The 72,089-nt window shown below is 34.3% G+C and overlaps 7 protein-coding genes across 7 annotated transcripts in view; 4 read left to right on the top strand and 3 right to left on the bottom strand.

Annotated features, from left to right (window-relative positions):
- Positions 1-3,930, bottom strand: part of LOC114734983 (chitinase 2) — a 21,126-nt gene extending 17,196 nt beyond the window's left edge. The window contains exons 1-2 of the mRNA XM_028922635.1: positions 3,530-3,930; positions 2,378-2,791 (exon numbers count right to left, since the gene is read on the bottom strand). Coding sequence (XP_028778468.1) covers positions 2,378-2,791; positions 3,530-3,838 — 723 coding nt within the window. The 5' untranslated portion in view covers positions 3,839-3,930. The remainder of the gene's footprint in view (positions 1-2,377; positions 2,792-3,529) is intronic.
- Positions 3,931-14,424: 10,494 nt separating this feature from the next.
- Positions 14,425-15,713, bottom strand: LOC114734982 (chitinase 2-like). Its single transcript, XM_028922634.1, has 2 exons — positions 15,414-15,713; positions 14,425-15,027 (listed from the first exon to the last, which is right to left on the bottom strand). The coding sequence occupies exons 1-2, from the start codon at positions 15,711-15,713 to the stop codon at positions 14,425-14,427; spliced, it is 903 nt and encodes a 300-aa protein (XP_028778467.1).
- A 1,517-nt stretch (positions 15,714-17,230) lies between these two features.
- Positions 17,231-18,883, top strand: LOC114734987 (leucine-rich repeat extensin-like protein 3). Its single transcript, XM_028922638.1, has 3 exons — positions 17,231-17,427; positions 17,941-18,681; positions 18,835-18,883. The coding sequence occupies exons 1-3, from the start codon at positions 17,334-17,336 to the stop codon at positions 18,864-18,866; spliced, it is 867 nt and encodes a 288-aa protein (XP_028778471.1). The 5' UTR covers positions 17,231-17,333; the 3' UTR covers positions 18,867-18,883.
- Positions 18,884-20,335: 1,452 nt separating this feature from the next.
- On the bottom strand, positions 20,336-23,396 carry LOC114734981 (probable DNA-directed RNA polymerase subunit delta). Its single transcript, XM_028922633.1, has 6 exons — positions 23,380-23,396; positions 22,986-23,183; positions 22,765-22,905; positions 22,528-22,597; positions 21,334-21,397; positions 20,336-20,555 (listed from the first exon to the last, which is right to left on the bottom strand). The coding sequence occupies exons 2-6, from the start codon at positions 23,136-23,138 to the stop codon at positions 20,336-20,338; spliced, it is 648 nt and encodes a 215-aa protein (XP_028778466.1). The 5' UTR covers positions 23,139-23,183; positions 23,380-23,396.
- A 14,837-nt stretch (positions 23,397-38,233) lies between these two features.
- Positions 38,234-39,967, top strand: LOC114734990 (36.4 kDa proline-rich protein-like). The gene is given in 4 exon segments (XM_028922642.1): positions 38,234-38,526; positions 38,559-38,760; positions 38,763-39,553; positions 39,703-39,967. Coding segments are annotated over 3 exon segments (1,257 nt in total). The 5' UTR covers positions 38,234-38,254; the 3' UTR covers positions 39,546-39,553; positions 39,703-39,967.
- Positions 39,968-41,518: 1,551 nt separating this feature from the next.
- LOC114734991 (proteasome subunit alpha type-4-like) lies at positions 41,519-45,116 on the top strand. Its single transcript, XM_028922643.1, has 2 exons — positions 41,519-41,613; positions 43,956-45,116. The coding sequence occupies exon 2, from the start codon at positions 43,982-43,984 to the stop codon at positions 44,732-44,734; it is 753 nt and encodes a 250-aa protein (XP_028778476.1). The 5' UTR covers positions 41,519-41,613; positions 43,956-43,981; the 3' UTR covers positions 44,735-45,116.
- Positions 45,117-48,001: 2,885 nt separating this feature from the next.
- On the top strand, positions 48,002-49,579 carry LOC114734992 (receptor-like protein 31). Its single transcript, XM_028922644.1, has one exon. It carries the CDS (start codon positions 48,078-48,080, stop codon positions 49,347-49,349), a length of 1,272 nt encoding a protein of 423 aa, XP_028778477.1. The 5' UTR covers positions 48,002-48,077; the 3' UTR covers positions 49,350-49,579.
- The last annotated feature ends 22,510 nt before the right edge of the window (positions 49,580-72,089 follow it).

The following is a 72,089-nucleotide window of genomic DNA, read 5'->3' as shown; positions in this document are numbered from 1 at the left end:
AGAACTATACCATGGCGGAGGGAACAGGGTTTAAAGATCTATAGGCTGAGATGAAGAAAATGACTGAATATGTGGGTTAAATGGAGGCTGCCATACGGGAACGAATGGATGGGCTCAAATCACAGACGAAACAACGCTTCCATAGATTAGAGTATGCCTTGGAAGTTCTACTGAGAGCTTTGAACCTACATTTTGATAACTTGGAAGCTGCCATTGAATCTCTGGGTTGAACCATCCCGTCTTCCCATCAAGAGCGAGGGGCAGAAGGATCAGGCTGGTGTAGTTCATTAGAGTCACTGAAGCACATTAAGCTAGATTTTTTGAAATTTAGCAGCACGGATCCCACCACATGCATATTCAAAGCAGAATAGTACTTTGCTTACTATTAAACCCTAAATTTTCAGCAGGTGATCATTACATTCATCAATTTTGAAGGGGACATCATTCCTTGGTTTCAGATGTTACAAAAAATGAAGGTGATCATGGATTGGAATTTGTTGCCAAGGGCAATAAAGGATGAGTTCGGCCCCTCACCTTATGATCAACCCAGGGTTCAATTGTTCAAATTAATGCAAATATATTCAAGGGAAGAACATTGCTGAGAATTTCTAGCATTGGCTAATAGAACAGAAGGGGTGTCCGAGGAAGCACTTCTGGACTGTTTCACAGGAGGACTCAAACTTGAGATGAGATGTTATGTGGTGACCCAAAAACCTAGTAACCTTCTAAGCGCCACAAAGCTCACCAAAATTTTTGATGTGAAGGTTGGCCCATACCCGGGATCTTCCAAACCGATAGGCCCAAGTTGGAATATAAGCGAAGTAATGAGTAAGGGATTTGAAAGTACCACTACTCTTTTATCTGGGGTAAACTCAACCTTAAAATCATCTCTGCCGCCTTTGTTGCCTGCACCTACTTCCAAACCTTTGGCTCTAGTGAAAAAAATGACATCTGTTGACATGTTGGTATAGAGGGAGAAAGGGTTGTGCTACACCTATGATGAAAAATTCTCTCCCATACATCACTGTACAAACCGACAATGTATGATTCTTGACTATGACGAAGGGGATGAATTAACAAGAACCGAGGCAAATCCATTGGAAGGGGAAGTGAACAATTTATCACCTCTCTTTACAACCATATCAGGGTTAACAGGGCAAGGCGACAATTTGGTTTGAGGGATCCATCAATGGCACAATTGTACAAATTATGCTGGATGGGGGTAGTTCAGATAGTTTTATACATCCCCGCATATCTTGGCATCTATCCCTACAGGTTAAAACAGTGAAAAACATTTAAAGTGATGATTAGCGATGGCTATGTGATGAAAGGTGAAGGGGTCATTAGAGACTTGCGGTTACAGAAACAGGGCCACACCTTAGGTATGCCAGCTTATGTACTACCCATTGTAGGTTTGGATGGGGTAATAGGAGCTTCATGGCTAGCTACCTTAGGGCCCTATATAGCTGATTGCACTATTGGTTAGGCGAAGATTAAGTTCTTTAATGATGGCAAATTCATCACGTTTCTGGGACTTGCTCACCCCTACATTAACCAAGCAGAGCTACACCAATTACAACGATTGGTAAATATTGAAAGTCTTTAAGAAGCCCAAGGGACAACCACTACCACGAGATCATAAACACCAGATTTGTCTAGAACTAGGAACCAGGTTAGCAAAAGTTTGACCATTATCCAAGTCAAAAAGCTCAACGTCCCCTCTTAACCCAATGCAAAATCCCTTCAGAATACTTAAAGAGTCCAATATGCCCAACAATATAACCCATTTATCATAACTAGATTTATGCAGAGAAAGGTACATGTACGTACACACACACATATTAATACAAACACAGATGTAAGATATAGCTAATGTACTTCTCCGGTCCTAATTATAAGACCCAATTGACTTATTTAAGGAGATTAAGGAAGTAAGTTAAGTTGGTTATTTATAATAAATAAGTGTTGTTATTCCTAAAATATCCTTGCTAATTAAGTATATTGACTAAAACTATCATTATTAGAAGGATTATCTTGGAAAAAAATGCATAAATATAAGAGAGAAAATGGATTGGGTCTTATAATTAGGACCAAATAAAAAGTCAAATTGGGTCTTATAATAAGGACCGGAGGAGTAGCAGCAGATACATAATACGCATGATAAATATAGATACACAAAACAAAGCCCTTAGTTTGAAGTCGCTAAAAGGGATTGTGACTGTTTCTCATAACGAAAACCATTAGCCATGGAATCATCAGCAGACCAAACAAAAATCCCATGAAGCTTTTGTTCGCTCTTAAGCCTCTGACAAGCTGTGAAGAATCCACCTCCTGGAGTTAACCCTCCACTTTCATTACTTATAAAACTCACCAAAACCTTCCCTCCTTCGTAATTCTTGCTCTGTGTGTTAAAGTGATCAATGAACTGAGACACGCTCGTTCCTTTATCATACGCATAGAATTGGAAGTTGACGTAATCTATGAGGTTCCCATACTTGTTCCATAACGCCTTGTAATGGCTCTGAACTTGGGGATCGTCGTATGGAGCGATGGAAGCGAACTTGATGACTCCGTTGGATTTTAGGGCTTTTATTAGGCGCCCGATGCATTCGGAGAAGGTGTTTGGATCTGAGTTGAAGTGTTCGTAGTCGATGTCGATTCCGTCGAGGTTGTACTGTTTGATTATGGTTGTGAGTGATGAAACTGCGTTGGACACCCATGAATCAATGGAAGATGGGCTAAATTTGGCTGGTTTGTTTCCCACGCTGTCGCCTCCTAGACTTACGGCCACCTGAAACAAATCAAATTTCAGTTTCTACATGCTCTGTTTTTGTGTGTTCAATGATAGGTTTTTGTTTTCATGATCCAATCAGTACTGCTCAAATTAAGCGGAGATACTGAGATCTATCTTTTTTTTCTTTTTCTTGGACCATGGAACTGAGATCTCTCTAAATGGTGAGTTTCTGCAAATCTCACCCAAAGTATTTGGGTTTGTCCAAAGTTAGCTCTCTGTGCAAATTTGTCTGTTCTTGTGATTCATGACAGCTTTTTTTTAAAAAAATAATTAGAAGGATAGCTAAATGAAGCTATAAGCATAATCGAGCTGGTAATGTTTCACTCATAATGGAGTTTTTATGCTATTGGACTATAAAATAGTTGACTTTAGAACACATGTTCAAAGAGGCAACATATCCAGTTGCTCTTGTAAATTCAAACAAAATAACCTTAGTTATCATGGCAATCTCTTAATCATTATAAATCCTTAATAATAGCACTTGTTATTTTCAAATTCTGTACAGTATGAGAACCCACAGATATAATTAAAAAACAAATGAATCACGGTTCGCAATCAATTGAGACATGTATATACGCCTCCGATCCTAAATACAAAACCCTTATACACAATAGTATAAGGGTCTTATATTTAGGATTGGAGGAATATTTGATATAAGAATGAGAGATGTTAGTATATATTCATGAAATTTTTGAAGACAAAAAGGGGAATTCAAATGAAGAACTCAATTGGCACCTTGACATTAGAGTGTTGGGTTTTGATGGAAGAAACTTGGGAGGGGCTAAGATTGCGAGAGTCCCAGAAAACGTTGAATTTGCCGTTGGTGGGAGAAGGAGAAGCAGAGGTATCATAGTCAATGGCGAAGGAGAGAATGAAGTGAAACCGGACATTTGGGTTGATAGGGACATCAGAGAATGTCACATTCTTAAACTCTGCTCCTATGTATTCTTCAAATATGGGTGAGGGGGATTTCTGTGCAGATCCTCCAAGGAGGAAGAACAAGAAGAGAAAAGCTTGAAGGAAGGAGAACTTGGGAACCTCCATATCTTTCAATAATTGAAAGCTGTAGATTTCGGAAACTCCTATCAGTAATTATAGGCACAACCTGAGTGCGCCCATATAATATAGATATATATATATATATATAAATATATGTATATGTGTGTGTATATATATATTTAGAGAGGGAGAAGCACCTAAAGTGGTGGATGATAATCAAGAGCCCACGGGACCACACAGCTTCAATGAGGCGTGCGTTTGACTGTTTTATTGGTTAAATTATTAGTTTTGATCTCTATAATTTTATAGTTTTATAGTCTGAGTTTAATAAATAGTTCCTATACTTTGAATAAGTTTTAATTTTCATACATACACTTAAATTCAGATGAAGTTCTTATGAAATTATATCACCACGGCGAGAGTAATAAGTGCATTTGATTTTTCATTTGTTATTGAAAAGCAAAATATTGCTATTTCAGCACAATCTTTCAACTTTCTTGCCCCAACTTGGTGGTAATCATCAATATAAGGGTCGATATATGTGTGTGCGTGCGCGCGCGTGTATATATATATATATATATATATATGTATGTATGTATGTATATGACCTACCTCCTTTAAGTAGTGATGATGTTCCTGGTCAAAAAGAAGTATTAATAATGTTCCTCCTTTTCTTTTCTTTTCTTTATTGTTCAAATCAAATGTGTATAATTTAAACGTATTAATTTCTCTATTTTAAGTTTTGAAATTCACATAATATTCCTCCTGTCTTAAATATAATACCCTTATACAAGTGTGTATAAGGGTATTATATTTAGGACCGGAGGAGTATATATTTTGTTTTGAAAAACAACATATTAAGTCTAAGTCCTTTGAATTTATTTTAATATTTTAGACTGGGGTGAGAAGTGAGGAAGATAGAGATAGAAGAAATCTGTGCAAGTAGTGGAACCGAACTATTCAATAATATTCAACAAATACAGCGATCAAATTAAAGAGTGTGGACCAAACACGTGAGGAATATGTTACCTGGAAGTAAGGGTGGAAATAGGCCAGGCGGCCTGTCAGGGGCCTGTTAAAAAATAAATCCAGGCTTTTTCCAAAGCCTATTTTGTCTAACAGGCCAGGCTCAGGCTCCGTGAGAAGCCTATGAAGCCTGTCAGGCCGCCTGAGCCTGTGATGTTTTTTTTGAATATATGTATTTGGATTATGCAAAATATAGGTGTCGAACTCGAGACCTGCAGGCAGGTGACAAGAGAATAACTTCACCACCGCACCAGTGTACGCTGTTGTTACTTCGTGTGTATCATATTATATGATATTAAACCCAGTTAGGTAAATTGGCAAAACAATTATTTACTCCACAGCTCTCTTAGGTTTTCATTTTCCCCTCTCTTCAGTCTCCATTTTGATTTTCAACTTACGGCCGTCTTACCTCTCGGACTCTCAAATCTCAATCTCAGATTCAATCTCAGAGTCTCCAGTCTCCTACTTCAGTCTCAAACTCCACGATTTGTGCTCGTGCTTGTTGGCGGTGCTCAATCTCTCAGCATCGGTGTGAAGTTCACTTGGTCTCCTACCTCTCTTCAGTCTTCATGGCTTGTGCTCTCCAGTCTCCATATCCTCGGTGGCATCGACTCCTAAGCCCAAGCCACAGCATCGGCGGCGTCGAGTCATTCTCCTCCTCAGTCCTCACAAGCGACATCAACCGGTCAGAGCTTGAACTATATGACCTCGCAAGACACAGCATCGCCGTCGCCGACTTTTCCTCATCAGTCCTCAGTGCTCATCTAGCCAGGTAAGCTTCCTAGATCCTTCAAAATTAATTGGTTTTGTGACTTTGTCTAACCCATCTTCCTCATCTCCCCATTTTCGCCTCAAAAACATCAGATTCCTTCTTCAGACGCCACCTTCATTCATTTGTCTCTCATCAATCGGCCGCCATAATCCACCAAACCACCATCCCTTGTTGCTCATCATTTGGCTGCCACCTTCATTCACTTGATGCATCCTTTTTTTTTTTTCCTTTTTTTTATATGCATCCTTCATTCATTTATATGCTACCACAAAATTACAAAGGAAAAAAAAACTGTTAGAGGGGTGAAAATGCTGTTAAAATTTTCTGGGTTGGCAACAATGATGAAGAAGATAGAGTTGGTGCTTTTAGAGTTGACATAGTTTTTTCTTTTAATGTTATGTGCTACTATTGATACACGATTAGTCTTTAATGTTGTTGCATTTGGTATATTCTTGTTGATTAATAACATTATCTCAACTTGTATTTTAAGTGATTTTGGACTGTGATTTTATTTGAGTTTATTTAGTTATTGGTCTCTCCATGCTTGGCAACTCTGTTTCAAATCATTAGTGCCTGTTTCGGCCTGTTTAAAGACATGGGCTTGTATTTTGTTAATGCCTATTTTCAGCTTATGTTTGTTTTAAAAACTACAGGCCTTTTAACAGGCTTCAGGCCAGGCCACGCTTTTGTATAGGCCAGGCTTAGGCTAAAAAGAAAGCCTTTAACAGGTTACAGGCCAGGCTCAGGCCTATTTGTTACAAACCAGGCCTAGCCTGTTAAGGCGATAGCCTGGCCTGGCCTGTTTCCATCCCTACCTGGAAGGATGCAAAGTATGACTTATACTTTTTTCTTTATTTCTTTATTTCTTTTTCTTTTTTCAACTTTTCCAGCTGGTGTTGGGGGGACTACAAACTATTATGACTAATCCCAGTCAGAACTGTAGCTGCTAGTTGCATAAAATTTTAAGTTAAAGGAAGCAAGCAGGCAATTTTATAATTGCCATTTAAAAAAGAAAATAATAACGTTGTAACTTAGAAAACTGAAGGGATCGATGTCCTTCCTCAGGATGTACTAAACTTTTTAATATTTTAATACATTTCTCTTATTATAAAGAGGGAAAATAATTAGAAAAAATTTCTAAAAAAAGACAGTTGAATTTTAAAATTTTAAATAATAAATTACTATAAAAATATGTTGTTAGTTTTTTTAGATGTAATTTTTTTTATAAATATAATAACCAATATTAATTTAAAATTTTAAAATTTAATAATCTTTTTTTTTTTATAGATTTTCTCAAATATTCAAGGAATCGTCCAAAAAAAATGGGTATTGGTGGGAGACGTGGAGAATTAGAGGCCTAGTAGTCAATAGAAAAAGACAGAATGAATTGATATTATTGAAGTTCTAGTTAATTTGGGTTGAGTGTGACACGACAGAATTTCATATCCAGCAAAGGGATACGCATCTGTTGATGCGTATCTGACGAGGAGGAAGAAGAAAGCCCAAGCTAAAAGAAGCAAAACTTGAGAACTGAGAAGCTACAGATGTTGCATCCGGATTGGTGGTGAAAAAATAGTTTATTTTTAATTTGACTTTTATAAAAGTAAGATTGGGTAAAAGTTAAATTGGGTAAGGTGAATTGTATTTGGATTAGAGTTTAAAAAATTAGTTTGTAAAAGTGATATTAGTAAAAAATTGTTTGGATTATGATTGAATAAAAGTAAGTTTGTTTGTAAAATTATCAAAATGGATATGAGTTTTAATAAATAATGAAATATGATTAAAAAAAATGATTTTACATAATACAATGAATTTAAATTAATTTAATATGAAGAAGTGAAATTTAAGGAGTGAATTAAATTTTAAAACTTCAGAGAAATCATAAAAAGTATTTTAAATATAAAGTGAAACATGATTAAAAATAAATTTACATAATACAATGAATTTAAATTAATTTAATATAAAGAAGTGAAATTTAATGAGTGAATTAAATTTGAAAAATTAGAGAAATAAAAAAATTATTGCAAATATAAAACGAAACATAATTTGAATGAAAAAAAATGTTTTGAACCCTAGTTTATTGTATTGTGACAAGTGAAATGAAATAATATCACATAATTAATTAACTGATAAACTATGGATAATTTGGTTTCTAATCGCATCACGGACGCGATTCATATGAGATGAAGACTATGATGTTACATTTGAAGATGATGGTTGACCAACTTCAGTCTAATCATGTTCACTAAGTATATTACCATTTTCAGCTTCTACGAAAACGGTGTTAGAGCTTGAATGTCTCCTTATAAGGTTATGAATGGCCATTGTTGCACAAACCGTGTACACTTGAGTTTGAAAGTCGTAACTACACATATTTCATAAGATTTGTAATATATTCTTCCAAACACTAAATGTTCTTTCTATTATGCATCTTAAACTGGAATGATAATAATTGAAGGTTTTGTCACTATTTCAAAATCCTACTTGTCGTCAGAATTTTGGAAGGTGGTAGCGCTCATATCTGTATAGACTATGGTATCCATTTGGTGCTGGATATCCTGCATCAACTAAGTAATATTTCCCTAATAATTTGTGAAACAATTTGTGACATTGTGAAATGAATAAAAATATAAAATAATTAAAAATTAGCTTAATTGAAAACTTATAAATATATACCTGGAGGTGGATGAGGGAAATTTAGAGATGAATTTGTAATAGCATTGTCAAATACATGAGTATCATGTGCGGATCCCTCCCATCCTGCCAATACAAAAGTGAAACACATATTCCCATCACTTGCAGCTATGACATTTTGTATTAGAATTCCCTTTCTGCCAATAAATTTGTCTCGTTTTGCAGTAGGGACAACACACGGTATATGAGTGCCATCAATTGTTCCAATTGCGTCCTTAAAAAAATGGATACTGATGTGGATGATTCTCAATTTTTCTATGGGTTGTAGGATCTACAGGTCGAATAAGTCTACTTGATAGATTAAGGCAAGCTTGTAGTACATTATGAAACAGTCTACTTACAGTTTCCCCTAAACGTTGAAATCGTTCTAGGATCATTCTATTGTATTGTCCATGTGCAACCGTGTTTAAAAACATCGTGACCATTTCTTCAATTCCTACATACTTAGACTTGCGTAAACCATGTTCCTCCAATTTAGCACATAAGAGGTGGAAAACACATTTATCTACTCTAAACATTTTATAACATCAATCATTGTGACTTGCCAAAATACCTTGCACCCATAAATTTCCTATCTGCTAAGCAAGGCTGTTGAAATATATACATTTCACAATAATGACCCGCCAATGTATCTACTACTTCATATTGTGTAAATTCATTATTAATCATGGATAATCATGTTGAATGGTCATCTACATTCCCTTCATTCCACAATGAATCGTTATTCCAATTCTCCAAAGTATCTTCATTCCATGGTGAATCATCATTCCAATTGGCCATTATATAATTAACCCTATAACTGTGATCAGAAGAAAGTGTAAGCATTATAATAAGGAAGTAAATATTTTTCATACTGTAAACAGATAACCCAAACACATAAATGACAAGTAGAAATTAGCAAATATATTACATACTCATTAATTAAGTTCCTACAACAGGCCACTTCAGTTCATGCTAAAACAGAAATCAGTTCAAGTTAACAAGTACAATAGCAATAGTGAAATAAGTAAGTCCTAAACTGTAGATCCCTTCCATGTGTCTGGGTCTTGTGCTGCTGGTATCAACCACACCAACAACTTGCGTTTATTATGCTTAAGTGTCAAATAAGCTCACCTAGCCCACGTCAACTGCGTAAGCATTTTAGCACATGCATAATATAGTTGATCGTCATCATTAAGTTCTTTAAGGTCAGCTAGGTGTGCCAAAACCTTGTCAACTGAATGCGGATCATCATTAAATGTTGCTGCTCGCTACTCAGAAGTAGCTACGATAACATTGAGCCTATCAGCAATTTTAGTAGAGGCAGTAACTTTTTTTTTCCTTGTTTGCATTAGACGTCTCACCTTTCTTCCTTTTTCCATAGCTTCCTGAACCACTGGTCCACTACTCGCAGGGTTGTTTATGTTACAACCGGCTAAGTCATATGTTACCCCTGTATTGGCTATCGACCTAACACCAAAATTTTCATTCTCACTATCCCCTGACCCTTCCTCTTGGTCCAGCCCGAGTCTATAAACATCCTCCTCCTCTTCTGTGTCAACCTGTGGAGCAGGTGCCTGCTGAGGCTGTGAGGCTGATGGTACGTACATATAGTCTCCCGAAGCTATAACATCTTTGAATACTTTCATCAAATCTGATGCGAACATCAACCCCTGATGCCTAAATTTCTTGAAATTGGGGTTTACCTATATTAACATAATTAGGCAGAACTAAGCAATGTTTGAAGTGATATTCAAAATTAAAACTCAACCAACGCAAATAGTTACCAGTAATTTTCGTTGCCACCACTCATCAAGACCAACACCTTATTTGTGGTTGTATCATAACCAATACTAGTCTCTCCAGACATCAGTGGTTCCCACAACTTCCAATCTTTTCTTCATATGTCAAATCTATTCTTCAGTTGTTTCCTGTCATAATTTTTCCCGTCCCTTTCCTTAAAATTCTTTTCAATTTTACTCTAACCGGGCTTTGTAAACGATGTTCCTTGATGTTCCTTTTGTAGTATTTGCTTGACACAAACATTGATTAGAATTTTAGCTGTGTAAGGATTCCATGTCGCTTTTCCTCTATCATTATCCATTTCTCTATGAAAAATAATCAAGATAAGACTACCTGAAGCAAGCAAAGTCCAAAAAAATGTTTAAATAAAAGCTATATTATGTAAGAAATACATTGTATCCAAACAAAAATATATGTTATTTGCATAGTCTTCTCACCTAAATTACAAAAGAAATCCTAAGACATAAATAATCTCAAATATTGCGTGTTATTTTCCTCATATTATTATACATGGTTTTGTTATCAAAATTTCAAATATTATTATCAAGTAATAAAATATACCTTTTAACATAGCGTGCCCACCTCAATTTCAATGTGTAATTTTTTTTTCCAAATTTTTAGAAGTAAAAAAGGAAAGGTTTGCAAATTATTTGAACACAGCCGCAAAAACAACATCAACTTTGGTTTTAATTTTATATATGATATTGATAAATTTATATTAATATCAATTGATGATTCACATTGATGATGATTGTTAAAATTTTTATTTATTTAAATTATGTAAAATCCCAATTTCTCCCATTGAATTTTATATTTCTTATTTCATTCTATTGTTTTAAAGGTTAAAAAAAAAGCCTCTTCTACTAATAGTACCTAACTCAAATTTAGTCAAATTTGAACCAAATTTCTCACTTAAATGAAAGTACATTTGAACCAAATTTGGCTACTCCTCTTTCCACATAGATTTATAATTTTATTACCCCACCTGAATAGCAACTGAATGATCAGTATACAATATACATCTCTAGATTAAACAAAAAAACCCAGAATAATAAAACAAAATCCAATCACATATACACTATCACATCTCCAGAATGATCATCACAGTATGACACTGATGACAAATAACCCAGGATACAATATACAACACCAAATTTGTAGCTTAGAATGTCAACTATCTAGCCATATATAGATTGATCCTTCAACAGACAGTTAAATGCATTAATCCAATGAATTAATCCAATGCATTAATCCACCAATTAAACATGTGGGAGAAGATGATTAAACCGAGTATATGGCGAAGCAATTCAAGCAACTACCGATCAGAGAAAGAAACAGAGCACCACAAAAAATAGAAGGAAAAAAAAGAGCAGATTGCATACGAAACACGACCAGGATGAAAGAGAACGGTTGAACCAGAAATGGGTTACATTTTCAAGCTTCCACCGGTGACGAGAATGACATCATTCACGGAGAGTAGGGACAACGGTAAATTTCAGGCAAGAATAGGGGATCAAAACTGTTAACCACATTAGCTAACGCATAGATCAATGCACACACAACTCTAGATGTTTAGGTCAATCACATTTTCCTCCATATTCACCGAGTCCAACAGAAAAAGTAAGACAAAAAAAAAACCGGCTAACCTGTAACAGATCAGACCACCCAAAGGCTGCCGAGGCAGATCCGACAATGTATTGTACTGGGACGCTAAGATCTCCATGCACAACTCACATGCACCAGCAAATGAGGGCAACCTCGGTTGGAGACAGCGATAGCAGCTCGAACAAGGCAATAGCTTCGAAGTTGTGATGAAGGAACAGGCTCTAGCAGGCCACGCACACCTCACACCTAACATGATGACCTTAAGCCGGAGGCGCGATAGAGCTCATGATGACCAGCAATGGAGCTGCTGGGGAGGAGGTGATGGAGTTCGTTGGGCGGCAGAAGAGATGAGTCATGGGTAATGACTAATGAGAGCTTTGGTAATAAAAACGAAAGTGAATAATGAGGGAATAACGGCAGAAGTGAGAGAAAAATAAAGAGGGGAATAAATTCTGACATACCACCACACAACGGTCCAATAACTGAATAAGCTCTTCAAATAAGCTCCTCCTTCTGGCTTAATTTGAAACGCATGGTGATCCAGCTTATAAAAGACAAGCCCAATACATCATAAGCCCTCCAAAATATGATATGATTTTTCAATCGTGCTTCTGCCCCAAATAAGCTACTTATGGGCCAAATTAAGCCCTCCCAAACAGGCAGGTTATTGGAACAAAAGTGTTATGGAGTATTTGGAAATACCCAAAAGTATTTTTAAAAGGTATTTTTTGGCAAATCAAAATAGACTTCTTCGTATATTTCTTTCGTATATCGTAAAATCACTTTTAAAATTATGGTTTGGTTTCTACTCAAACACCATCTTAGAAATTAAAAAAATATTAGCTGTTTTCGTTAAAAGACTAGCGTTGGTTGTTATCGGAAAAGGAAGGCATTGTCGTTTTTCTCAGCACTTTTAAAGTAATGTCTAGTTAGGAAAAAAATTCTGAATAATCATAACTCCTTAAAAAAATTTCATTTTAGATCACTGTAACTAATTAATATTAGTTAACTCTCAAAACCTTTTAAAATTTCATTCAATCCTGAAACTAAAATAAAATTAAAATTTAAGGATAAAATTACAATAATACCCTTTTCTATTTTTTAAAAATATATATATTAATTGTCATCAGAGCTTCGGTGGCCAGTGGATTTTTTTTTTATATTTCACAACCTCAAATACAAGCGTTTATAATTTTTGTGAATCATAGAATTCGGATTGTAAGTTACTGAATTTTTATTGTAAATCGTTTAATTTCACTTATTCATTCACACTTAAATACTTACATCTGGGGATGTGAGTTCCCTTATGTTTCTTGTGAATAGTCAAATTTTGGTTGTAAATCATTGAATTTTTGTTATAAACATTTGAATTTCACTTTCTCATTCACACCCAAACACTTACATTTGAGGTTATGAATTTCATCATTTTATTTGTAAATCACGAATTTTTATTGTAAATTACTAAATTTTATTTGTAAATTATTGAATTTCAATCGTTCACTTATATTTGGATACTTGCATTTGTATTATTATATACTAGCTCCGGTCCTAATTATAAGACTGTAAATGAGGTCTTATAATTTTATTTGTAAATTATTGAATTTCAATCATTCACTTATATTTGGATACTTGCATTTGTTTTATTATATACTAGCTCCGGTCCTAATTATAAGACTGTAAATGAGGTCTTATAATTAGGACCAGAGATAGTATATATATTTTTTTGCACCATATGACTAAATGATTTGATTAGCTTGGTGGTCACATTATTTTTGGTACGGTATGCCAAAAGGTCACAGGTTCAAAACTCCCCTTGGCCATCCTTTTTTTTAAAAAAAAAAATCCTCTAGCCACTAGAGCTCTGATCTTCGGTTTTGGCCACCTGAGTACTAGTGGCTGGAGTTCCGTTGACAATTAATATTTATTTTTTAAAAAATAAAATGAAAGAGTATTATTTAATTTTATTTTGGTCTAAGAGAGTTGACTGAAATTTTAAAATATTTTGAATGTTGATTGATATTAATTAGTTACAGTGGTCCAAAAATAAAATCTTCCCTAACTCCTTCGTTGAGATACTTAAAGCCAAAAATGACCCTTAACTCATCAATAATTAATACTACCATGATTTAAGATTTAAGAGGATATTTTAAAGAAATTAACACTTATTTTTGATAAATGACTAATTTAATTTTTTTTAATCTACTTAAATTAGTTAAATAAATTTTGTATTAAGAAAGAGAAACTAGTATTACTATTACTACACACGTCCCAACTGGCAAGGGAGTGCTTGATTTGAAAGGAGCAATTGTTAATTAGCATTATTATTGCATAGAAAATAGTTAGGCATCTCACGCAGATCCCAATGTCGTATAAGTCTAACCAAAAAAGATATTCTATGAAAGGAACAAAACCTAAGCCCCAGTAATAGTGTCTGCCGCTCACATGTCGCACATCAAATATCTCCCACTCGCGATTATTAAACAAACCCCAAAAAGCAGACGAAAGGAGAAAAGGAACGATCCAATGCCCAGTAATATAACTCCTTAATCATAAATATATTCACGCAGAAACACACACACATATATATAAGATACATACATGTAGCAGTAGATACGTAATAGTTCTTCAAGTACTAAATATAAGAACTTATTTTATAATATAAATTACAAATATAATAGATTTTATATTAAGTACCGAAAAAGCATATATGTTTAACATAAATATATACACACAAATACCCACAACAAAGCCCTTAGTTTGAAGTTGCTAAAAGGGCTTGTGACTGTTTCTCATAACGAAAACCCTTAGCCATGGAATCATCAGCAGACCAAACAAAAATCCCATGAAGCTTTTGTTCACTCTTAAGCCTATGACAAGCTGTGAAGAATCCACCTTCTGGACTTAACCCTCCACTTCCATTACTTATAAAACTCACCAAAACCTTCCCTCCTTCATAGTTCTTGCTCTGTGTGTTGAAGTAATCAATGAACTGAGACACGCTCGTTCCTTTGTCATACGCATAGAATTGAAAGTTGACGTAGTCTATGAGGTTCCCATACTTGTTCCATAGTGCTTTGTAATGGCTCTGAACTTGGGGGTCGTCGTATGGAGCGATGGAAGCGAACTTGATGACGCCATTATTCTTTAGGGTTTTGATTAGGCGTCCGATGCACTCAGAGAAAGTGTTGGGATCTGATTTGAAGTGCTCGTAGTCGATGTCGATCCCATCTAGGTTGTACGGTTTGATTATGTTTGTGAGTGATGAAACTGCGTTGGAAACCCATGAATCAATGGAAGATGGGTCGAAGTATGCATGACCACCTCCGACGCTGTCTCCTCCCAGACTCACAGCCACCTGAAGCAAATCAATACACACACACATATATACAATACACACGCACCACAATTGATTTGATGTTCATACTATAGTACTCCTCCAGTCTTTAATATAGGATCCAATTCTTGAGTTGATTTTGGTCCTAAATATAAGACCCATTTATTATATTTATTAATTTTCTCTAAATTACCCATATGGATATTCCCTCAATCATAATCAAGTAGAAGAGGGAGAGAAGATACTAAGAAAGATAATTATGGTGTTTTAAGAAAAATGTGTCACTTTTCTTATAATTAACTAATTTACCTAACTTTCTTAATCTAATCAAATTAATTAAATGGGTCTTATATTAATGACCGGAGGAGTAATATAAAGTGATTTTACGTGTTATGTAAAGTACGTACCTTGACATTGGAATTCTGGCTTTTGATGGAAGAAACGTGGGAGGGATTAAGATTCTGAGTGTCCCAGAAAACGTTGAATTTGCCGTTGGTTGGAGAAGGAGAAGAGGAGGTATCATAGTCAATAACGAAAGAGAGAATGAAGTGAAACTCCACATTTGGGTTGATAGGGACATCGGAGAATTTGACATTGTTGAACTCAGCTCCTATGTATTCTCGAAAGATGCTTGTGGGGGAAGCTTGAGTTGATGCAATGAGGAAGAAGAAGAAAGCCTGAAGGAAGAAAAACTTAGAAACCTCCATGTCTTTTAATTAATGGAAGACACTGTGAGATTTCAGAATTAAACCGCTGGTATAGTACGAGTAAATGGCACAGTGGATATGTACTATATATAGATATTTTCAACTTAAAAAACGACTAATATAATAGTCAAATGATGGATTCCACAACCATTTGCTGTGTCTACGTTGAATTTTCTTTTGTTCTTTTTTTGGGGGGGGGGGGGGAACAGACAAAATTATTGACATTCATCAATCAAGTGCCGTCTCGGTGCATCTATTTGAGGATGTATGTTTGGTATGTTTCTTTCTTTGCGATCATTCAAATATTTTATATAAAATTTTTGTACTTCTTGATATAAATATATAATTTTTTTAATAAATGAATTATATTCATATTTTCACCTTATCGTTGAACATCAGATTGGGTGCTCATTATCATTAGCTTATGGGTTTAAGGTCAAACAGGTAGAATTGATTTGGCTGAAACGGCAATGCTTGGGCGTTTAATGTTTGGCAGGCACATTATACAATACAAAGCATAGATTTTGAACAAGAATGATGATTTGGATGAGTATTATTATAAACCCTTCAGATTTGACTAAAAAGATGGGCTACCTTGTAGGTTAAACAAAATTAACCTTAACCCAAGGTTATGTGAACCCAGCCCAGTCAATTTTTTTTTGTTAAGTGGGCCATTCACCAAGTTAGGCCCTGATTTCTATCGCTTCAAAGTGGCAATGTTGTTTTTCTTTTTCCTTTTCCTTTTTGTATATTTTTGGTAATTCCTTTTTATGTTCCTAACCTATGAGGTGGATGAATAGATGATGATAGTAGAGAGAACAACAAATATAATGTCAAAATAACTTAAATAAATGCAAGTAAACAAGTAAAACAAAAAACCAACAGAAAGCAATTAATATTTCATTATTAGTGACATAAATATCTCTTCTCATGCAGTGATTATACTACTCTCTTCTCATCTTTTTCTCATATCATCATTTATGTCATTGCTAGTATTTCTTTCTCTTATTTTCTCCCTTGTTAGATAAGAACATACTTAAAAATAAAAGTTCAATTTTATATATCTATTGCTTTTAAATAATTTTAATTATTTTCTTAGACTGCACGATTTAGTTAAAGGGATCTCATAAGAAAGAAAGGAGGGAGTATTGGTTAATTATATACATGTTTCTGGAAGCCGGATGGGCAAAGTAATTAGATTACACTTGATCATGTATGTCTCTAGATCTAGTACTTTGAGTGGCATACAAGCAAAATAAAGTGAGTGTGTATAATAACGAACATATTCCCCTAGACAAAGTAACTAGATCACTTGTAATTTATAGCTTCTAGACTGAAACACACTTTGCTGCACACTGTTACTTGCTTATAACCAGCTAATTAGAATCAGACAGGCGCCAAAATTAAAGTGAGAATGAATATCATCTTTTTGAATAGTTTCCCACTTTATTGCACCTACATATATGTGTGTACCCTTTAACTCCACTTCTCTGCTAAGCGTCTTTTCTTGCTTCAGATAGGGGCAGAATCCAAGCTTGCTTGCAAACTTGAACTGCAAATTTGTGAGGTTTCGATATAATACTCAAAAGTTATTTTGGGTATATTGATGATAATGCAGTAATGGATTCAACAAGAGATCAGTCCCTGAGATTCAGACTCAGCATTGCAATTCTATGTTTCTTCCTTGTCGCTTCCTCTATTGTCCTTCTTTGTGGTAAGTTTCACTGCGGTGCCAGTTTCGTCTTTTTTCAAAAAAAATTTGATGGGTTGTTATGCGTTCATTATATGATTTTGTTTGTTTAATTCCTGCATTTTTTAATTTCTGCGGGATCTAAAACTTTGTAATTGCTCTTGCACTCTATTGGTTTGCTCTTATTACGTGTATCTTTAAAATTAAGAACTTATATTCTCTCAAGTCAGTAGCAAGAGAAAAGTAGAAAGAAGATATCAGATTTTTTTCAAGAAAAATATATATATATATATATATAGGAAAAAAAGGAACGTATTGCATTAAAATTTCCCTTTTAAGAAAACCAAGTTTTCCATTTCTCTTAATATTCTTAAATTAACATAGATGTTCAGCATGCAAGCTCACTTCTTGAACTCCATGCAACGTACAGAACCTAGTTTTAGTTTAGTTCACGTCAATGAAGTTTATTTAGTGTTAATAAGCCTATAACAGCTTCTCTCTTCTTCATTCCTATGAAACTCTTGTCTTGATTCGCAGATACAAGAAGCCATGGTCAGATATTCTTAAACATCAAATTAAACCATAGAATCTCCTCCTCCAGCAAGCCATGGAAGAATCTGAAATCTCTCAAACACTTCTTAGACCCCAGAGACATTAACTCCCCATTATTCAGCTTTTCAAACTTTGATGATTCCTATGGCTCTCCTTCTTCTTCTTCTTCTGTATCACTACCTCCGTCCAGTTCACAGGCTCCTCAGCCAACCTCGTCTTCTTCTTCTCCATACTCTCCGGTGCTCACACCTCCAAGTCTCCCTGAATATTCCCCCATCTCGCACCCTCCTCCTCATGAGCATCACCCACCTCCCCCTCCCCAAAACTCTCAAAGCCCAAGCCCACATTCAAAGCACGGCCCAAGCCCACCAAAGACTCGCCCAAGCCCACCAATGGCTTATTCGCCTCCTAATGGTTACACACCTCCGCCGTCGGGCACAACCACATCGACTCCTCCCCCACCGCATAATAAAAAGCCGCAGTCTTCGGGTCACTGGTGTGTTGCGAAGCCTACTGTTCCTGACGCGATAATCAAACAGGCCATGGATTATGCGTGTGGGTCAGGTGCGGATTGCAAGGAGATTCAGCCTAATGGGCCGTGCTATGAGCCCAATTCGATGCTGGCCCATGCTTCGTATGCCTTCAACAGTTATTGGCAGAACAGGAAAGCGTCCGGAGGCACTTGTGATTTTGGAGGCACTGCTATGCTTGTCACCGTTGATCCGAGTAAGTGTTTTTTTTAAAAAAATTAAAAATTTGTTTATTTTTGGTAATATGTCATATCAATTATATATTTATTTATTTTAAATCAATAATGACGAGATGTTATCAAAATATCTAATATCTAATAATGATTCACATGGATGTTCATTGGTGCAGGTTTTGGGAAATGCCACTTCATGATGAACTAGCTACCTCAAGGCTTTTAGTCTTTTACAATGAAACTTGGTGGGACTTAAATAAATAAAATTCCAATTTATTATTTGCCCACACACATATCAATATATGTTGAGATTTTTTCATGTAACTTTCCATTTTGTTGCTGTACGTACATGCGCTGCTCTGTAATGCCCCTTGGAGTATTGATGGCTTTCCCCACTTTGCCCTTTTACTTTTTAGAGAATACTTTTTCTCCCCTTTCATATGGGTATTTTGCTATATTTCGTTTATGAGAAAATATTTCCAGAGATATAATTATCATGACTATAATACTCTCCCGGTCCTAAATATAAGACCCTTATACACACTTATATAAAGGTCTTATATTTAGAACAAGAAGAGTACTGTCTTTATTTATCTACCGTAGAACCAACAATGTTGCTGAATAAAGTAAAAAGAATTTACAGTTATGAAGCCAGAAGGGAAAAAAATTTACAACTCTAATTTCGCGAAATCTACGTTAAAAAGCCTTTTTCTTTCTTTGGTGTTTTCTGCTTTGTTCATTAATATATTTTAATTAGATATTGACTATTTAAAAAATTGATAAACATGTAAAATAACAACAAAGATATATAAAAACTTTTATTTAAAAGATAATAAAATTAATTTTAAAAATAATTACATTAAGATATGGGCAAATATCAGTGATAAGCATTGCCAAGCAAGACCAAGCACTAAAGAAGCAGCCAGAAAATGTATCAGTTACTGGCAATTGTCCTTAATTCTTTACCCAACTCACGCAGTTCATTTGCAGGGTGGGGGTATGAGAATAAGTGAAAACTTCAATAATTTTGCCCCTTCACTTTTCCGACTAAACAGTTCTTTAAACTCAGCAGCCTCTGATATATACAAAATCTCTAGCTATTGACGCAGGAAAGAGTCTTCCAGCTTGTTGCACCTCTTCAACACTAATTTTTTCAGCTTCCAGAAGCATCCTGATACTTTGGTATTGGGTTCATTATTCTGTTGTTCTCCCTTCTCTTCAACAAGTTCCTCCAATTCCTCACAGTCACTAATGCTCAAGAAACCTTACTCTGGTAGGCTATCATGGATGGGCAATCCAAAGGAAACAGAGACTTCAACTTTCCAAATAATCTCACCGTTAAACTTTTGAAGGTATTGAGGGTTCAACATTTTTCTGGGAATAGGACCTGGCCATAGCTCATGCCCAGAGTCCAGCTTAACCTCTTCTAAGTTCGGGAGGAGATCATACCGAATTTGTCAATTTGGGACAACCCAACCAATTGGGCAATTTTCCCCCCAATAAAACTGGGCGATTAAAAACTACTTTTTTCCTTTAATTTTCTAGAAATAATAAACAAAACACTTTCCTTAAAATCTTAACAAGCTTGTATTACTTACCTTCAAGTGAAAACTCTAAAAAAATTAGTCAGCGGCATAATTTGTATTTACAATATTAAAAAAAAAAAAAAAACAACAACTAACATGAAAGCTTTAGGTCTATCTGAGTTTGTTCTTCTTCTTCCACTTCCTCTACCTCTTCAGCAGAAACTTCTCCCTCTTTCTCTACAACTTCTTCAATATCAGTTTCAGTTTCTTCATCCTCCTCTACCTCTTCAACAGAAACCTCTCCTTCAACATCAGATTCTTCATCCACCACCACCTCATCATCATAATCATCATCATCATCTTCTTCTTCACTGTAAAAAATTTAGAATACTTGAAGCCAAAATCCAGCAGAGCATATAAGCTTCAATATGAAATCTTAGAACACATCGACTAATAAAACAAGAAAACAGTTGCATAATTGCTTCCGGAAGTTCATTTTTAAATTTCTCAGTTTGATGATTTCTAAACAGAATTGCTCTTCACTACTGCAAGATATTTTACCTAAGGACTAAAGTTTAAAATACGTGAAGTCAGAATCAAGTAGGGCATGCAAACTTCATGATGATCCACGTATTCCTTCAAACCAAATGCAGCTTGACACTGTAAAAGGTGCGCATTTAAAATGGCAGTTACCCGAATAAACCTTGAATAGTGAAGCTTTATATTTTCTTAGCTTGGAGTAATATTGATGAAATCCAAGAGAGAAGCAAAGTGAACTTTGGTTCCAGAACATTCCTTACAATTTCTAACAAAGAAAACGTCATACCCTCAATTTCTCTAAATATATACTCCTATAATCTGATGTTTTCTCTCCCAGTTTTCGGTCACAGGTGTGATTCCAAAAGCTGCAGGCTTCTACTTCTTTCATATGTACAAAATCTCGAGGTTTCATGTTAAACATACATGCATATGCTCCAACTATCCATTTCTTCAAGCGCCTGAGCCCTATCTTATTGGCATTTCGCATGTAGAATTCATTTTCCTTATCTAGCTGCTAATTTTGGCTGAACTTGACTCGACATTCTGGGAAGTCTCAGGTCAAGAACAAAATGAAAAGAAATAAAGAACAAAGGAAAGAGAGAAATATACCTGTTTAGAGAGTCTATCTCTTCCCTGGCCAGTGAATTCATTCTAATGTAGCCAGCTCCACAATCTACAACAGATCGTCACCAATAAAATTATCAAAAAAAAAAAAAGATGCAGCTTGATTAAATCTTAAAAACACAGAACCAAAAATCTTAAAAACACAGAACCAATGTCCAATAGTAAAAGGAACTAGAGGTTCGAAGGGGGGTACGCGATAGGAAATAACAATACATGGCAAATAGTCATTCATAGTCATGTGAATTATTTTATTAGAAAACAAACCAAGAAAAAAAATTACTCCTCCAATCCTTAACAGAGGACCTAATTGAAAAGTTGATATTGGTTCTAAATGTAAGACCTGATTTACATGTTTATCAATTTTTTCTCAAATGAACTTGGTAGGACAGTAGAAGGGGGAAGAGTTTTTAGAGAGAAAAGAAAAGAAGGTAGGGAAAGGGGAAAGGAGAATCTAGAACCAGCATCTGTAATTCTAGATGAGAGGGATAGCTTTCTGAATAATACTTCATATATTCCTCATAGTCCTTAAATGATAGGCTTATATAGTCAGCCTCCAAGTCAGCAACAACTACCAGATAACTCCTAAAAACTGAATAATAGTAAAAAGACATAACTGCATATAACTCCTACATATGGCATAATAGATAACTAACATAAAAACTACCTTTTGACCCCACTTTTCTTCCTAGAATAAAGCAGCTATGGACGCTGGTTCCTAACATTAACCCTGTTGATATTTCTCCAACAATAATCAAGTCGGAGAGAAAAGGAGGAAATTAAAGAAGATACTTAGGATGTTTTAACAAAAACATGCTCCTCCGGTAGTCCTTAATACAGTAGCTAATTAGGAAGTTGATGTTAGTCCTAAATATAAGACCTATTTCACATGTTTATCAATTTGTTTTCCAAATTAACCCTATTTATATTTTCCCAATAATAATCAAGTAGGACAGGAAGGAAGGGAATTAAGAAAGATACTTAGGATGTTTTAATGTTACCATTGAATCTTAGTTCCCTCACATTTAAAAACCGTACAAGTCCAAATAATTTAAGTTCTTTCCAATTGCCAAAATGGGGACAAAGCCCTCAAGAATGAGTATAAATGCCAATTAACGGCTCTGTAAATTATTGCATGCTAAAAAGTAATTAGATTAATGTGTAAAGTAGTAAATAACGTACAATCATATTCGTCCTTCTCGAGAAGCAGTCGCATCGTTAGCTCCCGAGCTTTAATCTCCTCCTCTTTATACTGCAAGAATGTCATACAAGTTACAATAGCTAACAATCAGCGTTCTCTTCTCCAAAAACAACTAACACTCTTTCAGTTACACAATTATTTGCAATTTATTATTATTTTTTTAAAAAAATTCTTAACTTTGTCATGCTCCTTTGAGAGATTCAGGGGGAAAATTTTACCTCATACGCTTGCTTCCATTTGAACGGAATATTGTTGTCTCTCATTTTCTCAATCACTCCATCGGTGTTACCAAAGCGCGCCTCATAAAATGTCCTCCACAATTTATCCGTTACCGAACTCAAATCTATTCCCTGCGAAACCTTATCAAAATAAACAATTCAATATTGTTGTTCCCAATCATAACTAGACTCCTCACATTTATTTAATAAGTCAATCTTACTTTAGTAGCCCCTTCCACATACTTTAACTGGTCCACAGAGCAGAGAGGCAACATCAAGTCGAGAAGATACTCGTCGATTTCACCAACATTTGCCAGACTCCATACATTATCGATCCATTTCTTGACACAGAGATCAACCAGTGATGGCACCATCTTTCTCCGAAAAATTTTCCCTGATATTCTCCAGTCACGCTCGCCCTTATCAATAATCATGATATAGCATTAACTACCAAAAAAACCTATTTATACGTAAAGTAGCGGAGACCATAACTAAGACCAACTAGTAACTCGGTTCACTAGGATTCCAAGCCAGCCCCATCATATTTAAAACCAACAGTACGGAAAAATATAAATACTGACATAAGAAAATCGCCAAGAATGAATGTTCTTCCACCTTTTTGCCGAAATCTCGGCTGCGAATGAAGAAATTAGCGGAAACCAGAGATTCCGAAAATCTTGAGAAAAGCAATTTCCAGCGATCGATCATAATGAGAAATAATTTCATCAAAGTTATCTTTCATAAACGCTGAATGCATTCAAGAAGGATAGATGATGAGCCAACCGCCTCTAGGCGGAGTGGCACCTAGTGTGTGCGTGTGTTGGTAATGTGCGGGTTCGATCCCGCCCCTCATGTAACCAAAAAAAAAAAAGGATAGATGATGAGGTGAGACTAGGAGCCGTATAATGACTGGAAGGAAGACGAAGATTTATACTTACAGAGTGGAATTTCTCAGAATCTCTATTAAGGAACGATCAGGGCACTGAGGAAGCCAGCGAAAGAAGCATGCAGTATATGGCGCCGGCCGGTTAGCTCCACAGGGAGTGTTTGAACATCGTCACTTTTTAAAGGAAAAGTGTATATTTTCTTACAAAAAATATTTTTAATTATTTACTTTTAAAATAGTTAATTTTAAATGATAATTTTTTGTAATAATAATGATTGATTTAAAAATTAAATTTAATATTATAACATTTAATAATGTTTTATCAATATTCAAGAGTTTAATATCATTATTTTTGTTAACTTTTTTAGGGTTCGAAAACTAAAAATTTACTTTTTAAAGTTAAGAAATCAAAATAAAATTTTATGTAAAATTAAAAGACCAAAAATATCATTTAGCTTTTTTAAAAATTATTTTTTCACAGATCAAAGCAAATTATTTATTATATATATATATATTGTAAATTTATTTTTAAAATCATGGTTTAATTTTAATCTAAATATCTCTATAGTTAAGAATGGGGATAAACAAAATGCTTTCTTAAGAAAGTGGGCATTTTTTTATTAAAATACCAGTAAAATTATTTATTGAGTCTATTTTTAAATTGTATTATCTTATAAGCACTGGCACACAATTTTTTTTTTGCTGAAATACAAAATATTTTTGACGAAAAACAAACTGGAAATTGGGAGCCAAATAATATTTTTCCAAAAAAGAAATCATATATAACTTAGTATGCTAAATGTTTTATAATATATTTTATTTCAAATATAAGTTTTTTTAACTTATTATATCTTACTAATTTTTTACCAGAATTATATCTTATTAATTATGATTGGGAAAAACTGTGATTAATTATAAAATTTCTTATAAATAAATAAATATGATCCATTGTAAAAGTATATATGTGTATAAAGTATTTAAATAAATATGATATTTTATAAGAGATAATATCATTCTTATAAAAGCACAATTAAAATAAATATTTAATTTTTCGCTGGTAAAATAATATTTAATTTTTCATATTTTTTGGTTATAATTTTAGTTATTAATTTTTCACATTTTAATTAAACATCTTTTGAAAAGATGTGAGTAAATTTAACCAAACCATGGTTTGGAGAATAGCTTTTGGAGAATAGATTTCGGAAAGAATAGATTTTTTGAAGAATAGATTTTGTGAAAAAGTGATTCTGGGAAGTGAGAGTGTTTGGATAGTTGTTACCAGAAGCACTTTTTACATATACAAATTACTAAAAAAGGCATAAGTTAATATGATAATTATAGAACAAATATATTTTATGATATATTTTAATTTAAAGGAATAAAATTGTTAATAATATATTTTTTATTAACATAATTAATAATACATAAGATAATATAATTAGGGTGTGTTTGGGTGATACCCCAAACCATGGTTTGGGGTGTCAATCACCCAAACACCCCCTCTAAAAACCAAAACCATGGTTTTGACTCCAAAACCATGGTTTTGGAAAAAGCAAAATTTTTTTGCTTTTGGAGAAAAAAGGGAGAGTGTGAGAGTCTATATGATATGTATCTTATTATTTTTTGATAAACATATTTTTTGATAAACATATTTAATCTTATATTTTATAAATATATATACACATTAATTATTTATTAATTATATTATCTTATGTATTATTAATTATGTTGGTAAAAAATATATTATTAACAATTTTATTCCTTCAAATTAAAATATATCATAAAATCTATTTTTTCTGTAATTATCATATTAACTTATGTCTTTTTTTAGTAATTTGTATATATAAAAAGTGCTTCTGATAACAACTATCCAAACACTCTCACTTCTCAGAATCACTTTTTTACAAAATCTATTCTTCACAGAATCTATTCTCTAGAATCACTTTTCCAAATCACGGTTTGGTTTCATCCAAACACACCCTTAATAAATAATTAATATGTATATATATTTATAAGATATAAGATTAAATATATTTATAAAAAAATATGTTTATAAAAAAAACAACAAGATACATATCTTATAGGCTCTCATACTCTCCTTTTTTTTTCAAAAACAAAAAATTTTTGCTTTTTCCAAAACCATAGTTTTGGTTTTTTTAAAGGTGTTTGGGTGATTTTTTCCAAACCATGGTTTGAGTTATCACCCAAACACCCCCTAATCGCGAAAGAGAAACCGGAAAACCCCACCCTTCTTTTTCATTTTGGACGAAGCTTTACTTATTTGTTATTACAGCTAAGAAACGCCTTTGGGCCCCAAAAAATCAAAAGGATCGGTGGGGCGCCCCTGTTATGAAAAGTTTATGACCGACCCTCTTGGGAAAAGTTAAAAACCCTGTACATTTAGTTCTTTATTTTCTATAAAGTTTTAATGTGATCTTTTAATTTTAAAAAATATATGTTAAGTTTTTTAATCTGAAAATCAATAGTCTTAAATAATGATTTTTTGTAACAATCATAAGTGTTTTGAAAATTAAACTTAATATGTTAGAATCTGACAATGTTTTATTAACATTCAAGATCTCAATATTATTATTTTTTTATTAACGGTTTTAAGGTAAAAGAGCTTAATATATACTTTTTAAAATTAAGGAACTATATTAAAATCTGTATAAAGATAAAAGACTAAAAATATATTTTAGTAAAAAAAAAAGTTAAAAACCCTAATCCATTTCCCATCCCTCGCTAATCTCTAGTATTTTTCTGGATGCAATTCTTTACATCTTACTTTGATATGATATGCTCCCTCTTATTGATGCTAGGAAATTGTCTGCTTCTCAGTCGTAAAGTCCTCATCCTGCCAACCTTATTATATTTGTTCTTAACTGTTTTAATGATTTTTACGGGTTGTGTTCCTGTGCTGTGAGCTTGTGAGTATACTAGGATGGATTTGAGGAACTTTAAATGTTTGGAACGAGGAAAATGGAGAAGAAGGGAGGTGAGAAAAAATTTTAAAAGCTAGATTTCAAAATTTGAAGAAATGGGATTGAAAATTTTTAAGTAGTTTTTATTATTCTTTTATATTACTTCTTCTTTTTATTAAAATTTTAAAACCTTGCTTTTTAAGTTTTTAAATAGAACTCATCGAAATTTTTTCTCCTCTTCCCTCTATTTCCCTCATACCAAACAATATTTAAATCAAAAACGCAGATTTCTTTTCCCCAAAGAAATGATTTATGGATGTGAAATAATTGAGATTGATTCTCAAGGTTCAACATGAAATGCTACAGTAGCAACAACAACAAAAAAGTCTTATTCCGCTAAGTGAGGTTGGCTACATGAATCACACGATACCATTGTGCTCTATTAACAACCCAGTCTTTAGATATGTTGTTAACTATGAGGTATCGTTCAATGACCTCATTGAATGTTATTTTCGATCTTCCTCTACCTCTTTTTGTAAAACTCCATACTGTCTGATTTATCCTCTTCACCGGGGCATCTAATGGCCTTCTCTGCACAAGTCCAATCTAATGGCCTTCTCTGCATATGTCCAAACTACCTTAAGTGATGTTCAACCATTTTCTCTTAGATAGATGCCACACCGACTCTCGCTCTAGTATTTTCATTTCGAATCTTATTTTTTCTTATATGACTACACATCCATCTCAACATCCTCATTTCTACTACCTCAACTTTGTGCTCTTGTTTCTCTTGTTTTTCCTTTATTGCCAAACATTCACTACCATATAACATACCTGGTCTTATAGCAGTCTGATAAAATTTTTCGTTAAGCTTCTCAGATACCTTCTTATCGCAAATAACTCTGGTAGCCTTCCTCCACTTTAACCAGCCAGCTTGTATTCTATAAGAAATACCTCTATCAATTTCACCATCCTCATGTACAATGGATCCTAGGTATTTAAACTTTAATACTTGAAGAATGATATGATCCCTTGTCTTCACCTTCAAATCACCATTGCCTTGCCTTAACCAAAAATTGCAAAGCATATATTCTGTTTTGTTCCTGCTCAAGCGAAAACCTTTCGACTCTAAAGTCTTTCTCCATAACTCCAACTAGAGTTAATCTTTTCTTTTGATTCCGTCACGAGGACTATGTCATCTGTGAAAATCATACACTTAGGGATTCTTTCTTGAATAAGCTTAGTTAGAACATCTAAAACAATATTAAACAAGTAAGAACTCAAAGAAGATCCCTGATGTGGGCTAACCTTAATGGGGAAGTCCTTTGTCTCACCTTTAGGAGTTCTTACACTAGTGGTTACCCTCTTATACATATCTTGTATGGCTTTGATATAAGCAACCCATATACTTTTCTTTTCCAAGACCTTCCAAAGTACTTCTCTTGGCACATGATTATAAGCTTTTTCCAAGTCAATAGAAACCATATGTAAATCCCTTCTTTGACTCCTATATCTTTCCATTAACCCCCTTAGTAAATGGACTGCTTTAGTTATGGATCTTCCTGGCATAAATCCAAATTAGTTCTATGAAATAGAAGTTTTCAACCTCAACCTATGTTCAATCACTTTTTCTTACAACTTCATCGTATGGGTCATAAGTTTGATCTCTTTGTAACTCGCACAGTTTTGAATATTTTCTTTATTCTTATAAATAGGAACTAAAATGCTTTTCCTCTATTCATCCAGCATTTTCTTGGAGCGTAAAATTTCATTAAAAGGTTAGCCACAATTCACCCTCCTTGCCTAAACATTTTCAAATTTCAATAGGAATACCATCAGGCCCAACGGCTTTACCATGTTGTCTATTTTTTTGAGAGCTGCCTTAACCTCTCTGATACAAATCCTGTGGTAAAAAGCCAAATTCCAATCATCTTTGCTAATTAGCAAGTCTTGTGAGTTCTAAGTCGCACATTCACTTCCCTCATTAAATAACTTGTAAAAATAAACCTCACATCTGTCCTTAATATCACCAGCAATAACTAGAATTTTACCATATTTATCTTTTATACACTTTACTTAGTCAAAATCTCTCTTTTTTCTCTCTCTTTGCTTCGTAATCTTGTAAATATTTCTTTCCCTCACCTTTGTTCCTAACTCTTTATAAAAGTCCTCATAAGCTTTAGTACATACTTCATTCACTACTCTCTTCATCTCTTTTTTAGCTAAACGATACTCTTTCCAATTTTTTGCACTACTATACAAATGTATGGCTTTAAAACAATATCTTTTCTGTCTGACTTTCTCTTGCATACTCTTATCCTACCACAAAGTCTCCTTATCTCTTTGACTAAGACATCTAGATTCTCCCAAAATATCTTTAGCAACCATATGAACCCTCATAGTCATCTCTTCCCATATAATGCTCGTATTTCCCTGTAACTCCTAGATCCCTCTCTCTAAAAGGGTCTTTTTAAAAAACTCCCGCTTCTCACCCTTTAACTACCACCACTTGACCTTGGGGTTTACCACTTGATGATACTTTTATCTGATACTCTTAAAACACACATCAAAGATAAGTACTCTATGTTGGGAAGTCACCCCATCCCCAATAATTACTTTGCAATTAGTACACAGTCTTCTGTCCAGGTTCTTAACTAAAGAGAAATTAATATGTGATTTTGAGGCTTCACTCTTGTACGTGATTAAATACTTCTCTTGCTTCTTAAAATAAGTGTTGACAATCTTGAAATTGTATGCAAGAGAAAAATCAAGAATAGATTGTCCTCTATTGTTAAGCTCCCTAAAACCAAAACCACCATGAGCCCCAGCAAATTGTCCTGCTTCTTTGCCGACATGTCCATTAAGATCCCCACCAATAAAAATTTTTTTCTTCAAGTGGTATGCTTTGAACCAAGCCCTCCAACAAAACTTATCTTTAAGTTGTGCCTCTGCCCCAACCTAAGGTGCATAGGGATTAATGATATTGATAGTATCCTTTCCAATAATTACTCTTAAGGATATTATTCTATCCCCAAACCTTTTAACCTCCACCACATTCTTTTTTCATGTTCCATCAATGATGATACCAACACCATTCCTTGCACTCACCTTTCCTGTGCACCAAAGTTTTATAATCTCCAAATTCTGCAAAAATTTCTCTAGCCCATTTAGTTTCTTGGAGCCACAAGATGTTAATCCTTGTGTCCCTCATAACTCCTACTATATTTATAGATTTCTCACTCAAAGTCCCAATATTCCAAGTGCCAAATCTAATCTTGTTCTCATGAACCAAGTTCTTTAGCCATCTCTGTCCAAAAAAATGCAGTAGCTCTTGCTCATTTAACATTATATCCGGACAACAATGTAGTGGGTCTAGCTCACTTCTCACTATACTTGAGCTATACAGCGTGTTATTTCTGGGCAACAATCTAGCAGTAGCATAATTACTTCATTGATCCATGTTCATGAGATTTGATAAATTTTTACGTTAGTTGTCAAGGGCCTAGCACAATCCTCCTTCGTAATCCAAGCTAATATGCCTTAATTATTGTTACTTGTATGATCCTTTGGAATTGCAAATATAGGCGGCTTATTTGGGAAATGACATTTTTTTAATGTAAATAGATGTGCTGGCTTCTGTGTTTGAGCTTTTATATTTAATGCATTCTTATCAAGCTTATTATATCAACTTATGCTTGATCTTAAATGCATAAATATAATTACAGAGGTCTATTTTTTTGCTCTTCAACTTAGAGTCTCCATATTTTTGTTGCTTTATAGCCCTCTTACATACAATTTTTCAAATTTCCTATGTATACGCTCTTGGATCATTTGATGCTTGATTTCAATCCTTATTTTTTAATCTGAGAAAATGGAGATTGATGTCTACTTATAAATGTGGGATAATCAAGATTAATGACTATTTACAAATGTGAAAAAATTGAAATTGATGCCTCCTTATAAATGTGAAAAAATGGAGATTGATGCTTATTTACAAATATGAGAAAATCGATATTGTTGCCTATTTGTGAATGTGGGAAAACTGAAGTTGGTGCCTATTTACGAATGTGAAAAAATTGAGATTGATGCCTCCTTATGAATGTGAAAAAATTGAGATAATGCCTCTTTATGAATATGAAAAAATTGAGATTGATCCCTATTTATGAATGTGGGAAAATTGAAAATCGAGGATAAATAAGATTCACCAATCTCAAACAAATGTATACTGATGTTCTGATTTCTGGACCATACAAAAATAGGTGTTCTCGATATAGGACCCTAAAATATGTGATTTTTGTTAGCTGGATTGGGTGCTAGCTTGCCAATCAATTTCCTGTACGTATATCAGGAGGTAGCCATTATTTTATACCTAACTGAAATATGAAATCATGTATTTTTTTTCAATAGGCGTCTGTTGGTCAGATCATACAATCTTTTTAACACAAAACAGTTTATTTACAGCATCTTCTAAGGGAGCTGCCGTCCTCTCCCGTTCCAACATCACGCTGCATTGCCTTGTTGGAGGCGTATAGTGAGTTAGGCTTTGAGTTCAATCTTCTTTAAATCCATGGTTTTAGTAATAATTTTCCGTCAAATAGTTTTTAATTTTTAAACACTGCTGCATGCTGTTATTCTTTGCTTATGAAACTGCTGAAGCATGGTTGAACTTTTCTTTGGCTGACATTACTTACCATGGTGAGATGCCCATACATCCCATAATCACCTTATATAACTAGCATTGGAATTGATTTTTCTTTTGTGAAGTTCACTTTTCAACAGCCTGCCTTATATCTGTGTTGCTGTCATATTTGAAATCTTTGTCACACTTGCATTTATGGATCCAGAGTTTTGCTTTTGAATCTCAGTCATGTGAGGTTCCTTTTCTTGTTGAACTTGCAGTTTATGCTTTGTTTAACCGTTATTCAAATGCAAATTTTCTTCTCTATGAGACAGTTGTGCCACATGTTACTTGTCTCATAGCATATTGACTGATCTACTTGAATATGATATGTAAACTGCCGGGATTGAGCCATCCAATATGTCTAGTACCATAACTTTTTTTTTTCCCCTTGTACTTTCAACTGTAATCTAGTGTTGTTCAGATCAGTTTAGTTCTTAAAATGTGAATCTGAGTAAGTTTGTGTCATTCTTTACTGCTTTATTTCACAAGAAATTGATTGAAGGAAGACAGGATCAATGCAATGTGCTCTGCTAGACTGCTATACTTGGGACACGCGAGACCTTTCCAGAGCCAAATAGACGTTTGTTAGAGAGGTCATCTTCATATTTCCTTCTTGCTTTCCCCACTTTCTCTGCTAGATCCATTATTGATGATATATTACCATGCTTTTCTTCAGTTGCATTATCTTCATAGTACTTTTCTCATTTCTAATTTACAGGGGAATTATGATCAAAGTTTTCATGATAAAGATCTTACATAGAATTAACATTCACAAAAGTTTAGTTATTTAACATTCACAAATAAGCATGATATTATCAAAATCTCCTCATACACTAACAACACAAGTCATCAGTCACAACTCAAGATAAAAGCATAATAAAATAATTATTACTGTTTTCAATGATGTTTGGAATATTTGAATATTTCAAATATGATGAAATAACGTTGCTGGCACCCTCTGAGGGTGGGGGGGAATATTACAGGATTGAAAATGACTGTGCAATCCTATGTGTCCTATGTGTCATGATCTATCTAGATCATGACCATTGTCCTATCTTGTCCTATCTTGGAAGAAAACAATTTTCCATAGCTTTCCTGTAGGACAACCAAGATCTCAATCCTGACTATTCATGGTAATGATCTTGAGATTAGCATTTTCTCTCCCAAAGAAGGGTTGGATAATTAAAAGAAGAGGACTTGTAGGGAACAACTACTAGTAACTTTGCCTGACAGCAACCTGTGTGTGGTTGAAGTTTTAATGTTTTTTAAGAGGTTTATAGAGCTGGATGTAGGTTGGAAAGACTTTTTGATGTCTCTGATGAGTATGGAGCTTTCTCTGGGAATCTAGGGGCTTTGAACTATGATTGAGGCTTTAGAAGTACAGCATTCTATATTACTGCTGTTTTTGGGTTCTGGCTGGAGCTTAATGCAATAATATTCAAAAGATGTAAGTCCTTTTGAGATGTGGAGGGATGATTTGATGCCCGGATTGAAGACGGTGAGAATGAGGATTCCACTGATGATGATAATATAGATGTCAAGCCCAACCGTTACCATGATGCAGAGAATGAAATCCTGGTACAATCCTTTAAAAACAGTTTTCAACCGTAATATAGAAATACAAAATAAGTATGTGAGGAAAATTTTATTTCGAATTCCATGCATAAGTACTTTTGGGGATACAATATTGAGAGGGTGAGATTTTTTTTTAAGAATTAAGGTGCAAATTTGTCCCCAAAATTTAAAATCATAATAATATTATCTCATACTGTTAAAAATATTAATGGTCGATATTAGTTTATTGACAGTAGGGACAAATTTAGAGCAGATGAAATTCAATTAAGAAAATAGCAAGAAACCTCAAACTAAAACAAACAATAGGCACAAACTGCTCAAAAATTATATGACGAAGACAAAATTGGCCAAGGCATCTTGTATTAAGAACAAAAGGGGTATGTTCTAACACATCGTCATCGATGTGACACGGGTTCAAGCATAACTCAATTAAAATTGTCAATAATAATGCAGGAGTTTTGTAAAATCTAATGTTGTGAAATTCCTTTTGAAAATCAAGTTATTTATTGGTTGACAATTTTAAATTCCATTCCATGCTATTTAAACTCATTCCGCGGTCTGTAACTCTGTACTAGTTATAATTAATGTTTAAGTTTCAAATCATTTTGATGACGATGTTCAATAGGGAGGATTAAATTTACAACTTCCCAGTTATTAAGGATTTTTACATGTCATTAGGATACAAAATTGAGGTGAGTTTGCAATTATTATTTAAACTGATATTTACAGTTGATTTTAGAAAAATTTGTCCGAAACTTCTCCATAATCTTTTTTATTTATTAAAAAAGGTACTTGTGTTTATTGCCTTTCAATGAGGAAGCCATGAGTTATCAACCGAACCGTTGCTTTCTGCTTTCCTCTTTAAACATAACTGAGCGTACCAATAATTTCTCACTGTCAGCAATAATGGTGAATGAAGACACGAAAGTTTCGTAGTTGCCTTTTTTTTTTGTTGTTGATAAATTTCGTAGTTGAAAATTTTGGATCATATATGAAATTTAATTTTTTTTCCCATTCTTTAGCCCTAGGCTGAAGATAATAATAAAATGACAAGAAACGAAGGAATATAAAGGATTCGAGTTCAATTCGTTACAAAATTACAAATGACAAAATATATATTTTTATAAGAATTAAGTGTGCGTGTGTGTGTGTGTATCCAAATTTATAGAAAATGCAGCAATATAATGAGTGTATATTAAATTCGCACTGGAATTATTTCCTCAAAAGTTTTCTCTCTCCATCGTAAATGTTGTAAAAATTATTCAAAATACCGTTCGTTTGAATCTTAGCATAGTTACAATATAATGTTAAAATAGGTGTACAAAATTAGTACTAATAGCCAAAGCCAGGTTGGCTTAATTGGATGTAAAGCAATTTAGAAATTACTTCAAATTATGACAAACTTTTACATTCTTATATTTAGGGGTTTAAATCTCTTTTTGGTACCAACCTCTTTCACATTTGTCAATATTATGTAGGCATCTTTTAAGGTTCTCAGAAATATTATAAAGTCGAAAGAGAATACAACATATAAGGCCAAAATAATTATAAGGAAAAAAAAAAAACAAAGAAACAGAGAGGTTGTGGCATTGAAAAATTATATTGGGCTCCCTCTTTCTCCCTTTCCTTTAAAAAATCGTGCAACTTCAATTCTATAAAAAAATTATCCTAAAAATTTTGAGAAGGTTTAACTATCTAAAAAATAACTCGCAAACTTTTAACTCTAAAATCCTCATCAAGTTTTTTTTATTTAAATATAAGAGATAAATAATTTTTCTATAAAAATTTAAAAATTAGTTAAATTAATAATTTGTAATAAATACATATAATGCCCCCTTTAATTTTTTTTTGTCAACACCCATTTAATCCATTTGTATTAAAAATCATGTCCATTTGTAAAAAGTTCTTTTACTATGTATAATTAATAGAATTGTTTGGGAAAAAAAATATAAATTTAGGGATAAAATTGATTGATATCTTTATATATATATATATATATATATATATATATATAACACACACTCTCCACCTCTACTATTTTAAAGGCGCTTGCTAACTCCGAGATGTAAATCTTTGGTGAAGTAGCCTTGTAGGGTTTAACATTTTAAGACCAACAATGGCGATTAGCCTATAGATTATGATATTTTGAATTAAACCTACGTCTTGCTTGCCAGATCCTTAACATGACTATCAAACAGAACCTTGATTGATAATTATGGAGAAAAAGTTTGGATTAGGAATATATTTGGGATAGTGACTAAATTCAAAGAAAAAGACCTGTCATTCACAATGGCAGATCTAATTTCTTGTCCATACTATTCCTATTCTCTATTATTTTTTTAATGCCTCCATTCTCTGCCATAAGGTTTAAAGTAAGGAGCCTCACATGTCATGCTTTAGCCACAATTATGACTTTTCCTACCTTCTCCCTCAAACCCTACTTTTTTAAAATTAATTATATATAATTTCCTAAACTTTAGAATATACATATAATTTCAATTCACTAATATAATGTAATATAAACAGTGAGTTTGCCTTTATACATATAATATAAAGTTTAAAAAAATGACTCAAGTTTTGCATTTGTATCAATACTCAAGAGACTTACTCCTCCGATCCTAATATAAAACTTATTTAAGTAATTTGATAGGAAGTTAGGTAAGTTAGTTAATTATAAACAAATATGACATGTTTTTCCTAAAACACTATAACTATCTTTCTTAATATTCTCCCTCCTTCTTCTATTTAATTATAATTGAAGGAGTAGTACTATAGAGTAATTTAGGAAAAATTGATAAATATAAGAAATAGGTCTTATATTTAGGAGCAAAATTAACTCAATAATTAGGTCTATATTAAGAACCGGAGGAGTACTTATTTTCTCCCATTGAGCTATCTGATGAGATTCATTTTTAGGTTTAAAAAAATGTTACAGAAATGGAGGAAAAGGGTACGTTAGAATGGTAAAGAACAAAGGCCATTTATCCCTTATCAAGGTTTATGAAAAGGGATCGCAATTAAAAAAAAAAACTTATAATAATTTTCATTGATTTGTAAAAAAATTATGATTGAGTACCAAGATAATCGTAAAAAGCCATGTGAAAGAAATGGTGTTCACATGATGTTATATTTGAGCTATAAAGGACATCATGTGGGGTAACAATTAGTGTGAGTTTTATTAAAGATTGAGATAAAAGACTTCATTAAAAGGAATCATCTACATTAACCATCATCCTTGGCTCCTTATTTTGTTTCGCCTAGTTTTGGCCAATCTAATTGAGTACCTTGGTATAAAATCTTGATTTATAATGATATAATTTTATTAAAAATTCAACTTCTTTCACATATTTACTTTGAAAGTGTTTGGTAACTTTAAAACTATTTTAAAAAACACTTTTATGTAAGTGAAGATAAAATTTTTCTCACTACTCACCGTATACACCATATATATAATCACTTCTAAAAAGAGCTAATCCTAACAAGCAATTATTCTAACTGAGCTAAGATTTTTATACGAGAAAGAATAACAGGAAATGTATTCCTGATAAGTTTAAGAAGAGATAAGTTAGAAATGGTTTAGAAATAAAAATTTAAAAATACATCATAAAATTAAAAAAGAACGGAATGATGAGTCTCTTCAATTATTAAGTGATGGGTTTGCAAGTGTGATTGTGAAATTGAGGGGAATATATACATATATAAATATATCTCCTTATTTATATATTCCATCATCATCCATTCACGGGTCGAATAGGAAAAAGGCAAGAAAGAGCCACTAGCTGTCAAAACATGTTCTGTGTAACATAAATTAAACCACGTTGTCTTATTATTTTCTACGTCTCTTGTCCTTAAAATGCTGACATTTTGGACTCTCCAGCTTTCCTTCTTTGCAATATCTTATTGATTTCTAAATTTGATTTCAGCATTTTCCGTGAATCCAAACCCATCAAGGCGGTGGCTGAGATGATGATTCTGTCGTTTCTTTCTCATAAAAATTCTTTTTACTATTTACTGTTCATTATCAATTATGACGTGAAATTGGGACATAAAATTAGGCATAGTTTATTTACTCATTTCTCTAAGAGGATATGTTACATATAAACTAGATTTTATATTTAAAACTGAAGGTAGCAACCTTTATAATTGGGTAATTTTTATTTGTCTGTGACTATGTTTTCGTTGTTTTCAAGTTACAAGATTTATTAAACAGAGAAAGTAAAATGTAATATATTAATAGATAAATAAAATTCAAACATCAAATGCAACTAGCTCCCTCATATTATAGTACTCTCTCGGGTTTTTATTATAAGCTTCAAAGACAAATAATAAACAATTAGTTAAATTAGTTAAAAACAATAAATATATTAAAAATATACTTTTATTTTTAAATATGCCCTTATAATAAATGAAAAAAATGATAAAAGAGAATGTATGAAAAAAATGTGATAAGAGAGAAATAATTAAAAACAATATTAAAAAAAAGTATACTAAATATTAAGACAAACCTAAATTGAAGCTAATAAAATGGACCATAATTCTTTTCAAATTTAAAGCTTATAAATAAGACTAGAGGGAGTAACTTATAATTTTGTTTTTGTACTACCTCTCTATAAGATCTCGTTTGCAATCATTATAATTAGGAACGGAAGTAGTACATTGAAAGGTTTTAAACCCCCTGACTCATATGTATAATCATAATACTTCACTTCATCCTAACCAACTGAGTTAGCTAATTCATAGTCAAGCACCATCATCATGTCGCACATGGGTGGGACTCTACTAACTTGATCTCTTTCTATTACAAGTGGCAAATATGTTTACATAAATTAAATTTCGGAACTCACCAATGCAAATATATTTGCCTTAAAGTTTAAAGTGCACTTACAAAAATATTTACAATTACACATCTTTAAATATACGAGGTGCATTTTAACCGATAAGATTAATATTTGTTGACTTCTTGCATGGATTTTTTTTTAATAATATAGGGCTCAAATCCAAATCTATATTTAAGAGTTTTTGAATCATTTTCACTCTATATGTGACTGTTTTATATAATTTCTATTAACAAGTTTCACAATTTTAGTTAAACGCAAGGAGTCCATGATGAATGAAAGTAAGTAAGAAAAGCCTACAAACCAGGGATATCAAAAAAGTACATAAATATTGCCACTAATTACTACGAAAAAACATGTACACCGCCCTTAAAAATCTCATGAAAATCCTTGAAGTCAATCAATCATAATAAAAGATGAACTAATTTAATTGCAACTAGCAGCACAGTGAGATTCATAAAAATGACAAGTCTCTATCCGTCCGTGACTCCATTATCCTATATAACTAGGGCGTCACCCTCTAGGGTTTCCAACAGTTCTCACTCACTACTTTCTCTGAAGCAAGCAAATCGGTGAATGATTCAGTTCATCAATGGCGAATCATTCTACTGTATCAAATCTCTTCATCTTGCTCTTGAACTTGAGCTCATTGCTCACTGCTTTTGCTTGCCCATATTGCCCTTACCCTTCTCCAAAATACCACCCTCCTAAAGTAGTCAGGAAGCCTCCTGTTCATCGTCCTCCTCCTCATGGTGGTAGCCCTAATAATAAGCCTTGTCCACCACCGTCTTCTTCCCCTAAACCTCCTCATCACGGCAAGCCGCCCGTCGTTAAACCGCCGTACGGTCCAAAACCACCGCATCATCAGGTCCCAAAACCTCCCATCATCATTACGTTCCAAAACCTCCTCATCATTCTTCGCCGCCGTATGTACCAAGACCACCGGTTGTGAAGCCGCCATATGTCCCAAAACCACCTGTTTACCCACCTTACGTCCCAAAGCCACCGGTTGTGAAGCCACCAAATGTCCCAAAACCACCTGTTTACCCACCTTACGTCCCAAAGCCACCGGTTGTGACCCACCAAATGTCCCAAAACCACCTGTTTCCCCACCTTACGTCCCAAAGCCACCGGTTGTGAAGCCACCAAATGTCCCAAAACCACCTGTTTCCCCACCTTACGTCCCAAAGCCACCGGTTGTGAACCCACCAAATGTCCCAAAACCACCTGTTTCCCCACCTTATGTCCCAAAGCCACCGGTTGTGAACCCACCAAATGTCCCAAAACCACCTGTTTCCCCACCTTATGTCCCAAAGCCACCGGTTGTGAACCCACCAAATGTCCCAAAACCACCTGCTTCCCCACCTTATGTTCCAAAGCCACCATACGTACCTCACCCACCAGTTGTGAAGCCGCCTTCGCCGCCACCATATGTGCCTAACCCGCCGGTTGTGACGCCACCTGTGAAACCACCACCGTATGTACCTCCGATCGTGACACCACCTACACCACCGGTAGTAATAAATCCCCCACCTATAGTTACACCTCCATCTCCGCCATCTCAAACACCATGTCCACCACCACCACCATCATACGTGCCGCCATCACCGCCAGCGCAACCCACTTGCCCTATCGACAGTTTGAAGCTAGGGGCGTGCGTGGATGTGCTTGGAGGTTTGATCCACATCGGAATCGGAGAGAACGCTAAGCAAGCATGTTGCCCTGTGCTTGGAGGGCTTCTGGACTTAGACGCCGCCGTGTGCCTCTGCACCACCATTAGGTTGAAGCTGCTTAATATCAATATCGTCCTTCCCATCGCTCTTCAGATCCTCATTGATTGTGGCAAGGTTCCTCCACAAGGGTTTCAGTGTTTGCCCAACTAGTTAAAAATGTATGTATAATACATATATTAATACCCATCTCATCATATCTATATTTTGTTTTAATTTATTTCCTTTTCTCCCGTTATCAAACTTAAACTTGAGTTATATATAAAGTTATAAGCAAGTAATATATAGTTGGTTTGGCTTTGTTTTGCAGGGATTGGATCGCTTTCACATCAAATAATCGATCGATTTGTCTGAGAGATAGTTGGTGATTGAAGAAACGGACTAGTGTTTTTATTTTTGGTTATTTAAGACGTACATCAAATCGATGTGCAGGAGAAAAAAAGTGTACTTCGTATGAATGAAACATTTGCTTGCGTTTGTCGTAGAATGTTATTTTACTACTGCTCATAAAAAATCCCGGTTCAATGAATTGTGAGAATCATATAAAGATTCTTTTTATATAAAGATGTTTGTCTTTTAGCTTCTCTTGGGGTGTGCGTGGGATTCGGTCAGTGTAAAGTTAAAGTAGTAAACCCGTGAGCGCTTTGGAATTTGGAAATTGCATGAGAACGTGAAATTCACTTTTTCTTTTTTAAATTTCTAATTCTGATATAAATTAAGACCTCAAATCTCAACATATGATCGTCCTGTCTAGTTGGCCAGGAATAATTTTCAAATAAGCTAATCATTTAAAAAGCTAAAAGTCAGTCGCAAAATTATCACTAAATCTATTTTTTAAAATTATCAATTCGAAAAAAAAAATTAGTTTTATATGACAATTTTCAAAAATAATTGTCATGACTTGGGTCGTTCACGAAAAAAAAATATATTTTTCAGTGACCTAGAAATCAATCAAGTTTATTATAAAATAACCTAGAAATATCAATAATCAATGATACTACTGGTCTAATATACAAAAACAAATTTACATGTTATAATTTATTAATATATTCATCAATTTGATGATCAGATTAATAGTTAGCTCCACTATATGATACGCATTCTGGATCTGGAAGAAAGAAAAGTTAACCATGTGTCGTTGCCTCCTTGGTGCATTTTTCTTGCCAACAAATTGAAATGGGCGTTTCCCAATAACTACTATTTCTACAATTCCTAGAACTAGAAGGTACATACAATGTGCACAATGCGAGTATTACGTGTTAGATATTATATAATTGATGCATTTGCACGTAACTAGCTCTAGGAATGTGCACCAAATAAAAACTAAGCAGAGATTTGTGATTGGAATCAATCATATTGATATTAATACAAGTTGGCATAGATGGCCTCCCCAAAAAAAAAAATCAGTATTTATAAAATTTTCGAAAGCTAATTATAATTCATATTCATATATCAATTTTTGTACCAAAGACGTTATTGATAGTTTTTATAGAAAATAATAAAGAGTCTTTTACTATGTAATATGAAAAATAATAGTTTTATGATTTAATTCTTAAAAATATTTATTTATGAATTCATTCTTCTACGTATGAAAGAATATAGGGCTTTTTTAGTTCATTATTTTTAATTAAAAAATATTTTTGGAAAAAACACTCATGAAAAAATTTAACATGTTCGAGTTTTTCTAAATAAAAATATAATTTTTTATTTTTTTTAAAAAATAATTAGTATATGCGAATCAATATTGACGAAAATAAGGAATATATATGGAGATATTATAAAATCTGAAAATTAGTAAACAAGAAATCATTTTTATGATCATAAATAAATGTGAAATGATTTTTAGAATAAATTAATTTTCATAAAATTTCTAAAAAATGAAAAATCATGATTTTTAAGCTAAAAGAACAACCCCATCCTTTGTATTTGTCCGTCTTCTCAGGCGAAAAACGCGTCTTTGCACTTTACTTTAGAAATCATCTATCCATTTTTTGTATGCGCTTTTCCAAATAGTTTGGGCCAACGAAGTTGATTAATGACCCAACCAATCGTAACATGGGCGGTTTGTACCCGAAAAGATAGTGCCTGGCCCAATTTGTTAACCCAACCGATCTTTCTTGGCGAAGAAGAAGCAGCACCTTTTTTGTTCTCGGAGCCATTATTGTCTTCTCCAGTGCGAAGCCAGCTGCGGAGTTTCTTGATTTACCGAGAAGAATATCAGGTAAGATCGTCTTCTTGGCTTACATTTTCTTTGTTTTCCTGGGTTTTCATCTTTTTCTTTCTGTTGATAACGTTGATTGTATAGTTTGCTTCTAAAGACAAATGTGCGAGGATAATTTTCTGTTTCTATTTACTGTTGAAAGCTTTCTGGATGCTGCTTGCTTTTCTATTTTAATTAGGGTCGGTTTGAGAGTAAGGCAATCCCTGTTATCGATCTGATTAATAGAGTATGAAGGGACGCACTTAACGTTTAGTGCAACCGCAGTCGACTATTTTTTCTAATGAAAATTTGGGCATTTTATCTTTGAGGCCCGTTTAGTGGGGAAGTAGCCAAGCACTAGAATTTTAGTGCTTGAGTTATGTGTGTTTTGGTGCAATTGAGTAATCACTTTATGAAACCTAGGCCTTCTTGTTTGGAGAATCTTCTACGGGATTTCATTCTCCTGGTATGTCGAGAGTTTTGTGTTTTCTTTTCCTTTGTGTTAACCTTATTATACATACAAAAGTTCAATTAAAATTGAGTTCATTCTTATCTGGGACTTCTAGGGTTGAAGTCTTAGTTCTGTTGCAGGGCTTAGATTTTGAGGGCTCTGTATCCTATGTTCCTCACAGCCAATAATTCGACTGATAAATTTTAGAAAGTCAGTCGCAAAGCTATTTTTTCTTCAGTATTCTCTTTCAGTCTTTTGTTTCTTTCGGTTATTTTACTAAAGCTTTCAGTCCACAACATCAAACCATTCCATTAGTGCATGCCGAGTGGCAGCCATGAGATTGTGATTTCTCCAGCTTCTCATATCAACTGATTAGATCTCTGAACCAGCCTTTGTACTGTTGTTTATTGAAGGAATTTAGATTATTTAGGAGTTACTTCTGTGTTCAGGGCTGCCAGTGTGTTGAAAAATGGTGCTTTGGAGTTATATTGGGCGGGTGATATAGCTGTTGATAGTTAGCTTAATGTCTAACATTTTTTTTTTTTTCAATTTGTGGGGGTGAAAATGGGGAGGTATTTCTCTTTCTTCCTTTTTCTTTTTAAATCTAAATTTAAAGCTAAGCTTTGAATATAACACCTTGGTTGTTGAGTGTTAGTTATTCCATGGCATGGTCCTGTGTTAAAAGCATCTTGGATTTGGTGGCTCATGGATTGGATTTATGGAAGGAGATGGGTGTTCTGTAGGATAAATTTCTATAAAACACAAGCTTCAATTATTTCTACGTGGGAGCTAGGTAACACCTTTGCGGAGTGATGTGTCCTCTACTTATTATGCCAAGGACAGTCCCTTTTTCATTATTTAAAAAAAAAATCCTTTTTCCATATTGGTGCATTGGGAAATGTTGAGAATTTGAACTTGGGATCTCTGCAAATTTATACTCACCTAGCCACTTAATTCAAGCTCTAGCAATAAAAGACATGCCTGCTTATTTATATCAGATTTTGACAAACTACTGTTAAATCCTATCTTTTTCCAAGAAGCATCTCCTACTTCTGAGTCGCTAGTAGCAAAAAGAAGGCCATTAAGCTTGTGGTTTGAGCCTTTGAGGATGCGAAATTTCTTTCTCTAAGCTAGATATATGAGCGAGAAAATGGCTAGATGTGTCGAACTTTATTATTGAGTCCCTTGGACTCTTGTGTAAAGTGAGGAGCCTCTTTTCAATGGGTGGGAAAATGGCTAAATGGGTCGAACTTTAAGTGCTAGTTTCACTCTATGAAAATTGGTGGCAAGTGGCAGCCATCCAAACTTTAGATCCACCCCATTGTACATGGATCATTAACAGTATTAACTCCTAACCAAGGTAAGTAAGATATTCCTGCTTCCCTTTTTTATTGGTTTATCTTGCCTTATTTATTCTTGAATTGTTCAAACCCAGATTTTGAGGCCCATGACATTACTTGGAAAAAAAAAAGTGGAAAGAAAAATCTGATGGAAATGACTGAAGCTTTGGCTATCGTAAGATCTAATGCTTTCATGGTTCTGAAACAAGGAAAATTTGACATCAAAATTATGTGTAACATAAAATATATCCTGGTGTATATTTATAGTAGCGAAGTCTACTGCAGCGGTCATTGATGCTCACCTAGTAATTATTAGAATTGGTACTGATGTTTTACCCGAAGGGGTGGGGGACTTCCAATATGTATAGACTTGTTTCTTCTTTTTTTTTCATACTGTGTTTTACTTGTTATATTTTGTTAATTTAGTTTATGGTCCCCCCCCCCCCCAAGGGGGGAACCGATGGTATGTCATGAAGAGATCACAATATCTAATGTTAAAGCAGTTTGTTTTACTGATCAATATTTTTAATTTTTAATTTTTGATTTTCAATCCCTATTTTCCTTCCTTTTAGATTTGAATTAATAGTGAGAGATCAATATGTCTCGAAGATATGATAGCCGTACAACAATCTTCTCTCCTGAAGGCCGTCTTTACCAAGTTGAGTATGCAATGGAGGCTATTGGAAATGCAGGTACTGCTATAGGGATCTTATCTAAAGATGGGGTTGTCTTGGTTGGGGAGAAAAAGGTAACATCGAAGCTTCTGCAAACCTCAACATCAACAGAGAAGATGTATAAGATTGATGACCATGTTGCCTGTGCTGTGGCTGGTATAATGTCTGATGCCAACATCTTGATCAACACTGCTAGGGTCCAAGCACAACGCTACACTTATGCTTACCAAGAGCCCATGCCAGTTGAACAGTTGGTTCAATCTCTATGCGATACTAAGCAAGGTTACACGCAATTTGGTGGTCTCAGGCCATTTGGAGTCTCATTCCTATTTGCTGGCTGGGACAAAAATTATGGCTTTCAACTTTACATGAGTGACCCTAGTGGAAATTATGGTGGTTGGAAGGCTGCAGCTATTGGTGCAAATAACCAGGCAGCACAATCAATACTCAAGCAAGATTACAAGGATGATATCTCAAGGGAGGATGCTGTGCAGCTTGCACTCAAAGTTCTTAGTAAAACTATGGACAGCACAAGTTTGACCTCTGAGAAACTTGAACTTGCTGAGGTTTTCCTGTCACCTTCTGGGAAAGTGAAGTACCAAGTTTGCTCGCCTGAGACGCTGACTAAGCTGTTGGTGAAGCATGGGGTCACGCAGCCACCTACAGACACTGCCTAGGTAGTTGGCAGTTCCATAGTTAGCACAGTTTAAATTACTCTCATTAGCCTGGACTTCGGATTACCTATGCCTTTCTGCCTAGTTGACTGGAGAGGATCTGTAAGGGAGAGATTGGAAGGACAGTTGAGCTCATTAGGTCTTTCTCTCCCAGATGGGCCTCACCTCACCTTCTTTATCTCTCTTATTCGGTCCTCCTCTGTCGTAAAGGTCGAAAACACTTTCTGTAATGCGCTTTCGGAAGGTCAAATGCTACTATTCCAAATATGTTTCAGAACTGTAAACTTGTAATTTGTTGGTGATGCTGATGCTGATGCTTTTGGATTTAATGTTTCTCAGAAACTTTTTCGACGCATTTAATCTACTTCATTTGGGTTTACTCATTTATTTGGGTGAGTTCTTAGGATTCAAATGCTCCCATAAGGAAACCTATGGTCCTGTTTGATACAAAGTATTGAGAATTATAGGTAAGGATTAGGATTAGGATTGAAAAAAACCTATTAAAAGAGTATTTAATCTGAGGAATTGTTTGTTATTTGGTATTCTCTAATCCCATTTACTTGGGTTTATTCAATCCTAAGTAGCAAGTAATCATTCATATTAAATACTTTTTTAATAGGTTTTCTCAATCTTAATTCTAATTCTTACTTCTCATTTTTAATGCTTTATATCAAATGGGACCTATGTGTCTTGAAGCTTTTTTTGCTGACAAAATTCTTTTTTTCATTAACATATAGTGTCTATTGTATTTTTTAATTATAACTTAATAAACTTCTTAATTGTTTTTAAAATGCAAATATTAGAAATTATTTTCAAATGGAATAGCAGATCCAAAGGATGTGGGTGTGAGACGACCAACTCTGTTTTTTCGGCAAGCCCAACACTCCAATCCTTTTTATCCAAAGAGGTAACTCATATTGTGGTAGGTAGTTAATAAAAAGTTTTATACTCCTCCGATCCTCAATATAAGACTTATTTAACTAATTTGATTAGATTAAAAAAGTTAACCAAGTTAATTAATTATAGGAAATGTGACACGTTTTTCTTAAAATACCATAATTATCTTTCTTAATACCCCTCTTCTTTTTCTACTTGATTATGGTTGAGGGAGTATCTATAGGGGTAATTTAGAGAAAATTGATAAATATGAGAAATGGTCTTATATTTAGGACTAAAATCAATTAATAATTGGGTCCTATCTTAAGAACCAGAGGAGTACCATATATAGATGCTTTTATATCATGTACAGATTTTTTTTTTAATCTTTTAACGTTGAAGGATTGTATTTCTTTTGGGTCACACTGAAAGTAATGTCAAAATCCATGTACAGCCCATTGATGCTAAAACAGGACCAATGGGTCATTGATCCTTTCCCATTCTACCCCAGCTCTTAATAACAAAGCCATAAAAGAATTGTTTATTTATTTATCAAGGTAATGATACTACTTTTATCCAGTGCTAAAAAAATATAACAGAGAAGACATTGATGATAGGTCTTGGTCAATGGAAAAGAATCTTGGTCAAGAAATAGAAAAGCTTAGCAGCGTGCATAGGGATCTAAAAGCAGAGTGAGTGTCTAGGAAATGGTGAAGGTTAGATTATAAAAGTGTGGAAGAGTGTAATAATGTAGAGCATGTTAATTGTTGTCAGATAAATGGCCATCCTGAGGTTTTGGCGTATTGCTGTGATGCGGCTCATATGGCCTAAGAGTAAAGTGGAAGCATAATTCAGATTGTGTGTCTGCTTCCAACAAAACAAAGCATAATGTGGAGTATTGGATTGGGGCCATGTGAGATGGTATCTATAAGCTTCGCCCAATAGCCTCCAATGTGAGATCATGAAATGCCCACTCTGTTTTGCATTGGGAACCACCCAATCCCCATCTATGACTTCTATTAACAATACAGCACAGAGATCCCTCCCAATTCATAGGCTTCCAAAATTTGGTTTATATTCCTAATGATCTTGTAATCTAGTAATATAAAAACTCTTTTATAAATAGGAGGTCGTGAGTAGTATCCTACTTATAATTTCAGACAGTTAGTACATGTCTTTTTATTGAAAAAAATGGTTCATATTACATTCCATATAAATACAAAGTCTACCATAATTGTGTTTATGGAATCATTTGCCCATCTTATTAAATGGTGGGTTTGTGAGTTAGGTGGGTAGACAAAATGTTAGATGCTCTCAAAGTTTTAACATTTTTCATACCATATTCTATCTGCCTTATAGGTTGATAGGTTTGAGAAGGAGCTGACGTTCATAAATGCTGCAAGTTGGTTTGGTGATTGAAGTGTCATGTGTTTTAAGGACCCATCCTCACTTATCAATCCTCCTCACTCCGCATGACTCATCACTCTTCCCGTTGATCAATCAATTCTTTCGTTCTCACTCTCCCACCGACACCTGCCCTAACATAACGGCTAACGCCTCCCTTAAAACCCGCCAACTTTCCAATAATGAATTATGAAAATCTTGTCCACAGTAAAAAAAATTTTCCCAAACCAAAAAGAGTTAAGTTTAATAAAAAAAACTAGCTTCTCATAATACGACGAATTAAGATTCTAATCTCTATTAAGATGTGTTTAGCATTCAATAGAGCCTTAACTAAGATTATCTCTAATAAGAAGATACTTATACTTAGTAAAAATAAAATTCACCATAAATAGCTTAAATAAGATGCTATCAATATGGCGGAATTGTACTTCTTTTGTAAGCCATTGTTTATCATTTTCCTTACCTATAAAGTATTATAGTTCTCTCTTTTTACAGCCGGAAAAGCTATACGGAATATTCATTTTTCACTGTGTTTGATGAAATTGCTTTTATGATGTCTCTTTTTCAAGGTGATAGATGCCTGTCAGCTTCTCATGAAACGGAAACCAACATATACTTGCTAACAAATCCGTGGACCAATTAGCTAAAGTGTGTTTAATTGTTCATCTTTTTTCTCAAATTGAAACCAAAAGCTCTTGAAAGAAATGAGATAGAAATCCAATCAGCTAAAATGAGTTTAGTTGTCCATCTTTTTTCTCAAAATTGAAACCAAAAGCTCTTAAAAGAAATGAGATAGAAATCCCTCACTCAACCTTAAGAAACGCAAGCAACAAAAGTACTTCCATGTCGTTTTGCAGTCTTCAACCCTGTACTTTGTATTTTCCCTTCTTTCAACTGTCAACCCTCTCTCTTTTTATAGCTTCTCTGACCTCTCCTTATTCTGCAACCACCATCCACATGCTCACATCACATTTCTGATTTCCCTGTCAAATTCTCAAACACTTTTCACCCGCACTTTCCCACTCTGCATTTTCTCTGTTTCATGCTGGTTTTTCTTCTTCTGTAAATGGCTGCCCAACGTCTCTGTTTTTGCTTCTGCTTTTTTCTACCTCTCTTGGTCCTTCTTCCTTCTTCATCACTTCAGCTATCTCCAAAGCTCAATTTCTCAGATCTCAAAGCTCTTATCGCCATCAAGAACTCTCTCACTCCCATTTATAACACCAGACATTCCTTCTTCTCCACCTGGGACTACACCTCACCGGACCCCTGTTCTTCCTTCTCCGGCGTCACTTGCTCTCTCTTACAACCTGCTTCCCTCCGGGTGACCATTCTCTCACTCGGAGACTCACCGGGGCTCGCCGGCTCTCTCCCGGCCGCCATCTCTGGGCTCACCGAGCTCACTCAACTCATCCTCTCCCCCGGCATTGTCACCGGCTCAATCCCCCCCGAGATCGGGAAACTCACGAAACTTCGAGTCATTTCCTTGCCCAGTAATCGCTTCACCGGCAGAATACCCGCCACATTCTCCTCCTTGAACAGCCTCCACACGCTTGACCTGAGTCATAACCAACTCACCGGGTCAGTCCCGCCGGGTCTTACCAAGTTACCAGAGCTCAAAGTCCTCATATTAGCCTTCAACTCCGTCTCCGGTGAGTTGCCGTCAATATCCTCTCAACTCCTGCATCTGGATTTGAAGAACAACTTCCTCGCCGGACAGTTGCCGCCGTCGCTGCCGTCGCTGCCGTCATCCCTCCGTTATCTTTCGCTGTCAAATAATCGCATGTGGGGTCCACTCAGTGGCTTGGCACCACTCACTGAGTTAACGTTCCTTGACTTGGGCATGAATCAGTTTAGTGGGCCCGTACCGGACCCACTGTTCTTCATCCCCACACTCTCTTCACTCTTCTTGCAACGGAACAATCTATCAGGTGGGATCCCACCAACGGCTCAGGGAACGTTAATCTCGACGTCGCCATCGTACGGCCAGGGATCAATCGTTGACTTGAGCCACAATTTTTTGACCGGAGAGTTATCGACCGTTCTAAATGGGGTTGAGAGTCTGTTCTTGAATAATAACCGTCTGACGGGGACGGTGCCTGAGGAGTATTTTAGAAGCGTGAGCAGTGGTAGCACGAAAACATTATACCTTCAACATAACTACTTCACTGGGTTTCCACGCGTTAATGGGTTGCCTGATACGGCGTCATTGTGCTTGTCTTATAATTGTATGGTGCCACCGTTGTGGGGGGTGATGACGTGTCCGGCGAGCAGCGGTGGCCCCATGTCGAGGCCGACGGCTCAATGTTCAATGTTCAAAAACGGCAGCTCGAAAGGCTAAGACAGAGTTTGGTTTGCCGTTCACAAGCTTGAGTTGGTGGTTTATACTTTTAAAATTGTATCATCGAAAGAAATACATTAATTGATACTCGTACTAAATTTTTTTAATTAAATTACTGATACGTGTTTTACTTTTACATTTATATATATTTGTGTATAATTGCAAAATAGTGCTGCTTTTATACGCCAGCTCATGTTTCAATGAAAGTTATCAAATTTTATCTGCGTCAACTATTGCTTTCTCAAAATATGTGCCTCATAGCAAAAAAAAAAAAAAGTATTATAACTTTTGATTTGAATTATTCCATTTATATCCGAGTGGCTCAATTGAGTTACAACTTATATGTGTAATACAAAAAGCTAAAAATTAATTTGGATGCAACACTTGATTCCTTTGAGTTTTTTTTTGGGATACGATATAAATTTGTTCAAAAAGTTTTCACTCAAGAGTTTTAAGTATTTGAAAGTTTTTTAAGTTCAATATCACACCGAAAGTTTTAAAATCATAGTAATATTATTATGGTTATTATCTAAGTTAAGTTTAACTTTTAGTCAACCAATAAATTGAGTTGACAGATCCACATGTTAGTCACTTTGCTTTTTTAGATAAATGTGTAAATTTGTCCTAAATGTTTTTACTAAGGAGTGTTAGATATATGAATTTTATTCATTTAATGTCACTGTAGAAATTTTCAAATTATAATAATGTTGCTTGACCATTATCTAAATTAAATTTGATCATTACTGCCAAATATATTGAACTAGTAAGTGTATCCAAGAAAATCATTACTTCAATACTTATCAAGAATTTTGATGAGTTTTCTTTCTCTATCTTTAGTGTGTTTTCCACTCTACTTTTTTCACTTATAAAAAGCATCAAATTGTAGGGAGTCGCTTTGCTACAAGTCTTGGCCATTTCTTTGTGACAATCAATGAGTGAATTTCATCACCCACTGTGACGGAATAAAATTGGTTCTACTCTCACACATTGCGATAGGGACCTGGTGAGAATAGAGTGTCTGAAGGGAGGAGGATTTGGAGGACTCAGGGAGATGGAGCAGGAAAGTTCATCTAGAGGGAGAGGAATTCTTAGGGGAGGTTTTACTGAAGTCGCGAGTCGATGATTGGATGGAGAATGGTGCTACTCAATTTCCCCTAAATAGTATAGAGAGTCACTAATGAAGAATGTGAATTTGAAGGTTTGTTAGTAGGAGTGGTCTAGAGTCATCGATGATGAGGAGGCAGATGGCTATGGTGATGGTACTATTTTGAAAAGGTTCTTAATCCCAATAAAGGGATTCAAGTGGATATAAGCGACCCACTATGCTTGAAATTCTTCATTGATGAAAGGGAAAAAGAGAGATTACTGAGACCATTCAAAAATACACTAATTGTGAAGTTAATGGGGAGGAGGCCGAGCTATAGTTTTATGGCCCAAAAATTGAAACAGGTTTGGGCTAGAAAGGGAGAGGTTGAGGTCTTCGATTTAGAGAATGATTTCTACTTGGTAACTTTCCAATTGGTTGAAGATTACATGAAAGCACTCACGGGTGGCCCTTGGGTGCTTATGGATGCTTATTTGAACGTAGCTAGGTGGTGCCCTAAATTTGACCCAAAGAATGAGAAGATAGAATCAATCATAGCATGGGTAAGATTCCCTGACCTTCCTACACATCTCTTTGATAAAAAATTTCTGCTAAATTTAGGTAATGCTATTAGGAAGCCATAAGACTTGATATCCACACTACTCAGAGGGCTAGGGGAAAGTTTGCTAGAATGTGTGTGGAACTGAATCTAACTGAACCATTAGTACCTGAATTTACTGCTGATGAGCAAGTATTATCTATGGTCTATGAAAGTATTAATTTGCTATGCACTAAGTGTGGTTTATATGGTCATTTAAAGGACCAATGTGAGAAATTTCATGAGATGAAAAGTAATAAGGGGGATGAAGGTATAGAGTTGGTTAGAGAAGATGTTGGAAAAGAAACAAGTTCTACTGAGCTGTGGAAGATAGTGCACGGAACCAGAAGGCAAAAGAAAGTGATGCCTGAAGCTGAAAACCAACAAAAATCCTCTAGGTTTATGGTCTCAGGGGAGACAGAAGTGGAGGATAATAATGATGTGAATAAGAAGGATGATCATAGAAAAGTTTATGTGAATAAGGAGGATGATCATAGAGAAGTTTTAGGTGAGGTTATTAATGGCCAGCAGAGTGTTGATCCTAAGAAACAGTTTAAAAAGAAGAAAGATAAAGAAGTAGAGAAGGGGAGTAGTTTGAAATTTGAGATAATTGAAACTGGGCAGGTGAAGGAGTTAAAGTTGAAATTTAGTGAACAAAAAAAGAAGGCGGTGGAAAAAAAATTGTTAAAGGGAGCGTATCCTTCAAGGGTGCTACTGAGGAAGTTCCTGATTCAATCCTAAGTAGATTAGGGGGATAGGAGGTGGTGTTGTTGGAAAAGGAGAATATTGTGCTTTGAAAATGGTGGAAATGAGGAAGGAAAATATTAACCCAGGAGAACTAGTTACCAAAAATATCAATGAAGACCCTATTGAGTGCTCTGAGATGAATATGGATGTTAGAGTGATTACTCCAAAGCTAGATGTTGATTGATTTGCTGTTCTATAGCTGCTATTTGGCTTTCTTTAAATCTTTTAGCATGTTATTATGAAAGTGCTTATTTGGAATATCAGAGGAGTAGCTAGCAAAGGGTTTGCTATTGCTTTATAGAGTCTGAGACAAAGATACAAAATAGATGTGGTTGTGATTTTGGAGCCCAGAATCAGTGGAAGAGTGGTTGACAGAACTATTAGAGGTTGGGGCTTTCGTAATGTGCAAAAAGTTGAATCGGATGGCTACTCGGGTGGCATTTGGCTTATGTGGCTAGATAATACTTTAAAAGATGAAGTAGTAATCAAAGATACTCAATTTTTACATTGTAAATTGTATTCATGTAATGGGTCTTGGTTTTTCACAACTGTTTATGGAAATCCTCATGAAAATAGAAGATTGCAACTATGGGAAAACTAAATAATGTTGCAGAAGTGATGGTTGACCCTTGGTTAATTTTTGAGGATTTTAATGAAATAAAGTCCTCTCTAGAACGTAAGGGTGGCAGAAGAATTAATGAAAGGAAATATAGCAGATTTAATGAGTGGATACAAAGAAATAGTTTGATTGATGTAGAATAAAAAAAGTCTTTATTCACTTGGAGAGGGCCAAAATGGGAAGGGTTTGATAGGGTCTATAAAAGGTTGGATCATTGTCTAATTAACCAACAGTGGTAGAGGACATTAAGTGATGCTAAGTTCAAAGTTGGTGAGCGAATTTGCTCTGACCATCACCCCTTGATTATTGACCTGAATCCTTATTTCTATACTTATGGTCAAAGAGTATTCAGATTTTTAGCTACTTGGTAGATACATGATAGTTTTAAACCAATGTTAAAGGATAGTTGGAGAAGACCAAAGGAGGCTCACATGAGGCTAGGTTTGGTGGAGAATGATATAGAAGTTTGGAACAAGGAGGTTTTTGGCAGAATTGAGTATAAGAAAAAAAGAATATTGAATCAATTGTGTGGCATACAGAAGAGTGTTGATAGAAATGAGGATAGATATCTTATTCAACTTGAGAAAAAAAAATTAGAGGCTAAATAATTAAAACTATGAAGCAAGAAGAGTTATTTTAAAAGTCACATGAAAAATAGATTGAACATGGTGACCGCAATACTAGGAATTATCACACAAAAACTCTGATTTGTAGAGGGAGAAATAGAGTTAAAATGTTGAAAAATAATGAGGGTGTATGGATTGATGATGAGAAGGAAACTGTGCAGTTGTTCCGAGACTTTTATGGTAACCCGTTCAAAGAACATAGAGAAGACAAGGGCTAATTTGTCACATAGCAACAATAGGAAGAACTAAATGATGCAGATAGATGCAGATTAAATAATCCTCTTTATGTAGAGGAAATCAAGGAAGCTTTATTTCAAATGGGAAGCTTTATGGCACTGAGGGAAGATGGTTTCCCTGATTGTTTTATCAGTAAAATTGAGACATTGTAGGAGATGCTATCATTTCATTAGTAAAAGACTTTTGGTACAACCCTGCGAGGCTAAAGGAGATTAATAAAACACTGTTAGTGCTAATCCCAAAGATTGAGCACCCGAAATTAGTAAGTCAATTTAGACCAATTTCACTTTGCAATGTCCTCTATAAAGGGATAACTAAAGTGATTGTGAATAGACTAAAGCCTCTTATCAATAAGCTGATTTCTCCTTATCAAGTTAGCTTTATTCCTAAACATAGTATACAAGATAATATTATGATTACTAAAGAGTGGTTCATACTATGAGTAAATTGAAAGTTATGAAAAGTTAAATTGAAAGTTATGAAAAGTTACATGGCAATAAAAATTAACCAAGAAAAGGCGTATGGTCATATGTCTTGGAATTTTATGAAAAATGTTCTTAAGGAAATTGGAGTGAATGACCATTTGTGCATATTGATTATGAAATGTATAAGCACCTCCAAATTAGCTATTATGTGGAATGGAACTAAGAATGATGAGTTCACTCCCTCTAGAGGTTTAAGATAAGGAGATCCTCTATCACCTTATCCTTTTGTCTTAGGGAATAGAACAATTGACCTGTATGATGATGGATAGGGTTAATTGTAAAGTTTGGCAGCCTTTGAAGTTAGAGAAAAGAGGTGTTGAGATTTCTCATTTGATTTTTGCGGATGACTGCTTGTTATTTTGTGAGGCTTCCATTAATCAAGTGGTTAATGTGATGGAGGCTTTAGAAGAGTTTGGCATGCTATCTGGACAAAAAATAAATGCTAAAAAAATGAGTATTTATTTCTCCAAAAACACTGATAGAGTTGTACATAATACTATTTGTAGTATGATAGGTTTTGGAAGAATGGAAGACTTTAGAAGATACTTGAGTGCTTATATTACCCAAGGAAGAAGTTAGAAAAGTAAGTTTCGGTTTCTAATTGATAAAATGTAGAGCAAGTTAAATGCTTGGAAAAAAAACAAACACTATCTTGGCAGGATTACTCTTGTGAAGTCAATCACAAGCCAAATGGCAATCCATCACATGCAGCATTCATATATTCTTGTGGGTGTAAGGAAGTAGCTAGAAAGAATCCAAAGAGATTTTATATGAAAAAGTGAAGAGGGGAAGAGGAAGTTTCATGCCATAAGCTGGAATATGATGTGTTCTTCGAAAGAAATTGGTGGTTATGGGCTAAGAGACATGGGGACTATGAATGATGCTTTGCTTGGTAAGCTTGGTTAGAAGGTAATTGCAAAACCAAGAAATCCATGCTTGATGTTGCTGAAGGGGAAATATGAGAGAGGGAAAATTCTCTATGATGAATAGGTAGTAAAGAATACTGATTCTAAAGTTTGGAAGAACTTAGGAAGGATCTAGTCGAATATTAAATACAATATCTAATGTGAAATTGGGAATGGTAAACGTGTGAAGTTTTGAAAAGATATTTGGACTGATGATAGGAAGTCCTTAATGGATAAATGCTCTATGCCTCTTGATGCTGAAGAAGCTAATACTGTTGTTAGGGAGATGGTGAATTCAAATGGGAATTAGGATCTGGAAAAGATTATGAGTTTTATTCTTAAACATAATTATAGAGACATTTTGCCCATCCCGCCTCTAAAAGAAGAGTTTGGGAGGATGAGTTGAAGTAGGGAGGTGGTAGTAAGGTGGTTTATAACATTGTTGACATGTACAAAATACAAAGAAATGAACAAGGTAATAAAGATACTGTGTGGAATAAAATTTGGCTTTGGAAGGGTCCTAAAAGGATCCAAGTGTTCTTATGGTTGGCAACACATGATAGGTTACTCATTGCTGAAAGAAGAAGCAAGCTATAAATGGTTCTGCTTTTTGCTATAAATGTGATGGAGTTACTAAGGGGCTTATGCATGTGTTAAGAGATTGCTATATTGCAAAGGACAGATGGAAAATGTGGGGTGAGTATGCTTTAAAAATTGATTTCTTTCAACTTAATGGTAAGGATTGGTTTAGATAGTGCTTAAGCAACAAAAACGAAAGGTAGAAGGTGGCACTTAGAGTTATATGTTGGCAGCTATGGAATTGGAGGAATAAATGTATGTTTGAGGAGGGCCTTGTGATGCCAAAGAACCCTTGTCTTATAATAAATAGATATGTTCAAGAAATCCTGGCTTCTAGAGTACAAGAAAGTGTTATGGGGTGTAGTTGAAAAGAAGAAAATATTGCCCAAAAAGCTCCAGATGCGGGATGTTTAAAGTTAAATACTGATGGGGCTGCTAAATCAACTTCAAGAACGGCAAGATGCAATGACCTTGTTCGGGATAACAGTGGAAGATGGAAAGTTGGCTTTACAAGATGCTTGGGAGTTTGCTTAGCCATTATAGCTGAATTATGGGGTATTATTACAGGTTTACAGGTTGCTGCTACCCTTGATTGTTGATGGTTAATTGTAGAGAGTGATTCTTTGGCTGTTAAAAAAATTGTATTATGTCAATTCTGCTTTGTCAAAAAATTGTAAAGAAAGAATTAAGTTCTTTTGATCAGGTTAGGATACAACATGTGTTTAGAGAAGGCAATTGTTGTGCTGATTGTCTTGCTAATATGAGTTTCTAGCAAGGGGATATGGTGAAATTTTATAAGAATCCACCCCAGAAGCTGTCCTTATATTTGTACAGGGATAATGTGGGGATTGCCTACACACTTAAGGTTTTGAGATAATAAGAAGGGCTCTAGCCCCATAAATTTCACCCAAAAAAAAAGCATCAAACTAAGAGCTGGCCGATGATGCTAGGCCTCTTATTCTCGCTCATGTTTTTTTTTTAAGTGAATGAAGTGATCAAACTAACAAATGCGTAGAAGTAGTTATTCTGTTGTGTGAGAACTAGTGTTGGGGGTTCTAAACTATTAATGCAATGTGGATGACTTAGATAATGGCTCGAGTGGCATTATTATAATTTGGCCAATTAATGATCAAGTTTAACTGTGGTTGGAGTGACATTATTATAATTTGGAACCTTCTAGAAACTTAGTGCTCTTGAATGTAAATTTCCTAGACAAATTTGCAATTGAATTCAAATTAAAAAAAATCACATAGATAACACGTGGACTTTCTAACTCATCATAATTGGTTTATTAATGGTATCCTAAATAACAGTTGAGGTAACAATGCAACAATTTTTTTTAGGAAAAATTTTCTAAAGAAATTTTCACCGTAACTATTTTTTTAGATGTAGTAAAAATGTCACTTTTTGACGGCACTTTCTATAATATTAGATGACCAAATAAATGACCTAAATGATAGATTTATATGTATATATAAGCACTACATGTTATGATCTTTCTTAAGATTTTGTGAGGATGACCACTTTTTATTAACATCTTATATGTTCTAAGAGGACCGATCAAATGAATAGAGTGGTAGATCGTATGATAGCGTGTAAAAGCCATAAATTATGATTTTTCTTCTTCAAATTTCTCAATCTAATTCAATGAGTAATTCAATTTTCATTGTTAAAAGAGTAAGCCCAAGGTTCAGAAGATATAAGCTAGATTCATGGCCAAAGAAAATACAAGTTAAATTATCCTAAAATTTGAATTACGTACAAATAATACCTTAACTTTTGAAACTAATTAAATAATAAGCCTCTATGAGCATTCAAATTAGTAGGATATACCCAACTATAACTTACATACTCTCTTAGACTTTATTTTTATGTGTAATAACCCCTCAAACTATGATTAAAAATAAATGAATGAGTTTACGAGGTTTATTGCCAAGTTTTGAAAGCTATGAAGGTTATATGGATATGACCATTGACCCAAAATCGAAGAGAATATATCAATTGATGATCGCATTTATCGACTCCTGACCTATTGATTTAACTCAATTACATTTATGGTTGGCCAAAAAAAAAACTCAATTACATTTATGAATTTCTCTTATAACAAACAAATTCCATCAATTAATACATTTATTTTTAAATTGCATGTAGTATATTTAACTGCATAAAACATGAGATTTCATTGCTTTTTCTTGAGATCCTATAAATATAATAACTACTTATCAATATAATTTAATTACAGTTATGAATTTATTTTAGAGACTACGTAAATTGATGCATTTATTTTTATATTACAAATAGCCGAATTCAATTATGTAAAACAAAAGACTTACTTGTTTTTTTTCTTGAAATTCTATGAAAAAATGATCAATATTTATTAGCTCTATTTAATGTGAAAGTAAAATATAATAATAACAACTGTAAGAGCTAATTAAATAACAAGTCCAGTCGGTCGGTGGCACATCCAACCACTATAAAATGAGGCTTTCTTCCCCAAAATCTCTCAATTTAACTCAAATTCTATATTATGCTCTAGTACTATCACTGTAGTGACCACCATGGCAGGCTCAAAAGAAGGAGAATTGAGGAAGCCTTGCCAAATTTGTGCTGCAAAGAAGGCCATCATGTTGTCCTCTTCTTCTTCTGTTCAAGAACTAAATATTCTTGGGTGTGTGGATCCCAAATGTCTGAACTTCTATGATCCTACAAATGGAGGTCGTAGCAAAGAATATTCTGCAGCAGATGGACTTTCAGAGTCACAGCGTTTCGTACTTGCTCATCTGCAACTTAATGGGACTAAAGAAACAGAGAAGCTGAAGCAACTTTTGTCAATTCCATATGGGAGGATGAATGAGGACCAGCGTTGTTCAACAACGGAAGAACTTGGTAAGTTTCGCCAGGAAATATGCAGACAAATTGAAGAGATTTCAGAGGCACTCATATCTGAAATCAACAATAATGGTCACTGAGGATATTGCAACCTCGTCCAACAACTATGGTTACTAATAAATATCTAAATAAGGCTAATGCTTTCGACCCAATAAAAAGGTTATTAATAATGCTTTAGATGAGTCTTTCTTATGTGCTTGTCCTTATATTCCTTTGTTTGAAATTCAAGTTTATGTTTTATTTTCATGTAATGTCGCCCAATCAATCTTACATATCAAGCAATCATGTAAATATGCAAACCAAGTACTAATGACGTTAAGAAAATGCGATAGATAACTGGAGTCATATAAAATCTTTTGCCATTAATTTGATTATAATTTGACACATTCGATTGGATAATTAAACCCTCGTTTTAAGATTACAAATCATGAAATATATGCAATTTGGGAATTTTTGGGCGAAATTGAAACTGAATCCCATCCTTTCAAACTTAATCGAAGATAAATTTGATAATGAAGTGAAATAATAAAAAGGTTAATGTGTAAATTTGTGCTAGAAATTTTTGCATAGTATCAATGTTGCCTTGAAAGTTTTTTTGGGTTCAATATTGTTATGAAATTCGGAAACATAATGATGTTGCTTCACCACACTTAAAAAACTAACACTAGCCATTAAAGTTTTGACGTTGACTAGTAATATTTTAATAGCAACGGGTAACATTGCTTTATTTTCACACTTTCAAGACAACTTTGAACCTAAAAATACGTTGAGAACAGTATTTCTCATGGGTGAATACTTTCGAAGTAAATTTACACATTAATTTATAATAAAATAAAGATGAATTGCCCTTTTGGCCTTTTAACAATAAGAATTCCATACGATTGAATCAAAGTGCAAAAAGGTTCACAAAAGAGAAAGGAACATGACAACAAAAAATCAGTGAATATCATACGTTGGCTTTTGCGATATGACTTCCACAACCAAGACACTCTCAGCTCTCTTAGATACCTTAGTGATCCAGTGCCTTCACACTTCAACACTGGCTATGGCTTCTCCGGCTATGACTTCCCATGCAAGCAAAGTTAACACATTAAATTTAGGTTATGGCTGTAGAGTCTAAAAAATGGGCTGAGCCCATCAGGCTGGCCTCATTTAAGCTTAAGCCTATCAAAGATGGGGCTTCAAAAAATATGTTAGGCTAAGCGGGCTTTTAGGTCTAGTCTGTTTGAACCCAAATGTTTAAAACTGTATAATGATGATGATGATGATGATAGGTTTTTTAAAAATCATTTTGATAATTATATTTTCTCAATTTTTCATTTAGCTAGTATTTGGTTAGCATTGTTTTAATCCTTTATCAATTAAGTGACTTAACAGTAAGCAAAAATATTGATATATTTATATAATAATGGATAATTTTTCTATTAACATATTGATTTTTTTTATTTTGGTTATTTAGACAGTAATTTTACTAAGAATTATATGATTTAAATTAAAAATTTTAGTTTGCTAATATTAATCAGTACTAATTATAGTAGCCTATGTCCCAAAAACAAGAACAATGTGAAGTGCTTTTGTTACAATGGCTACTTTCTTAACTGTATTCTTTGATAGCTCGACGGCCCAGTGATTTATCTAAAATGTGTAATAGTACTTTGGAACTTGATTATTTCTGGACAAGCTTCATGTTTTTTGACTTGCCATCTAGTGTGTTGAGATTGTCGGAAAAAATGGTGCGCCTGGAACTATTAAGACGATCAATGCAACCAGAAGGATCTTTTTCTTCACAGCATTATCCTCTAAAAAGGCACAATTCATCATTAACTAAAAATGTGGAGAATAGCTATTTATCACTGTCTGGGACTTAATATTTGTGTGCTCATGTTGATGTTGTTGATTTTTGACTTAAATTTTATCATATTTATGTTTTAAACTAGAAATTTTATTATATTATTTCCATCCATTGAAAACAGACAAAGCTCGTGGGGTTGGACCTAAACTCGTTTGTTCATGATTCAAGCCTGGAAAAAAGGATCATTACGGGGATGGTGGGCTATTTCGCCAAGCCCATTTAGGCTTGAGTCAGTGAAGAGCCAGTTCTACAGCTAATAACAAGAACCAAAACAAAATTGTGTGGAATAAATTTAACTAATTTTTCAATCTAACTCAACAAGCAATTCAACTTTTATCATGTTCTAGTATCATTGCAACTATGAGGATCGCAAATCGTGGGGAAAAAGGAATCAAGTCTAAGGGTTCAAAAAGATACATAAAAGTAAATGTGATGACAACCAATCAATTGGTGATTACATTTATCAACTTGCATCCTATTAGTTTAACTTAATGATATTTATGAACTCATCTTCAAATAGGCTCCATAATCCATTACATTTATTTTCAAATTAAAAGTAGCTCAGTTCCATAAAACATGGGATTTACTTGCTTTTTCTTGAGATTCTATAAAGAAAATCATTGTCTATTGGCTCTTTTTAGTATTAAAGTAAAATATAATAACAACTATAAGAGCCAATCAAATGACAAGGCTGGTCGATCGGTGGGTGCGTTGAACGACTATAAATTGGCAGATTTCTTCCCCAAATCTCTCAAACTAGTTCAATTTCTATAGTGAGCTCTAGTATAATCACTGCATTCAAAACCATGGAGGTGGTTCAAAAGATGTGAAACCGATGAAGCTTTGCTTTCTTGCGAGGCAAAGATGGCCATTGTCTTTCACTCCCCATCTTCCCCCTTTTCTGAAGAAGACATTCATGGGTGTGTCAATCCTGAATGTTTGAACTATTGTTTTTGTGTGGAAGTCGCAGGCAATCCTTCATTGCAGATGAATTTATGAGGCACAACTTGTCATACTTGCTCCTCTGCATCTTTGTGGGAGTGAAGGAACAGAGAAGTTGAAGAAAATTATGCAAATTCCAGCTGCAAGGATGACTAAGGAATAACGTTGTTATGCTAAGGAAGGAATCGATAGGCTTATCAAGGAATTAAGGAAGTATCTTGAAGAGAATCCAGAGATTGGAATCTCCATGGAGGACAATAATAGTCCCTAAATCGCTAAATGAGGCCATTAATATGTTTACAGGCCAATAAAGTGGTTAATGCTTTAGATTCAGTTTCTGACTGGTCCTTATATTCCTGAATTTGAAGTTTAAGTTTTATTTTCATGTAATGTCGGCCCAACCAAACTTGTGTCAAACGATCTTGTCTCTATCCTCATACATTAATAAAGCTATTTCGAAGCTAAATATTAGGTGATCTCTTGTAATTTGATCATAACTTTTTGCACAAACCATAATTATTAACGCTTGAAGTGACAGATGTTTAACTACAGTTCATAGAAATGCTTTCGCCATTTGATTTATTGACCAAATTTGATACATAACATTGGATAATCAAAAACCTTGCTGAAACTTTTCTAAACAAACGTGGAAACTAGCTCAATGTTTTAAACTTAATGATGAAATAACAAAACCAATTTGACTGAATATAAGGTATTTATGGGCTAAGTAAAATACCAGAGTTCAAAGTAAAGGAATGTATGAGGGGGAAAAAAAATCAAATTGGGACAAAATCGCAATATTGCGAAGTTATGAGATAAAAGAGTAATTATAAAAATTATGAAAATTATGAAAAATTTAGTTAAAAATTCTGAAAATTTTCATAATTAAAATTAAGAAAAGTAATGAGGAGGTTTCTCAAGTATTTTTGATGTCTATATCATGCAATGACAAGGATGATAAACTACTGTCTAAATTACACAAAATTCTCAATTTTGAATTATGTGCAAATAATTCCTTAACTTTTAAAACTAAATGATAAACTTCTATCAGCATTCAAATTATTAGGATAACCCAACTATGAGTTATATTATATATTCCCTTAGACTTTATTTTCATGTGTAATAACCTCTCAAAGTGTGTTTAAAAATAAACATAATACTTTAGGAGATTTGTTGCAAAGTTTTGAAAGTTACTTGGATATGATCCAAAATTCAAGAGAATTATATACATTTTAGCTAAAAAAATATACATTTGATTTTTTTAACTTTATGTAAAGTTTCAATTTGGTCTCTTAACTTTAAAAAGTATATTTTAGTCTTTTAAAACCAAAAATTTTTAGTCTTAAATGATGATTTTTGTAACAATCATAATTGTTTTGAAAATTAAACTTAATATTATCACATTTAGTAATATTTTATCAACACTCAAGAGTTCAATATCATCCTTTTTTGTTAACAGTTCTAAGATTAGAAAACTAAAAGTTCACTTTTTAAAGTTAAGGGACCAAAATAAAACAAAGTTAAAGAACCAAATATATACTTTAGCCATATATATATATATATATATATATATCATTAAAAACAAATGCGATAACCAATCAACTAATAATTAATCACATTTATTGACCCCTAACTTATTGGTTTGACTCAACTGCATTTATGGATTTGTATAATTAAAAATAAATGCGATGGTGCTATAAAAAAAATATAAACATGATGACCAATCAATTGATGATCACAGTTATCAACTCATGACCTATTGATTTAACCCAACTACATTTATGAATTTCTCTTATAACAACAAATTCCATCAATCAATACATTTATTTTTAAATTGCATGTAGTTATATTTAATTGCGTAAAACATGAGATTTCATTGCTTTTTCTTAAGATCCTATAAATATAATAACTACTTATCAGTATAATTTAATTACATTTATGAATTTATTTTAGAGACTACATAAATTGATGCATTTATTTTTATATTATAAATAGCCGAATTCATCAATTGCGTAAAGCAAAAGACTTACTCGTTTTTTCTTGAAATTCTATGAAAAAAATGTTCAATATTTATTAGCTCTATTTAATATGAAAGTAAAATATAATAATGACAACGGTGAGAGCTAATCAAATGACAAGTCCAGTCAATCGGTGACACAACCAATCACTATAAAATGGATCTTTCTTTCCCAAAATCTCTTAATTTAACTCAAATTCTATATTATGCCCTAGTACTATGACTGTACTGACTACCATGGCAGGCTCAAAAGAGGCAGAATTGAGGAAGCCTTGCCAAATTTGTGCTGCAAAGAAGGCTATAATGTTGTCCTCTTCTTCTTCTGTTCAAGAACTAAATATTCTTGGGTGTGTGGGGTCCCAAATGTCTGAACTTCTATGATCCTACAGATGGAGGTCGTAACAAAGAATATTCTGCAGCAGATGGACTTTCAAAGTCACAACGTTTTGTACTTGCTCATCTGCAACTTAATGGGACTAAAGAAACAGAGAAGCTGAAGCAACTTTTGTCAATTCCATATGGGAGGATGAATGAGGACCAGCGTTGTTCAACAACTGAAGAACTTGGTACGTTTTGCCAGGAAATATGCAGACAGATTGAAGAGATTTCAGAGGCTCTCATCTCCGAAATCAACAAAGGGTCACTAAGGATACTGCAACTCGTCCACAACTATGGTTAGTAATAAATATCTAAAGGCTAATGCTTTCATTCCAATAAAGAGGTTATCAATAATGCTTTAGTGCCAGTCTTTCTTATGTGTTTGTCCAATCAAGCTTGTATATCAAGCAATCATATGTTTATATGTGTATATGCTATACGGAAGCAGAGTTGGCTAATCTCTTGTAATTTGATTACAATTACTTCACGAGACAAACCACATTAATCACGTTAAAACAATGTGATAGATAACTACAGTCATATAAATGCTTTTGCCATTAATTTGATTCTAATTTGACATATTCAATTGGACAATTAACCCCTGGTTAAAGATTACAAGTCATCAATTAAATGAAATTTGAGAAATTTTTGGACGAAATTGAAACCAAATCCCAACTTTCAAACTTGATCAAAGGTAAATTTAGTGATGAAGTGAGATAATAAAATAAAGATTAAAGCCCACTTTTAGTCAAGGCCAAAAAAAGTCCACTTTTGGTCCTCTATAACAAATCAAAGTGCAAAAGATTAGCAAAAGGGAAAGGAAGGCGACAAAAAGAAAAAAAAATCAATGAATATCATATGCTGGCCGTTGCGACTAAGACTTTCACAATCAAGAGACTCTAGTGAAACACACTCTCTTAGATGTTTTGGTGATGCACTACCTTCACACTTCAACGATGGCTATGACTCCCGCTATGATCTCTCTTGCAGGAAAAATTAATAGTAGTAATGCCACACAAGCAAAGTTTAAGCTGCGAAACTGAGGTTTAGGTACGAGGACCAACATTTCTTACAAAACAAGGGATTGAAAATGACAACAAAAAATTATAGGAATTGAAATCAAAACTCGATTTAAGTATAAAGACTTATAGTGGGTTTGGCCATAAAATAAAGGTAAAACTGCAATTTTCATCCTCTAATTTTATTCCAAATTACAATTTGGTTAATTAATTTATAAATTATCTTTTCAACTTCTAACCCTAATACCATTTGTTTTAGATGATAAATGTTGGTGACAATCATTGTTATTTTTTAAAATTAAATTTAATATGTTAGTTTTTGAGAATGTTTTGTCAATATTTAAAATGCTAATGGTGGCACTCTTTTGTTAGTGAAACTAAATATGATGGGACTAGAGGATGAACAAAAATACTTTATAGAATTAAGGAATCAAAATGAGACCTTGTGTAAAATTAAAGAACGAAAACTATATTTTTGATAAAAATAAATTTAGCTAATTTTTCAATCTAACTCAACAAGTAATTCAATTTTTATTGTGTTCTATCACTACCAAAAAAAAAAAACTTTAGGCGACGACTTTCAATGGCGACAAAAAAGTCCCAAAAAGTCACCGCTGAAACTAAGACTTTCAGCGGCGACAAAAAAGTCGCCCCTAAAGTATACATTTGAGAATCATTGAGTTCACTTTCAGCGGCGACATTCTATGGTCGTCGCTGAAAGTAGACTTTTAGCGGCGACTTAATAATGTCGCCGCTGAAAGTGTAATATAATAATATATATTATTTTATAATATTAATAAATAAATTCAATCTGGCTCAGCGGTAAGAAGACTGGACACGAAAGGAGGTGGTCACGAGTTCGAACCTTAAAGAAGACACATTTAAGGTGAAAATATTTGAACGATGATGTGGCGAGGAGGAGTGATGTGACAATGACGTGGAGGTGGCTAGCGATGATGTGGCGGCCGGCGGTGATGACGTGATATTGGTAAAACCAATTCTTCTTAGGCATTACTTTCAACGGCGACAAAAAAGTCGCCGCTAAACATCCCTTTCGGCGGGGACAAGAATATCGTCGTCGAAAGTGTCTTCTAGTGGCAACATTCACCACCGCTGAAAGTGTTTTCAGTGGTGACATTGAAACTTCTAAAAGTCACCATTAAAAGTGTATTTCAGCGGCGACCTTTTTAGTCGTCGCTGAAAGTTTTCAGCTACGACGTTACGGCAACGACTTTTTAGCGCCGACAAGTCGCTACTGAAAACTTTCAGCAGCGACTTTTATACTTTCAGCAATGACTTTTTGTCGCCGCTGAAATTTAATTTTTTTGTAGTGTACACCCTCTAGCTCCTATTAAAAGAACTCACTAAACAATTTGAATATACCAATAAAAACAATTAGAGCATTAAATTTGTCATAAAATATAAATGATTTCTAATATTACTCTGATCTCATTAACTGTACTAAATTTTAATATCATGCTAGTTTCTATTCTCCAACCCACTTATTAAATATGGGCATATATGAAAGAGAATATTTAATGTTTATTGCTGACTATCAAAAGTTCTTATAATAGGGACCAAAGAGAGTAGTACAATTACAACCGTGAGGATCGCAAATTGAGGTGAAAAAGGAATCAACCCTAAAGATTCAAAAGATAAATAAAATTAAATGCAATGACGACCAATCAACTACTGATCAGATTTATCAACATATAGCCTATTGGTTTAATTTAATTAAATTTATGAATTCATCTTCCAAGGAGAATCTATAATTTAATGCATTTATTTTCAAATTTAAAGTAGCTAATTCAGATCTGTAAAACATGGGATTTACTTGCTTTTTCTTGAGATTCTGTAAAGAAAATCACTGTCCATTGGCTCTTTATAGTATTAAAGTTAAATATAATAACAACTACGAGAGACAATCCAATGACAGGACTAATCAGTTAGTGGGTATAGCAAACCACTATAAATTGGCATATTTCTTCCCTAAATCTCTCAAACTTGTTCAATTTCTATAGTGAGTTCTAGTACAATCACTACATCCACAACCATGGCAAGTGGTACAAAAGATGTGAAATCGATGAAGCTTTGCCTTCCTTGCGAGGCAAAGATGGCCATTTTCTTTCATTCCCTATCTTCCCCCTTTTCCAAAGAAGACATTCGTGGGTGTGTCAATCCTGAATGTCTGAACTATTGTTTTTTGTGGGGGTCGCAGGCAATCCTCCATTGCGGATGAATTTGATGAGGCGCAGCTTGTAATACTTGCTCGTCTGCATCTTTGTGGGAGTGAAGGAACAGAGAAGTTGAAAAAAATTATGGAAATTCCAGCTGCGAGGATGACTGAGGAACAGCGTTGTTATGCGAAGGAAGGAATTGATAAGCTTATCGAGGAATTAAGGAAGTATCTTGGAGAGAATCCAGAGATTGGAGTCTCAATGAATGACAATAAGAGTTCCTAAATAGCTAAATAAGGCCATTAATATGCATAAAGGCCAGTATAGGTGGTTAATGCTTTAGATTCAGTTTCTTAACAGTCCTTATATTCCCGTGTTTGAAGTTGAAGTTTTATGTTTTATTTTCTTTTAATGTCGGCCAAACCAAGCTTGCGTCAAGAGATCATATGTCTCTATGGTTATATATATTAATGCTATTTGAAAGTTGAATAATAGTTGTGTCCGTTAAATGGTGGCTTAGAGTGCGCCTCCAGTATGTTAGTGCTCATGGTCTGCGAATTTAATCAGATTTTAGGGAAGAAGAACAAATAAAGGAGGGTCAAATTAAAGTCTTGAGGGATCAAGTCTGCACAATAAAGTCAATGTGCTACCTCTAGTCTTAATTATAACAGCTAGTTGACTAATTTAAGAAGATTAAAAAAATAAGTTAAGTTAGTTATTTATAATAAATATGTATTGTTTTTCCTAAAATATTCTTATTAATCAAGTGTATTGGCTAAAACTACCATTATTAGAATAACTTTTTTGGGAAAAAATGCATAAATATGAGAGATGAAATAGATTTGGGTCTTATATTTAAGACCAAAATAAAAGTCTAATAAGATCTTATATTAAGGACTAAAGGTAGTATTAGTTTATTTATCAGCATATGTTTCGTCTTTGCTGTCCTTTTCCCCTATCATCTGTCAGCAACTGATTCATCATCATCTGCATAAACCATGTTTGAAGGTAGTAATACCCACAAAAACAGATGCACATTAATTTCATATAGAGCAAGCAAATTAGAGACCAAAGAAAACAAATAGGCAAAGATTCTGATTTTACATGGATGTTTTTTCCCGTGTGGTGAAGAATGACAAGGACAAATTAAAAGGAATGCAAAAGCTAAAATAAATTGAAGAATCGGGAAGAGAAGATGAAAAAGAAAGGGAAAGAATATGGAGGAAAAGAGAGGAAACAATCCTATTTGAGACACTATCGAGCATTATATCGGCATCTTTTCTAGCAAGGATTCGAGTCTTGTTCACCACATTGTAAAGGATTAGCAACTTCTTCTAAACCTAATGTTCATTAGTAACCTAGTGGAAGAAGATAGACTAAGATTGATGAGTAGAGTGTGTCGTTTTGTACTATCTTTTTTCACCCAAAAAAAAGCCCTTGGCTGAATGATATGCAAAACCTCGAAGTTGAATTCCACCCTCAAATTTGTTTTTTAAAAGAAAATTGTCTTAAAATTGAGATTCTCATTTGATGATCAAAGGCTAGATCTAATATTTTGTTTTATTAATACTAGTAACAATTATGATGAGTACTATATGGCTTAAGAACACCGATAACATGTTAACATTTAGGAAAAATTTCTATAAAATGATAGTTAAATATCACTTGAATATAACAAATTCAAAATCAGTCACAATAACTATATTGGAATTTTAAAATGTTGGTTAATTGAGTTGTAAATATTATTATAAGAGTTACTAATCACGTTATGAATGTTAAAAAAAATCCTAATTTAGTTAATGGCATTAATGAAGTTGTGAATATTGTTATAAGAATTATTAATTATGTTACCTAAACTTTGGCACTAATGGCTGACCAGCCAGTGAGGGGTGACTGAGGCTTTTCAAAAGAATTAAAGGATAACATTGTAAATTCATCAATATTTCAAAATTTCAATTGGTTCTTATAACTTATTTAGAATTTTGCAAATTTAGATGACCTTTTGGGTTTGAAAATTCATCTATATCCAATATGCTATTGAGGAGGGGTTTGGGCAGTGAGGGGTGACTGAGGCTTTTCAAAAAGAATTAAAAGGATAACATTGTAAATTCATCAATATTTCAAAATTTCAATTTGGTTCTTATAACTTATTTAGAATTTTGCAAATTTAGATGACCTTTTGGATTTGAAAATTCATCTATATCCAATATGCTATTGAGGAGGGGTTTGGGCACCAATTAAACTAAGAGGGCCTAAATTATCCCACCTTTTCTTTGTTGATGATTTGGTCTTGTTTGGTGAAGCGTCTACGAGTCAAGTGGATGTCATGATGAATTGCCTGAATAAATTTTGTGAGGCTTCGGGATGGAAGGTAAATAAAATGAAGACTGAAGCCTGCTTCTCTAGAAATGTACATATCACGCAAGCCTTAGAACCGAGTCAAAGGATGGGATTTGGTCTCACCAGTGATCAGGAGAAGTATCTAGGGATTCCACCTATACATAGTAGAGCTTCTCACTCTTTGTTCTCCCAAATCCTAATAAAGACGCAACGGAGACTCTCAAAGTGGAAAAGGAAACATCTTGCTATAGCTGGGAGAACCATTCTCATAAGTGTTATTTGCTCTTCCCGTTTATCACATGAAAACTATTCTCCTACCCGAAAAGTTGATAGCTGAGCTTGAGAGGGAAAGCAAGAATTTCCTTTGGGATGATGATGAGAACCGAAAGAAAATTCACCATGTTTCTTGGCAAAATATAATGGAAATAAGAAAGATGGTGGCTTAGGTATTAAAGGTCTAAGAAAACAAAATGAGGCCTTCGTCCTCAAGCTTTGTTGGAAGCTGAGTTGCGAGAAAGACACTTTATGCGTTCAAGTTCTGATCCTTTGCCTACGGTTACAAAGAAGGCCAACTCATCCCTTACTTGGAGAGGCATCTGTGCAGTTTGGAAGATGTTTGAAAAAGGTTTAGGGAAAAAGATAGGCAATGGGTGCTTGACCTCTTTCTAGTTTAAGAATTGGTCTAATTTAAATGTACCCTCATCGATCTTATACCAAGTAGAGAAGGTCTTATTAATAGAGGTGACAGGTCATCGATTATGTTAACTAGATAGGTGATTGGGATTATCAAAAGTTGGTGTTATGGCTACCCTTTCACGTTATTGAGAGGCTTGTGCTTATACACTCACACCGTGAGGAGAGAGAAGAGGACAGATTCTATTGAAAGCCATCGACTGATGGTTGTTTTTCTGTGCACTCTGCCCATTCTTTTCTACTTATAGGTACTCATCGACAGCTGCTAGCGTCAGGAAACTGATATGGAAGTGTAAGATCCCAGAAAAGATGAAATCATTCTTGTGGCTGCTCGCACATAATCGAGCACATACTACTGAACTATGCATGAGTGGAAGCTTAGCAGATTCACCAAGCTGCTGGTTCGAGTGCGAAACTCCTGAGAGTCTGATGCACTTGATTAGAGATTGTTCAAATGCAAAAAGCCAGTGGGAATCAGTAGTTGCTCAGGAGGTCTGGCCACATTTTTTTTCACTCCAGGGGACGGACTAGCCACGTTGGAATCTAAAAAGGATGAAGGACAACAGTACAGTAAGAAGATCCCTTGGTCGACCCTGTTTGGATATATTTGCTGAGATATCTGGTGCAATAGGTGTAAAAAGCTATTTGATACGCTGATATTGATAATGCTGCTAGTGGTAAGGATAGTTTTTTTCAGGGCATGTTTAGACATGGATCTAATGAGTTTAGGAGCACTCTGCTACAACAGACAACAACATGAAACGATGCCACTTAACCTCCAAGGTGACTAGGTGTGTCTTGAGGTTAATGGTTCTGTCCTTCCTAATCGCAGCAATGGTTGTGGTAGGGTTCCTCGGGATAGAGGAGGCAATTGGATCAACAGCTTCAATGGCAAAATTACGACAGTTCCGCCAGCTATTGTGGAGATCTTTGCTATTTTGTATGGGCTTAATATTTGTTGGAACAAGGGGTTTAGGATAATTTCTGTGCATACTGCTATTAATCTTGTTACTAGAGAATGTGACTCAACATCCTTTTGGGACATTACAGATAATACTAGATTTAGTGTTAACCAGGAGTGGCAAGTTTACATTAGGCACAAAGCCAGGGAGCACATTGTTATCTTGCCAAGTCCTCCCATAACATGAAGGCAAGCTTTTGTATCCTTAGTCAACCTCTCCTATTGTGCAAGAGGTGGAGCTTTTTTTTTTTTTTTTTTAAGGTGCTGAGGTTTTTTTTTTTTGGTGTCCTTTTCTTTAATGAATTACGGTATTTACTCAAAAAAAAAATCATCTATATTTTTTTAAAATTTTTCCTAATATTTATACAATATGCATCAGATTCCCATGTGCATTTTTCTTGTCTTTTCCCTTTGCCAACGCGTCTATTTTTCTTTCGTAGCATAAGCATTTAACCAGGTATAAAGCATTCGTCGTTTTGGTAATTGTTTATAGAGTTTTGCCCATGTATATTTTAAACAAGTGGTGTTTTCAACATGAACGTCGCTCAATTAACCTAGGCATTGAATTCTTTCCGATATATCAGGAAAAAAACAAAAATTAAACTAGTTGATAAGTCATCAGAAACATTAATATACGCATTTCTTCTTTTTTTTATTATTACATCTAGTCTTTAATATAAGAACTAATTTATTATTACATCTAGTCCTTGAAATATCTTTGTTAATCAGGTGTCATTTGATAAAATATTTAGCATATGCAACTATTATAATGGTTACTTTGAAAAAAAATAAATAAATATGAAAGACAATCTTATATTTAGAACCAAAGTGAAAATCAAATTAGCTCTTATTAAGGATTAGAGGTAGTATTACATTTTCTCAACAGTTTCTCACAATTACCAAAGCACAATGCAATAAAAATAAAAATCCATGCCAGTCGAAACTGGTTCTAGGTGAATTTTCAGAAACTCGATCACCCATCCATGTCAAGAAAATGAAATTACCTTAAAAAAAATCCGCTAGGCATGAGCCCAATATACCTCATGAGGTTCCGCAAAGGCCGAACAGAACCAGACATTGAGCAACATCAAAATGAAAAGCACGTGACTACCTAACAAAATGTATTCTTACATGTTGAGCTTCAACGACATTATTGTTCTAAACTACATCACCTTGAAACAAATATGAGCGAACAAAATCTTCAGCTGCAAACATTTCAACAGTCACAAATGATCTCCAAATTGGAACATTGATTTGCATTGATGCTACCTTGTGCTGATGATTTCAATGCATCAAACAAGCCATTGAATTTATTGTGATCCCTATCAGTACAAATCTATGAGCTCATCTGCTACATCAAAGTTGAAAATTGAGGAGGACAGAGTGCCAACAAGAAAAACTGGGATAACGATATATAATCCATCAAACAACCACCTGTCATCATATGTTATCCCCTCTGACTGCTTCCAGGTGCGACAATGTGTTCCCCAATATGAACTGTATTCTCCGAATCCAAACTATTTCATCTTGTTGAAGAACCATGATGTTTTTGTCACCGGACTTCATTGATAGAGGAAAAACTTCTTGATCGA

Source organism: Neltuma alba, unplaced genomic scaffold (assembly GCF_004799145.2).
Source record: "Neltuma alba isolate B1F8T4 unplaced genomic scaffold, ASM479914v2 tig00013166_pilon, whole genome shotgun sequence".
Taxonomy (NCBI): Eukaryota; Viridiplantae; Streptophyta; class Magnoliopsida; order Fabales; family Fabaceae; genus Neltuma; species Neltuma alba.
This window is presented reverse-complemented; position numbering and strand designations above follow the sequence as displayed.

Excerpts from the sequence above, each read along its gene's own strand:
- LOC114734987 (XM_028922638.1), top strand. The coding sequence starts at position 17,334 with ATGGATTCAACAAGAGATCAGTCCCTGAGATTCAGACTCAGCATTGCA. Across the intron at positions 17,428-17,940 it reads CTCTATTGTCCTTCTTTGTG|ATACAAGAAGCCATGGTCAG; the intron begins GTAAGTTTCACT and ends CTTGATTCGCAG. Across the intron at positions 18,682-18,834 it reads GCTTGTCACCGTTGATCCGA|GTTTTGGGAAATGCCACTTC; the intron begins GTAAGTGTTTTT and ends TCATTGGTGCAG.
- LOC114734992 (XM_028922644.1), top strand. The coding sequence starts at position 48,078 with ATGGCTGCCCAACGTCTCTGTTTTTGCTTCTGCTTTTTTCTACCTCTC.
- LOC114734982 (XM_028922634.1), bottom strand. The coding sequence starts at position 15,713 with ATGGAGGTTTCTAAGTTTTTCTTCCTTCAGGCTTTCTTCTTCTTCCTC. Across the intron at positions 15,028-15,413 it reads GCCAGAATTCCAATGTCAAG|GTGGCTGTGAGTCTGGGAGG; the intron begins GTACGTACTTTA and ends GATTTGCTTCAG.
- LOC114734981 (XM_028922633.1), bottom strand. The coding sequence starts at position 23,138 with ATGGTGCCATCACTGGTTGATCTCTGTGTCAAGAAATGGATCGATAAT. Across the intron at positions 22,598-22,764 it reads AATGGAAGCAAGCGTATGAG|TATAAAGAGGAGGAGATTAA; the intron begins GTAAAATTTTCC and ends ACATTCTTGCAG. Across the intron at positions 21,398-22,527 it reads CGAGAAGGACGAATATGATT|ATTGTGGAGCTGGCTACATT; the intron begins GTACGTTATTTA and ends GATCTGTTGTAG.
- LOC114734991 (XM_028922643.1), top strand. The coding sequence starts at position 43,982 with ATGTCTCGAAGATATGATAGCCGTACAACAATCTTCTCTCCTGAAGGC.